This window comes from Nicotiana sylvestris, chromosome 2 (assembly GCF_000393655.2).
Source record: "Nicotiana sylvestris chromosome 2, ASM39365v2, whole genome shotgun sequence".
In the NCBI taxonomy this organism is placed as follows: Eukaryota; Viridiplantae; Streptophyta; class Magnoliopsida; order Solanales; family Solanaceae; genus Nicotiana; species Nicotiana sylvestris.
In genome coordinates, this window is record NC_091058.1 from 96957506 (window position 1) to 97029594 (window position 72089).

General features: G+C 40.5%; 2 protein-coding genes and 1 long non-coding RNA gene across 3 annotated transcripts; 2 read left to right on the plus strand and 1 right to left on the minus strand.

Moving 5' to 3' along the window:
• The first annotated feature begins 16982 nt into the window (after positions 1-16982).
• On the plus strand, positions 16983-18973 carry LOC104245924 (uncharacterized). Its single transcript, XR_715853.2, has 2 exons — positions 16983-17337; positions 18521-18973. It is a non-coding gene; the product is annotated as an uncharacterized lncRNA (long non-coding RNA).
• A 2043-nt stretch (positions 18974-21016) lies between these two features.
• On the plus strand, positions 21017-21433 carry LOC138885288 (uncharacterized). Its single transcript, XM_070166222.1, has one exon. The coding sequence runs from the start codon at positions 21017-21019 to the stop codon at positions 21431-21433; it is 417 nt and encodes a 138-aa protein (XP_070022323.1).
• Positions 21434-30287: 8854 nt separating this feature from the next.
• On the minus strand, positions 30288-39510 carry LOC104245923 (probable cytosolic oligopeptidase A). Its single transcript, XM_009801632.2, has 16 exons — positions 39013-39510; positions 38730-38897; positions 37735-37858; positions 37095-37171; positions 36600-36743; positions 36273-36503; positions 36063-36153; positions 35561-35682; positions 34837-34944; positions 34494-34739; positions 33141-33286; positions 32072-32189; positions 31146-31337; positions 30856-30921; positions 30679-30750; positions 30288-30565 (listed from the first exon to the last, which is right to left on the minus strand). The coding sequence occupies exons 1-16, from the start codon at positions 39460-39462 to the stop codon at positions 30479-30481; spliced, it is 2442 nt and encodes an 813-aa protein (XP_009799934.2). The 5' UTR covers positions 39463-39510; the 3' UTR covers positions 30288-30478.
• Positions 39511-72089: the final 32579 nt, after the last annotated feature.

Below are 72089 nucleotides of genomic sequence, written 5' to 3' on the forward strand. Positions count from 1 at the left end.
GGTAATCTGGCTTCCTATCCTTACTTCACAAGATCCAAAGGAAAGGTTCCTAAGGCCTATCGATCCTGAGGATAGCCCAGCACCGGTTATACCACAACCAGAATCAGCAACTGCTGAAGAGAATAGGATGTTGCGTCTCCGCATATTGAAAATGTGGGACACCTGGTCTAACGGTAGGGAACCACCAAGTACAATCCCTGGGTTCCTTGAGTTAATCCTGAGATCAGGTGAGACTACCAACATCCCTGTTCCCAACCCGTTCATCCCATGTGGGCACCCTCCAATGCCATCTAATGGTCCTGGCATACCTTCTGTGGTTCGCTCCCAGGCGCCAGTTTTCAGGGCACCTCCAATATTGTTCTCTGCAGCACCAGTCTGCACCATAGCACAACCAACTTTACCATGGTCATATGTTGATCCCGCAATGTTCACCTTTCAGGGTCTACAACTTCAACCAGAAATAACATATGTGACCTCGTACTCCTTTACTCAACCTCTGCAATATGATCTCTTGGTGGAGCAAGAAAAAGTTGTCAAGAATCCTTAGCAAGAGGAAATGGCTCGGAAGATGAAGAGCCTGGAATAAAGCCTGAAAAACATGCAAGATCTGAGTGGGAAAACAAGTATCTCATACTCCGACCAATGTATGTTTCCCTGGATGAGCAGGAAGGGAGTTTCGATATTTAAAGTAAGTTGGTATTGTCCTCAGCGTTACCTGAGATTGGTGCTTTGTAAAAAAGGCTTTGCATCCTGGATAAGGATTCTTGATCGCTTTTCAGCGTTAGTACGACCAGTGGTTGGATGTACATACTTGTTATCCGTCATGGGAAGGTTGTATAAGTGTGGCAGGTAGACACTTGATTGATTGAAGAGTTAAACCAAGTATGAAGATTATAGTGATGTCGTTAAATTGAGAATTGATGCCTGGAGGGCCTTCGGTTTATTGGGTTGTGAGCTGTAGAGGATTACTCCGGTCATGATGGTAGTTCTCAGGTGTTATGAGAAAAAGGGGAGTTATTATGGACCTTTGAAAGGTTATTAGACTAGTTCAATGTGATCAGAATCATATTACACATTAGCATGTGTGGGACGATATGGCCCGAGATTTTGTCCGCCAGTTCCAATATAATATGGACATTGCTCTAGACAGAAACTCTTTGTCCAATTTGAAAAAGAAAACCATGTAAAGTTTTAATGAATATGCTGTCAAATGGCGTGAGCAAGCTGCCAGGGTAAAGCCTCCAATGGACGAAGCAGAAATGGTTGCGGTCTTTCTATAGGCCCAAGAGGCGGACTACTTCCAGAACATGATGTTTGCTATGGGTAGACCGTTTGCTGAGGCTATCAAAATTGGGGAGATGGTCGAAAATGGTTTGAAAACGGGCCGAATCTTGAGTCAAGCTGCTTTTAAGGATACATCACAGGCTGCTCAGAATGGTTCGGAGGGTTTGATGAATAGAAATAGGAGAAAAGAAGGAGTCATGATGGCTTCCAATTCGAGGGAGCCCGCAGGTCATTCAGACAATCATATGTGCTTCCTAAGGTCTCAACACACTATTATCCCCTCCAAGATGCTGCTTATGATGTGGCACCGCCTCTCTATACGGTGATGAACACGCAACCTTACATGCGGCCACAACATTATATACAAAACCGAGCTCCACCTCCCAGAAATGCCCATCCTTACCAAGATCCATATAATCCCCAATCAAATGTTCCCCAGTACAATCCTCGCCCAAGAGAGCCTTTCAAAAAGAATCAGTTCACCCTATTGGTGAATCGTATTCAAGCTTGTTCCAAAAGCTAATCAGGCTAGATCTATTGCAGCTAGTGGCCCTAAACCGGCCGAATCCTAAGTCCCCCTCGCACCAAGCTGATGCTATATGTGAATACCACTTTGGAGTAGTAGGACACAATATAGAGAACTGTTGGACCCTCATGAGGACAGTTGAAGACTTGATTGAAGCTGGAAGAATCATTTTTCGTGATGAAGAGGACCCTAATATGATGAACAATCTCTGCCTACTTACACCAATGGGCCAATAGTTGGAATGATTTGTGAAGATGAGGAATTTGATCCGGCACTGAAGGCCATTGAAGCCATTGCCGAGACAGAAGAAAAGCCAAAAAACGGTCGCCAAGCCTAAAGGTTCCCTATCAGATGGGAGTCTCGGTAGCCAGTCTTGCTATTCTTTTTGCGTCCGAATTATTTTAGGGTGTAATCCGGATGTTTTACTTTATTGTCTTACTTTCCGATATAAACCCTTCTATCTTTACAATTTAAAAAAAATCAATAAAAAAACAACAAAAATAAAAAAAATCAAATGAAATTAATATTTCATTGTCCAGGAATGTCTCTTTTCTTAATCTTGTCACTTTTTTTTTTCTTTTCAGCTTTGTTAAATGCAGATTTCAATAACATGACATGCTCGCAGACTTCATGCCCAGATTCTAAAACGTTGTCACACTTTGAAATAATAAAGAATTAGATTGCAATGAAGACAAGTTTAAGGAAATAAAACAAAGAGTTGGAACAACTAAAGGAAAATTGACTCCAGATTGGAAAGATCCAAACATGGTAACAAGAGTACTGCCAAAGAAAGCGTTGTACCTGGGAAACATCGAAGGAAATGTCCCTGTAACAATTGTCAATACAAATGCAACCAAAAGGTACTATGTTTGATCCTCCAAATAGTAGTATTAATATTCTCCGGTTGGGATGACGGAGGCTTTCATTCTCGCTATCCAAATACCATTAACCCTTTTGTAAATCATTTGAGTCGGGTACTCTTCTTTGATTACCCTCTTTGGAACCTGAAAATGTTATTGAAAAAAAAAGTTGATTGAAAAAATGAAATGAAAAATGAAAAAAAATAAAAAAATAGAAGAAAAATAAAGATACAAAAAAAGGGAAGAAAATGAAATGACAAAAAAAAAGTTCCTTGAACTACGTTCGACTTGATTCCGAAAGGATACGTAGTCAGCCTCTCTCTGGGGTTCAGTCACACCAAAACAAAAATCTAAATTTCCCCCAAAAGTGAAACAGAGGCAAATGTTAAATGGTTCGGCGATAGTTTCGCCCAAAAGGTTCCAAAGTTGTAATTCAATCCAAATTCTTTTTACCCCAAATCCTGTTCAAGTCCTTCTGATCAATCGGTGAGAATTTTCAAGAATTGGAGGATACCGTTACTTGGATCAGAGACGACCAAAATGAGAGAAATGAAATGAGAGAGTCTTGTTAGTGAAAACTCGCAAAAAGCACTATAAGGCGATGGTGTGAAGATAAATGAGAGAGGCCAGCTGGTGAAAACCCGCAAAGGGCACCACTGATCGAAAAGAGGATCCTCACAGTCATCGGCATCGACAGAGTCCTAGGAAGGTTCTCGATTTTGAGGCAAAAGCTGTGATGAATTTCTGAGAGTTGGACAGTTTACACAGATCAAGCATCCAGTCTAAGAGGCATGCCATGTTCATTAAAGTTCGCATGCACTCCAGATAAGTCCTTCTTTCCTTTCCCCGAAAGGGACACCTCTTGTCTAAATTCATTTGTCAATTCCGTTGTCTGTTTTTCTTTGAATCCCTTTTGGTTTTACTCTACTCCAAAACTAAGACAAAGAAAGGATGGCAAGATTGATTTACAGGGCTTTCGTTTGATACAAACTAATATGTGAAAAAAGGCACCCAGCCTCAGCTTGGTCATCAAGTCGACCTCAACTGGCCATGACAGTCGATGCTTCGAAATCAAAACTCTTGGAAGGATAAAATTAAATTAAAGTGCCTATAAAGGCAAATGAAATTGAAAAGGTTGAGTCCCATGTGGCTAACCGTCTCGGGAAAGTTTGAAAAGCCAAGGTACCCCAAATGATCTTTAATTAAAGTTGGAAGAAAGAAGTCAGAAATGAAAGGCTTACGAAGGCGAAATAAAGTTGGAAAAGGTTAAGTCCCAATGACTAGCCATTCAAAGTTTAAGGAGCCAAAAGTTCCCAATGCTCCGAAGTTAAAAATTAAAAAAAATAAGTCAGAAGTGAAAGGCCTACAAATGCCAAATTAAAGTCGAAAAGGTTGATTCCCACGCGACCAACCGTCATGGAAAAGTCTGGAAAAGCCAGAGTTTCTCCAGGGGTCAGAAATGCAATCGGTATTCAGGAAATAACCAGTTACAAATGAAAGGGCGAGATCAAGTGGTTGAAATAATCAAGGCCACAAAACCAACCACTGTTTCAAACTGACAAATTGTTATTTGAATGAAAAAAATAGAAAACATGTGCAATCCAAAAGAAACCTTGCAAGAAGCAGATGCAACCCAAAAGAAACTGCGTAAGGTCTAGAAACAGCTTTGCAGCAACAACTCCAAAAAGGGAAGTTTCCTCCAAAATTCTTTCCCGCATTTGCTCATTCTCTGAAAAAATAAAAAAGGAAGAAAAAAAATGATGATGAAAATGATGAAAAAAAAGAAAAGGAAGAAAATTCAAAATCATGGTAGTATAGGGTCTCCAATTCCTAGCTGCATTTTTCAACATAAGGTTTCCACTCCCTAGTTGATGATATTTTAGACATAGGGTCTCCACTCCCTAGTCTCTTTTCCAACATAGGGTCTCCACTCCCTAGTTGATGCCAACATAGAGTCTCCACTCCCTAGTTGATGATTTTCCAACATAGGGTCTCCACTCCCCAGTTGATGATTTTCCAACATAGGGTCTCCACTCCCTAGTTGATGATTTTTAGACACAGGGTCTCCACTCCTTAGTTGATGCCAACATAGAGTCTCCACTCCCTAGTTGATGATTTTCCAACATAGGGTCTCCACTCTCTAGTTGATAATTTTCCAACGTAGGGTCTCCACTCCCTAGTTGATGCCAACATAGGGTCTCCACTCCCTAGTTGATTTTTATTTTAGACATAGGGTCTGCACTCTCTAGTCGCTTTTCCAACATAGGGTCTCCACTCCCTAATTGATTTTATTTTAGACATAGGGTCTCTACTCCCTCGTCACCTTTCCAATATAGGATCTTCACTCCCTAGTTGATTTTTATTTTAGAGATAAGGTCTCCACTCCCTAGTTGCTTTCATTTTTTAGATATAGGGTCTCCACACCCTAATCCCTATTTTTCCAAGGGTACACAAACCCAATCTTTTATTTTCTTTCAATAATGAAGTAGTATAGAGTTTTGTTACAAATAACTCATGAAATTTTTCTAGTGAAAACTGGGGCAGAAAAATTTTGTTCGTTTTATTTGTTTTGGTGTCTGAGCAGGTTTTACCTCAAGGCATAGGGTTCGATATGACCAAAAGAAGACGTCACAATCCAAAATAAAGAAAAAAGAAAAAGAAAAAAAAGAAGTGAACTCAAAGTGCAGAAGCGGAGAAAAGATGTGGACTGCTCAAGATATTACTGAAGTCACAAGCTTTGCATGTCCTGTCTTGATTCGAAAAGCTAAAGAATAATGAACTAGCACCTGCAGCTAACAAGCATCAAGATTCGGATCAGAGTCTGCGTGAAGAACTAGCCAAGACTCAAGATCAGGTTTCAAAAGACTCATAGATAGGAATCTTGTAACTCGTAGCTGATGGGCTTAGTTAGTTTAGTTTTTCATTTTGACTTTGGTGTAATAAGGAGCTCAGCAAGCGGTAATAGCAGCAATAACAGTGAAATTACAGCTTCTCGGTAGTCCCAGCTGCCAAAACTCCCAGTACTACATTGACCTAATTATTTTATAGCCAAGGATATGTAGGCAACCTTTGAAGCAAGGTTCGGTCAAACTTTTTCAAAAGGCTTCTCATGGAGTGTCAAACAGGCAAAAAATTGCTTGCAATTGCTCGCTTTATCTTTGCCTGAAACTCTTCATATTTTCGAGCAAAGAGGGGCATCTGTGAGCACCTAATTTTTGCCCCATGTCTAAAATACTCCTAAAATACTCCAAAATAGTTTTAATTGCCTTTATGAAATATTCGGAATTTTCTCATACTTAGTAGCATTTCAAATAATGAAAATATGTTATATTTTTACTCTTTGCATTTTAAATCTAATTGCATTTTTAGTTGCATTTTTTAAACACCAAAATCACAAAAAAATAATAATACTACATTGATCATTTTATTTGCATGTTTAAATTGATTCACAATTTTAGTGGCTTAGTAATGCAAAATAGGAGTGTCACGACCCGTATTTCCCACCCTCGAGAGTCATGATGGCGCCTACTGGTGAAAGCTAGGCAAGTCAACCATTGAACCATTTACCCTTTTCCCATTTTAGTTCTTTAACAAATGTGAATCAACAGTTTTAAACAGTGAAAATTAAACAAACGGAAGAAACAATTAAACCATTTAAATAATTCCAATATGATTTCTTAAACAAAAAAGACTACCCAGAACTAGTGTCACAACTTCACAGACGCTCTAGGAATACTACAAACAAGGTCCGAAAAATAAATGCAACATTGTTTCTGGAGTACATAAATGAAACGGGAAGAAAGGATAGAGGGAGACGCTAGGGCCTGCGGACACCTGCAGGACTACATTGGATCTACGAATGGATTGGAGACATCAACCCCAAAGCTACGGTCCGCATGCTCCAATACCGGGATCTGCACACAGTGCAAAGTGTAGTATTAGCACAACCGACCCCATGTGCTGGTAAGTGTCGAGCCTAACCTCGGCGAAGTAGTGACAAATCTAGGAAAAGACTACCAACTAAACCTATGCAGTTAAAGCATATATATAGCAGTAATAATAAAGGAAACTAGTAGTTAAAGATGGGGAGAGGACATGCTGTGGGGGAATATAATTTACCAATAGTAACTCAGAAGAAAATCATAAAGAGCAATTTAAAATTTGCAGCAGAAAGAATAAGGAAACAGTAACAAATCAATATCCACTTTTATCCTTTATTGTTGTAGCGCGCAACCCGATCCAAATCATAAAACACTGTTGCGGCATGCAACCCGATCCAAATCATATATTGTTGCGGCGTGTAACCCGATCTAAATATAGTATTATTGCGGCGTGCAACCCGATCCAAATATAATATTGTTGCGGCGTGCAACCCGATCCAAATATATTATTCAACACCAATCGCAAAAGACCCCCGACAAGGGAACAACAATATCCCGGCAAGGGAATCAATAACATCATAATAAAATCAAGTAACAACAGAAAATCAGTAAATAAACATAAGCGACAACATAACTCAATTATCAGCAAAATACAGGAAAATCAAGGACAAGTGCACGACATCACCCTTCGTGCTTTAACACTCTTCCTCACCCAAATAATAATCATAAGAGATAAGGGCAATGAAATAAATAGAATCACAATAAAATCCTGGCAAGGGAACAATATAATAATCCCCTTCTCTTTTCCTTTTCACATTTACTTCACAACTCACTTCACAACTTGAGTCAATGCTCTATAAGGTTCAATTGTCAATTATACTTCCACAATTCATTTTACAACTTGAGCCAACGCTCTTCAATATTAAAATACCAATATTACTTCCACAAGCCTTGCTCAACAATAGAAATCCTCACATAAGGCATGAACAATACAAGCGAGTCACATTAATCATAGTATAAGACTCACAGGCATGCTTGACACCAACGTATAGATACTCGTCACCATGCCTATACGTCGTACTCAACAAATAACACATAGAAAATAGGACACAACTCCTAATACCTCAAGCTAAGGTTAGACCAAACACTTACCTTGGTGCCACGAACACAATTCAAGTCTCAACTATCGCTTTACCTCTTGATTCCACTACCAATTTGCTCGTATCTAGCCACAAGTTACTTAACTATGTCAATAATTGATAAATGAATCAATTCTAATGCACGAAAATAGGTTTTCTAAAGTTTTTCCCAAAAAGTCAAAAATCACCCCCGGGCCCACATGGTGAAAACCCGAGGCTCGAATGAAAACCCAATTACCCATTCCCCCACGAACCCAAATATACGATTTGTTTTTAAATCGGACCTCAAATCGAGGTCCAAATCCCCAAAATTGGAAAAACCTAGGTTCTACCCAAAACACCCAATTTCCCCCATGAAAACCTTTGATTTTGAGTTGAAATCATGAGAAAAGATGTTAAAGATTAATAAAAACAAGTTAGAAATGACTTAAAATCGATTTGGAAGAGTACTTGTCTTTGAAAAATCGCCCAAGAGTGTTTTGGTTTTGAAAGGGTTTGAAAAATGGTTGAAATGCGTCTAAGTTATGAATTTGCAGGTCGCATATGTCGCAATTACGACCAGGGTTCACAATTGCGAACCCTTCAGAAATCTGCTATTGTCGCATTTCTGACTAAGGATCTCAATTGTGAAGTCGCTTTCGCGATAGGATTGTCTCATTTGCGACCAAGGGGGATTCCAGGCCACTTCGCAAATGTAATGGGCCCTTCGCATTTGCGACATCGCTTTTGCGATGACTACATCGCATTCGCGACGCCAAGGCATACCAGGTCCCTTCGCATTTGCGATAGACTTTCGCATTCGCGATCTCGCATTTGCAAAGCCTGCAGACCTGCAACATACCAGCTAAAAACCTGCAACTCCCTAAGTTAAATTCCACTCCGTGGCCTATCCAAAACTCACTCGAGCCCTCGGGGCTCCAAACCAAACATGCACACCAACCTAGAAACATCATATGGACTTGCTCGTGCAATCGAATCATGAAAATAACATGTAAATCCATGAATTAAACCTCAAAACTCATCATTTTCATCAATAACACTTAAAGTTCATAACTCCTCAATCGGAAGTCCAAATCATGTCAAATAAACTCCGTTTTTCACCAAATTTCACAGTTATCATTAAAATACTATAACAAGTTTATAACCGGCTTCGGAAACAAAATACGGTCCGGATACCAATGGTTTCAAACATTAATTCTTTTCTTTATTTCATAGATAATTCATCAAAACAATTTCTTTCAAAAATTAATTTCTAAGGCTTGGGACCTCGGAATTCTTTTCCAAGCATACGCCCAAGTCCCATATTTTACCGCGGACCTCCCAGGATCATCGGAACACGAATCCGGGTTCGTTTGCTCAAAATGTTGATAAACGTCAACCATAAGCAAATTTTTACTCTAGAAATTTCTATTTCTCATATTTTCACATAAACGGCTTTCTGGATATAGACCCGGATCACGCACGCAAATCGAGGTGAGGTAAAAAGGAGGTTTTAAGGCTTTGGAATACATGATTTGTTTCTAAAAGGGTCATCACATCCCCCACCTTTAAAATAACTGTTCGTCCTCGAACGGACATAAGAAGGAAGTACCTGAGCCAGGAAAAAGATAGGGATAACGGCTCCGCATATCGGACTCGGACTCCCAGGTCGATGTCTTAGCAGGCTGACCTCTCCACTGAACACGAACAGAAGGAAAACACTTCGATCTCAATTGACGAACATGCAAGTCTAGAATAGCTACCAGCTCCTCCTCATAGGACAAGTCCTGTCCAACTGGACAGTGCTGAAATCTAACACGTGGGATGGATCGTCGTGATACTTCCGAAGCATAGACATATGAAACACTGGATGCACGGCTGACAAGTTCGGCGGCAACGCAAGTCCGTAATCCACCTCTCCCACTCGATCAAGAATCTCCAACGGGCCAATGAACCTAGGGCTAAGCTTTCCCTTCTTTCCAAATCTCATCACGCCCTTCATAGGCGACACCCAAAGCAATACCCGCCCACCGACCATGAATGTCAAATCTCAAACCTTATGGTCGGCATAACTCTTTTGCCTAGATTGAGCTGTACGAAGCCTATCCTGAATGATCCTGACCTTGTCCAAGGCATCCTGTACTAGATCCTACCCAACTACTGAGCCTCTTCCGGCTCAACCATCCAACCGGCGACCAACACCGCCTGCCATATAAAGCCTCATAAGGAGCCATCTAGATACACGACTAGTAGCTGTTGTTGTAGGCAAACTCTGCTAAAGGCAAGAACTGATCTCACGAGCCTCCAAAATCAATTACACAAGCTTGGAGCATATCCTCCAAAATCTAAATAGTCCACTCGGACTGCTCGTCCGTCTGAGGATGAAATGTTATGTTCAACTCAACCCATGTGCCCAACTCCCGCTGAACGGCACTCCAAAAATGTGAGGTAAACTCGTACCTCGGCCCGAAATGATAGACACGGCACACCATGAAGACGAACAATCTCCCGGATATAGATCTCAGCTCATCTTTCGGGAAGAATAGGAGACTACCACAGGAATGAAATGTGCTGACTTGGTCAGTCTATCAACAATAACCCACACTGCATCGAACTTCCTCTGAGTCCGTGGGAGTCCAACAACGAAGTCCATAGTGATACGCTCCCACTTCCACTCAGGAATCTCAATCTTCTGGAACAAACCACACTGCCTTTGATGCTCGTACTTTACCTGCTGACAATTCAAACACCGAGCCACATACGCAACAATATCCTTCTTCATCCTTCTCTACCAATAATGCCCCCGCAAATCCTAATACATCTTAGCGGTGCCCAGGATGAATAGAGTACCGGGAACTATGGGCCTCCTCTAAAATCAACTCCCGGAGCCCATCCACATTAGGCACACAACTCGACCCTGCAGCCTCAAAATTCCATCATCTCCTAATGTAACCTGCTTGGCACATCCGTGCTGCACCTTGTCTCTAAGGACACACAAATGAAGATTAGCATACTGCCGATCTCGGATATGCTCCAATAATGAAGAACGAGCGACTGTGCAAGCTAACACACGGCTGGGCTCAGAAACATCCAACCTCACGAACTGATTGGCCAAAGCCTGAACATCCAAAGCAAGCGGTCTCTCACCGATCGGAATATACGCAAGACTGTCCATACTGGCTGACTTCCTACTCAAAGCATCGGCCACCACATTGGCCTTTCCCAGATGATATAAGATGGTGATATCATAGTCCTTTAATAGCTCCAACCACCTTCTCTGCCTCAAATTTAGCTCCTTCTTCTTTAACAAATACTAAAGACTCTTGTGATCCGTGAACACCTCACATGACACACCATATAGGTAATGCATCCAAATCTTCAATGCGTAAATAATGGCTGCTAACTCCAAATCATGGACTGGATAGTTCTTCTCATGAATCTTCAACTACCGCGAAGCATAGGCAATGACCTTACCATCCTGCATCAACACCGCGTCAAGTCCAATACGAGATGTATCACAATAAACTATGTGTGGCCCTGAACCTGTGGGCAAAACCAATATTAGCGTCGTAGTAAAAGTTGTCTTGAGCTTCTGAAAGCTCGCCTCACACTCATCCGACCACCTGAACTGGGCACCTTTCTGGGTTAACCTGGACATCGAGGCTACAGTAGACGAAAACCCCTCCACAAACCGACGATAATAGCCTGCCAAACCCAAGAAACTCTGGATCTCTGTAGCTGATGCTGGTCTAGGCCAGTTCTTGACTACCTCTATCTTCTTCAGATCTACCTGAATACCCTCTGCTGATACAACATGACCCAAGAAAGCAACTGAACTCAACTAGAACCCACACTTCAAAAACTTCGCATACAACTGACTATCTCTCAAAGTCTGGAGGACCACTCTCAGATGCTGCTCATGCTCCTCCCGGCTGTAGAAATAGATCAAAATGTCATCAATAGATACTATCACGAACGAATCCAAGTAAGTCCTGGACACTCGGTTCATCAAATCCATAAAAGCTGTTGGGGCATTTGTCAACCCGAATGACATCACCAAGAACTCATAATGCCCGTACCGAGTGCGAAAAGTTGTCTTAGGGACATCGGATGCCCTAATCCTCAACTGATGGTAGCCAGATCTCAAGTCAATCTTCAAAAATACCTTGGCATCCTGAAGCTGATCAAACAAATCATCGATCCTCGGCAATGGATACTTATTCTTGATTGTAACCTTGTTCAACTACCGATAATCTATACACATTCTCATCGATCCGTCCTTCTTCTTAACAAACAACACCGGTGCACCCCAAGGCGAAACACTAGGTCTAATGTAACCTTTTTCAAGCAAATCTTGCAACTGCTCCTTCAACTCCTTCGTCTCAAGCAGGGCCATACGATGCGGCGGAATAGAAATAGGCTGAGTGCACGGATCCAAATGAATGCAGAAGTCAATATCCCTGTCGGGTGGCATACCTAGCAGGTCTGAAGGAAATACCTCAGGAAACTCAGAACAACTGGCACAAAATAAATAGAAGGAACCTCGGCACTAGAATCACGAACATATGCCAAATAAGCCAAACACCCCTTCTCGACCATACACCGTGCCTTCATATATGAAATAACATTACAGGTAGAATGATCAGGAGTCCCTCTCCACTCTAAACGAGGTAAACCCGGCAAGGCTAAGGTCACAGTCTTGGCATGACAGTCCAAGATAGCGCGGTAAGGTGATAACCAGTCCATCCCCAATATGACATCAAAATCAACCATGTCCAGAAGAAACAAATCTACTCGGGTCTCAAAACCCCCCAATCACAACTATACATGAACGATTGACATGATCTACCACAATAGAATCACCCACCGGTGTAGACACATATATAGGAACACTCAATGAATTACTAGGCATGACTAGATACGGTGCAAAATAAGATAACACATAGGAGTACGTAGATCCTGGATCAAATAGGACTGAAGCATCTCTACTACAAACCAGAACAGTACCCGTGATAATTACATCAGAAGTCTCAGCCTCAGGCCTGGCTGGAAGAGAATAACATCGAGGCTGGCCCCACCACTCTGAACTACATCTCTGGGATGGTCTGCTGCAGCCTGACCTCCACCTTTAGCAGCCTGACCTCCACCTCTAACACCTGTACCTCCATCTCTAGCTGGCTGAGCGGGCTGAACGAGTCCCTCAATGAACCTTCTCTCTTTCTCTCTCTCAGTGGGAAGTATAAGAAGAGCATGACGGGCCAAATCAATAAACATGTTCTCGTACTGAGTAACAGTCATAGAACCCTACTAGAGACGCTCAAACTGCCTCCGATAGTTCTCCCTCTGAATGATAGGAAGAAACTTCTTCAGAAATAGCTGAGAAAACTGATCCCAAGTCCAAGCTGGTGACCCAACTGGTCTGGCCAAACAATAATCTCTCCACCAAGTCTTGGCGGATCCAGACAAGCGAAAAGTAGCAAAGTCGACCCCATTGGTCTCCACTATCCCCATGTTCCTGAGAACCTCATGACAACCTTCTTAATAATCCTGGGAATCCTCAAAAGATGCACTGTTGAAAGTGGTAGTGAAGATCTTGGTAAAACCTATCCAACCTCCGCAAAGCCTCCGAAGACGTAGCTGATCTATCACCGGTCTGTGTTGATGTTCAGTTGAAGAAGCAGTACGTGACCTCGCCATTCACGAAAGGACAAGAGTAGAGGTTTCAATTTAGCATTGAGAGAACAAAATCACACGACATGAAAGAATAGATGTGAAGTGTTTCCTAACTCTGTAGCCTCTGGGGGATAAATATAGACGTCTCTGTACCGATCCCACAGACTCTACTAAGCTTATCTGCAAATTGTGAGACCTGTGTAACCTAGAGCTCTGATACCAACTTGTCACGACCCGGATTTCCCACCTTCGGGAGTCGTGATAGCGCCTACTAGTGAAAGCTAGGCAAGCTAACTGTTGAACCATTTACCTTTTTCCTATTTTAGTTCTTTAGCAAATGTGAATCAACAGTTTATAAACAGCGGAAATTAAACAAACAGAAGAAACAATTAAACCATTTAAATAATTCCAATACGATTTCATAAACAAAAAAAAACTACCTAGAACTGGTGTCACCACTTTACAAACGGTCTAGGAATACTACAAACAAGGTCCGAAAAATAAATGCAACACTATTTCAGGAGTACATAAATGAAACAGGAAGAAAGGATAGAGGGAGACGCCAGGGCCTGCAGACGCCTGCAGGACTACCTTGGATCTCTGAATGGACTGGAGACAGCAACCCCAAAGCTACGGTCCGCATGCTCTAAGTACCGGGATCTGCTCACAGTGCAGAATGTAGTATTAGCACAATCGATCCCATGTATTGGTAAGTGTCGAGCCAAACCTCGGCGAAGTAGTGACGAGGCTAGGACAAGACTACCAACTAAACATGTGTAGTTAAAGCATATATATAGCAGTAATAATAAAGAAAACTAGCAGTTAAAGATGGGGAGGGGATATGTTGTGGGGGAATATCATTTACCAATAGTAACTAAGGAGAAAAGTATAAAGAGCAATTTAAAATTTGCAGCAAAAAGAATAAGGAAACAGTAACAAATCAATATCCACTTTTGTCCTTTATTGTTGCGGTGTGCAACCCGGTCCAAATCATAAAACACTGTTGCGGCGTGCAACCAGATCCATATCATGCATCACTGTTGTGGTGTGCAACCCGATCCAAATCATATATTGTTGCGGCGTGCAACCTGATCCAAATATAGTACTGTTGTGGCGTGCAACCCAATCCAGATATAATATTGTTGCGGTGTGCAACCCGATCCAACTATGTTATTGTTGCGGCGTGCAACCCGATCCAAAAATAATATTATTGCGGCGTGCAACCCGATCCAAATATATTATTCAACACCAATCGCAAAAGAGCCCCGACAAGGGAACAACAATATCCCGGGAAGGGAATCAATAACATCATAATAAAATCAAGTAACAACAGAAAATCAGTAAATAAACATAAAGGACAACATAACTCAATTATCAGCAAAATTCAGGAAAATCAAGGACAAGTGAATGGCACCACCCTTCGTGTTTTAACACTCTTCCTCACCCAAACAATAATCACAAGAAATAAGGAAAAGGAAATAAATGGAATCACAATAAAATTCCGGCAAGGGAACAATATAATAATCCTCTTTTCTTTTCCTTTTCACATTTACTTCACAACTCACTTCACAACTTGAGCCAATACTCTATAAGGTTCAATTGCCAATTATACTTCCACAATTCATTTTACAACTTGAGCCAACGCTCTTCAATATTCAAATACCAATATTACTTCCGCCTTGCTCAACAATAGAAATCCTCACTTAAGACATGAACAATATAAGCGGAGTCACATTAATCATAGTATAAGACTCACGGGCATGCTTGACACCAACGTATAGATACTCGTCACCATGCCTATACGTCGTACTCAACAAATAACACATAGCAAATAGGACACAACTCCTAATCCCTCAAGCTAAGGTTAGACCAAACACTTACCTCGAAGCCACGAACATAATTCAAGTCTCAACTATCGCTTTACCTCTTGATTCCACTACCAATTCGCTCGTATCTAGCCATAAGTTACTTAATTACATCAATAAATGCTAATTGAATCATTTCTAATGCATGAAAATAAGTTTTCTAATGTTTTCCCCAAAAAGACAAAAATCGCCCCGGGCCCACATGGTCAAAACCCGAGGTTCGAACCAAAACCCGATTACCCATTCCCCCACAAACCCAAATATATGATTTGTTTTGAAATCGGACCTCAAATCAAGGTCCAAATCCCCAAAATTTGAAAAACCTAGGTTCTACCCAAAACACCCAATTTCCCCCATGAAAACCTTTGATTTTGAGTTGAAATCATGAGAAAAGATGTTAAATATTAATAAAAATAAGTTAGAAATGACTTACAATCGATTTGGAAGAGTATTTGTCTTTGAAAAATTGCCCAAGAGTGTTTTGGTTTTGAAAGGGTTTGAAAAATGGTTGAAATGCGTCTAAGTTATGAATTTGCAGATCGCAGATGTCGCAGATGTGACCAGAGTTCGCAATTGCGACCAGGATTCGCAATTGCGAACCCTTTAGAAATCTGCTATTGTCGCATTTGCGACTAAGGATCGCAATTGTGAAGTCGCTTTTGTGATAGGATTGTCGCATTTGCGACCAAGGGGGATTCCAAGCCACTTCGCAAATGTGATGGGCCCTTCGCATTTACGACATCTCTTTTGTGATGACTGCGTCGCATTTGCAACCCCAAGCATACTAGGTCCCTTCGCATTTGCGATAGACTTTTGCATTTGTGGCTCGCATTTGCGAAGCCTGTAGACCTGCAACATACCGACTAAAAACCTGCAACTCCCTAAGTTAAATTCCACTCTGTGGCCTATCCAAAACTCACCCGATCCCTCGGGGCTCCAAACCAAACATGCACACCAACCTAGAAATATTATACGGACTTGCTCGTGCAATCGAATCATGAAAATAACATGTAAATCCATGAATTAAACCTCAAAACTCAGCATTTTCATCAAGAACACTTAAAGTTCATAACTCCTCAACCGGAAGTCCAAATCACGTCAAATAAACTCCGTTTTCACCAAATTTCACAGTTATCATTTAAATACTATACAAGTTTGTACTAAGCTCCAAAAAACAAAATACGGGCCCAATATCAATGGTTTCAAACATTAATTCTTTTCTTTATTTCATAGATAATTCAGCAAAATAATTTTTTTCAAAAATTAATTCTAAGGCTTGGGACCTTGGAATTCATTTTCGGACATACACCCAAGTCCCATATTTTACCGCGGACCTCCCGGGATCATCGGAACACGGATCCGGGTCCGTTTGCTCAAAATGTTGACCAAAGTCAACCATAATCAAATTTTTACTCTAGAAATTTCTATTTCTCATATTTTCACATAAACGGCTTTTCGGATATAGGTACGGACCACACACGTAAATCGAGGTAAGGTAAAAAGGAGGTTTTAAGGCCTTGGAATACAATATTTATTTCTATAACAAGTGATGACCTTTTGGGTCATCACAAGGAGTAATTAGGAGTTCACTTAATGGCTAAAAGTTAAATGAAAAGAAAGGAAAGAAAATGTTTTGTTTATTCTTATTTTCTGGGTCAAAGTCAATTCCAGTTGGCCCAAATTGCCCATTAATCCGCCCCAACCCATCTTCCCAACCGACCCGCCTGGCCCAATCCTCTCTTAAAACCTAGCCCCATCTTTCATTCTCAAAAAAAAAAAGAAGATCAGACCCCCTCCCCCTCCCCAACCTCTTGAAGAAATGGCACTCGCTCTCCATCTCCAACAAAAATCAGCCCCACAACATTAGAAGAAAAAAAAAACAGCCGAAACATTAGCAAAAGGCTTTTCGAAAAACATTGTTCAGCAGTTTTCTTTAAGCAAAAGTCAAGAGAAAAAGTAGTTCCTTTTTTTGGAATTCAACCTCAAATATTTCGAGTTCTGGGTTTAGATTTTCGGGTTCATTTTGCTGGCTATCGCACAAAGTGTTGTTGCATTTGCTGTTAATCCTTGCTGCAATCGATTGTTTAATAGAACGACATATTTCTTCATTGTTGATTTTTCTGCAACTAGGTACTTTTCTTTACCATGTGATGCTAAAATGTGTTCTCAAATGCTAAAGACATGAAGTTATGAGTTTATTTATTATTTTTAGCACCTCTTGATTATATTATTTTACCATGTCAAATCAGTTATCTCTTTATGTAAGCATACTAGTTTAGCTTATCTTGTGATTGTAAAGCTTTGAAGTTGTAGTAATAATTCTAGCTTTTCGTTCCTATTCATGCATTGTTGTATTTTTAATATAATTTATTCCTATGAGAAATTCGTTGAAGATGTGCTAAGTTTTCGGGTTTGTATTTAAGAGTCAATCTCTAGATGTTTGAATATCTAAAGTTGCTCGAGCTTCACAAGTCTAGATGGAAAAATGGTATTACTTTTTTTATTTTGCTTTCAGCTTTTCTTATTTTTTTTCTTCTTTGTCCTTTCTTGTTATTATAAATTTTTTGCATCTAGTTGAATATTTGTTTTTATATGTGGTAGTATGAGTTCCAGAATTTCATGAATACTTTCTAGTCTCTTTTTAATGCTAAATTCAATTTTGATTTCTTTAGTTTAGTTTAAAAGGGGTATTTTGTTAGTTAAGCTCAAATCTTGTGTGAAATTATTTTATTATCTTAAAAAATCATTTTCTCCGAGATATTAAATTATTTTTGGGCCTAAGTCAATTTAGTAATAGGTTTGTTGGAATTAATTCTCAGCTAGGTGAATGGCTTTGGGTTGTGTGGCTACAAAATGATAAAAGGATTTGAGCCAAAGAGCTAGCCCACAAATCATAAGCTAGCCCAGCTTTCTATAACTCAAGGTCTTGAAATAATCTTAAACTTCGGAGTTGAACAAATAATAAACACCGTTAGAGTGCTTTAGGTACGCTTTTAGTTAATCTATTGTGATTATGTATACGTTCGCATGACATAATTGTGATTTTTAAATTAAAATCGAAGTATACGTTCGCGCAACTTTGGGCAAAATAATAATAAATTGTTATTAGTTGTGTACACGTACGCGTGACACGGCTTTGACATACCAAACAAAACGAGTACACGTACATGTGACTCGTTTGAAGATAATTCCATAATCACGTAACTTAAAGAGCGATAAAAGGTAAAACATACATAGGTTCTAAAATAACGTAACTAGTATAATGGGTAAGAAGGATAGAATGTAAACAGATCTTAACCCACTTTCTATGCAGGTTGGATAATTTACCAAGACTTGCGTCTTGCATAACCTTTTGTATATGGGTAAAATCGAGCTTGCCCGATTTTGCCATTATTTCGAGATCAGAGAACTGCATTGAGGGACAGCCTCGTAATAGGCTAGGCCTGAGCACGAAGACAAGGTACCGAGTTCGGAGATCTACGTACCCAAAGAGATCGAGGTCCCCGACGATCGAGACCAGAGTTGATCAACTTCGAGCGGAACGCAATAACGGAAAGGCAAAATATCTGTGACCGGTCGGGGGGCATGGCGGAAATCTCGGAATGGATCAAATTAAGGGCGGTTATTTGTATCAATCATGGGATTTACTTCCGCAATTAGAATTGTACCACAATTAGGATTCCTCTAGTATATAAAGAGGGGCCCCATCATTTGTACACACCTTACATTTATACAGATCAAGACAATATAATATTTCTCTATTGTTCATCGGCTTATTATTCTTTAATTGTTCCTATTTTGCAACCCTCGAGGGTCCAACTGCTCAAGGGAATTTTCCAAGCACTGGTTTGTTTTACATTCTTATCAATTCCATCATTTATCTCTAAATTAATCAATTGGTATTAAGTGAAATCACGTATCCTTAAAACCACATTACAATTTTAATTGTTGCTCGATTTTTAGGGTAAACAGTTTGGCGCCTACCGTGGGGCTAAGGATAATATTGATTGCTTAATATTTTAACCTTCATAACACACATTACTTTTACACTTGTTCTTGTGAGTATTTTTTATTTCAGGAATCAACATGTCAAACTCTCAAGCAGTACCCACTCACACTGACACCAGCCTTGGTCTTCATGGCAAAAATGAGCACGTAGTTGCCCCGGAAAATGAAGTACCTCCAATCAATCCCGACGTACCACAGGCCGTGGATCTGGTTAATGTCAATTCTCATATCGCCATTCGTGGAGATTTAGGCGCTAACCCTGAAAATAGCGTCCGCAAAGATGCCTGAGCTACCGATCGGACCACACAAAATGGTGAAGAAGGCAGAGTTAGACTTCAAATAATATTTGACATGCTACAAACTCGGTAGGTCGCGATAGCGCAACTCCAAAATCAGAATCGAGCCCCAAGCAGAATCGAACTCGATACATCACAGGAAGTTGCTCATAGGGTCGAACCCGTGCAGGAAAAATTGAATGATAATGGATCAGGAACTGATCCCGCCATCATAAAAATGCTTGAGGATCTCACTAAATGGATAGAATCAGGTGGAAAAAAATTGAGGCTAATGACAAAAAGGTAGAAACATACAACTCATGAGTTGACCAAATACCAGGGGCACCCCCGATCCTAAAAGGATTGGATTTGAAGAAATTTGTGCAGAAGCCTTTTCCTCAAAGTGTGGCTCCGAAGCCCATTCCTAAGAAGTTTTGTATTCCAGACATCCCCAAGTATAACGGGACCACCGATCCTAATGAACACATCACTTCGTACACATGAGGAATAAAGGGAAATGACTTAGAAGATGATGAGATTGAATCCATTTTGTTGTAAAAATTCAGGGAAACTTTATCAAAGGGGGGAAATGATGTGGTACCACAATTTGCCGCCCAATTCTATAGATTCTTTTGCCATGCTCGCTGATTCGTTCGTAAAGGAGCACGCCGGAGCAATAAAGGTCGCAACCAGGAAATCGGACCTCTTCAAAGTGAGACAGAAGGACAATGAAATGCTAAGGGAGTTCGTATCTCGACTTCAGATGGAACACATGGATCTACCCCTGATTACCAATGATCGGCCTGTCCAAGCCTTTACTCAGGATTTTAACGAGCGAAGTTCGATGGCATCATATCAACTAAAGTAAAATTTGATTGAGTATCCAGCGGTGACCTGGGCCGATGTGCATAATCGGTACCAATCGAAGATCAGAGTCGAGGATGACTAGTTGGGAGCTCCATCCGGTTCCATTTACCTAAACAGGTCTGAAGGCAGGATCCAAAGGGACATCGATAGAGAGCCCCGGTCGAACAGGGATCGATACCAACCATATAACGCAGATCGGAGGAACAACAGACCAATACATAATCCTGTTTGAAATGATCGAAGGAATGATCGAGGTCAAAATTCTCGAGGGCTCATGAGTAAAAATGGCTTCGATAAACACGTCGAGCCCAAGGAATCACCATGGTTATCGGAATACAACTTCAGCATCGATGCTTCAGGTATTGTGTCAGCCATTGGGTGAATCAAGGATACTAGATGGCCCAGACCCCTGCAAACCGATCCAGCTCAAAGGAATCTAAATCAAATGTGCAAGTACCATGGAACTCATGGTCACAGAACCGGAGATTGCAGACAATTAAGGGAAGAGGTAGCAAACAGGGACAAAAAATCACTTCAGAGACAAGGATGCAAATAGGAAAAAGAAATAGGAAGAACTGCATTGCGTGATTCATATGATCGTCGGCGGGGTCGATATCCCTCAGGGTTTGACATTTAAACACACCAAATTCACAATCACAATGGAGAAGTGTACCCGAGACTACTTACCAGAAGATACATTATCCTTCAATGATGAGGATGCAAAAGGGATCGAACAACCTCACAACGACGCACTGGTAATATCTATCCTTATGAATAAAATTCAATTTAATCGTGTGTTGGTTGATCCAGGTATCTTGGAAAATATTATTCGATCAAGGGTCGTAGAGCAACTCGGCCTTCAGGATCAGATCATGCCTGCAGCTCGAGTGCTCAATGGTTTCAACATGGCGAGTGAAACCAACAAAGGGGAAATCATATTGCCAGTGAACGTGGTCGAAACTATCCAGGAAATGAAGTTCCACGTGATCGAAGGAGATATGAGGTACAATTCACTGATTGGAAGATCTTGGATCCATAATATGAGGGCAGTACCTTCAACGCTCCATCAAGCTTGAAATTCCCAACATCGCAAGGAGTCAAAACGGTGTACGGCGAACAACCAATAGCCAAGGAGATGTTTGAAATTGATGAAGTAATACCAGTATCGACACTAACATCAACCAAGGGATCAGAATCGAAGGAAAAATAGGGAGTCAAATAGCAACCACAGTCGCCAGCTTCAACCAGATCAGAACAACGGGACACTCTCGAGGATGATGATTGTATTATACCTCGAACCTTCGTAATCCCCGATGATTCCGATGCCACGAAGTCAACGGTCTAAGAGATGGATCAAGTCATACTGATCAAGCATCTACCCGATCGAAAGGTATACCTGGGCACGGGGTTAACTCCCAAGCTCGGGGAAAAACTCATTAAATTCCTTATAAAAATATGGATTGTTTTGCTTGGTCCCACCTTGACATGACAGGGATCCACCAGAGATCACCACTCATCGATTGAGTTTGGACCCAAAGTTCAGACCGATAAAGAAAAAAAGAAGGCCACAGTCCGAGGTAAAGCACGCAATCATCAAACATGAGGTAACCAAACTTCTCAAAATAGGGTCCATCCGGGAAGTAAAATACACCGAGTGGTTATCAAACATAGTTGTAGTCCCCAATAAGGGGAATAAATTTAGAATGTGTGTAGATTACAAAGACTTAAACAAAGCATGCCCTTAGGACTCTTTTCCACTGTCGAATATCGATCGCATGATCGATTCCACGGTCGGCCACGAGATCCTCAGCTTTCTCAATGCCTACTCCGAGTATAACCTAATACAAACGAACCCGGAGGATCAGGAAAAGACCTTATTTATCACTAAGTATGATACTTATTGCTATAATGTAATGTCGTGTGGGCTAAAAAATGCCAGTGCAACTTATCAACGCCTAGTAAACCATATGTTCGAATAACAAAAAGGTAAATCAATGGAGGTTTATATTAATGACATGATAGTTAATTCTCTGTGCACAGAGGACCATTTGACACATTTCCAGGAAACTTTCGACACATTGATACAGTACAACATGAAGCTCAACCCCGAGAAATATGCATTCAGGGTCGGTTCAGGCAAGTTCCTCGGCTTCATGGTATCAAATCGGGGAATCGAGATCAATCCCAATAAAATCAAGGCAATCAAAGGCATCACAATCGTGGACAACGTTAAGGCCGTACAAAGGCTAACAGGACGGATAGCTGCTTTAGGCCGGTTCATCTCGAGATCTTCTGATCGAAGCCACAGGTTCTTCTCATTTCTCAAAAAGAAGAACAAGTTTACTTGGACCCTGGAATGCCAACAGGCATTGGAAGAATTAAAGCGGTAACTTTCGAGCCTACCATTACTTCATACTCCGTAAACGGACGAGCAACTCTACTTATATTTGGCTGTCTCAGAGGTCGCAGTAAGTGGTGTCTTAGTTTGAGAATAACAAGGTACGCAATTTTATGTTTACTATGTTAGCCAAACTTTAGGTGAAGCAGAGACCCGGTACCCACACTTAGAAAAATTATCGCTTGCTCTAATAAGTGCCTCTAGGAAATTAAAACCATAATTTCCCTGTCACCCAATTTGTGTTGTAAACACTTATCCCCTTCACAACATTTTGCATAAGCCCGAGCTCTCGGGCCGAGTGGCCAAATGGGCAGTCGAAATCAGCGGGTACGATATCGAGTATCAACCCCGAACGACCATCAAGTCTCAAAGCTTATTAGACTTCGTGGCCGACTTCACACCAGCCCTCATGCCTGAGGTTGAAAAGGAGCTATTGCTAAAATCTAGCACATCCTTGGGGGTATGGACCCTTTTCAAAGAAGGTGGTTCGAATGTGAAGGGGTCCGGGCTAGGTATCGTTTTGAATCCACCCACAGGCATAACGATTAGACAATCTATCAAAACCCCTAAGTTGACAAATAATGAGGCCGAGTATGAGGCCATGATTGCAGGTCTCGAGCTAGCTAAAAGTTTGGGAGCTGAGGTCGTCGAGACCAAGTGTGATTCCCAGCTCGTGGTTAACCAGGTCAACAAAACCTTCGAAGTCCGAGAAGATCGAATGCAAAGGTACTTGGATAAATTGCAGGTAACCTTACACCAGTTCAAAGAATGGACCCTGCATTATGTACCTTGAGAACAGAATGGTGAGGCTGATACCCTTGCAAACTTAGGGTCAACAGTCGAAGATGATGAAATTAGCTCGGGGACTGTCGTACAACTTTCAAAATCGGTGGTCGAAGAAGGCCACACCAAAATAAACTCCACAAACCTAACTTGGGATTGGAGAAACAAATATATCGATTATCTAAAGAATGGGAAACTTACCTCGGACTCTAAGGAATCGAGGACTCTTCGAAAGAAAGATGCACGATTTACGTTGGCCGAAGATGGAGAATTATACAGAAGGATGTTCGATGGGTCGTTGGCAATATTCTTGGGTCCGGGAAACACCGACTACATCCTTCGAGAAATTCACGAGGGCACTTGCGTGAACCATTCCGGCGTCGAATCACTGATTCATAAAGTCATCAGAGCAGGATATTATTGAGACGGTATGGAAAAAGATACTAAGGAGTTCGTCCGAAAATGTGACAAATGCCAAAAGGCATGCGCCGATGATAAACCAACACGGAGAGCAACTTCATTCAGTCCTATCCCCGTGGCCATTCAAGAAATGGGGGATGGACATCGTTGGTCCTCTGCCATCGGGCCCAGTAAAAGCTAAGTTCATTTTATTGGTGACTGACTATTTCTCTAAATGGGTTGAAGCATAGGCTTTCGAAAAAGTCAGAGAGAAAGAAGTTATAGACTTCATCTGGGATCACATCTTATGCCGATTCGGGATACCCGCCGAGATAGTGTGCGACAATGGAAAATAATTTATCGGCAGCAATGTAACAAAGTTCCTCGAAGATCATAAAATAAAAAGGATATTATCGATGCCATATCATCCTAGTGGGAACGGATAGGCCGAATCAATGAACAAGACCATCATTCAAAACCTGAAGAAAAGGTTGAACGATGCTAAGGGGAAATGGAGAGAAATTTTTCCCAAAGTCCTTTAGGCATATTGAACAACAACAAAATCCAGTACGAGGGCAATGCCGTTCTCCTTAGTATATGGCGCCGAAGCTCTGATCCCGGTCGAATTTGGGGAACCAAGCATCAGGTTTCGATACACAACAGAAGAATCAGACCACGAGGCTATGAGCACAAGCCTTGAATTTTTAGACGAAAAACGGCAAGCCACCCTCGTTCGAATGGCCGCTCAGAAACATCGAATCGAAAGATATTATAATCGAATGGCCAACCTTCAATACTTCAAAATATGGGACTTAGTTATGAGGAAAGTCACCCTCAATACTCGAGACCCAAATGAAGGGAAACTCGGCCCAAATTGGAAAGGGCCATATCAGGTCCTCGGTGTCATCGGAAAAGGATCTTACACACTTGGCACAATGGAGGGCGAACAATTGCCAAACAATTGGAACATATCACTCCTCAAATGATATTATTTCTAAGGTATGACTTTCTCCCTTTTCATTTGTATTTGATACTAACTTATTGCAGGTGTTCAATCGAAGACGTTGAGAAGCTATTCAATACGAAGACCTTAGATTTTAAATCACGCGTTGCACTTTTTTCCCCTTAGATCGATTTTTATCCCAAATGGGTTTTTCCGGCGTGGTTTTTAACGAGGCAACAATTTTATGTGCTACCTGGGGACAATTCAACAGTATCGGAAGCTTCTTTACAATCAACCTCGAATACTAGGGAGCATCACCCTCGGATGTTATGTTTTCAAGGAAGATGTTTCATGTCAATAGGGTCTCGATAGGAAAATTTTGTAAAGGGCCAAACAGTCAAACGAACCATGCCCGTGTAGACTGCTCGAGCCCTAATGACAAAACATATACGCACAAATAATCTATTGAAAGAAGTACTTTTTCCTTATTAGATCTTCCATGCCTCAGTGAAATTTCTATTTTACAGTTTCGTACTTACGATATTTTACGGAAACCGGCTTAAGAGCCAATCACAACTAAAGCTCGAGCAATTAACTCCGTACTCGGGGACTGTCGTCCAAATATCGACACGCTCGAATTGTTAAACTTCGAAATCTTAAGACCTTAAAAAGGCAACCCTCAATTTTATGGGCCACAGCCACCCCACTCTGGGACTAATACTTCGAACAAGTTTGAAGTATAATCGATAAACAAGCCCAATGGGAAAATATCAAGTTAAAGGCTACGACCAAACTAACACGGTTCGGAGACATACGAATTCCGTAATAAAACAGGCCTTCAAATATTTTCACAAAAATAGTTAAACAAGGCTACCCTCGGCAAAATTACAAAAGGTTTAGATAATATCAACCCTCGAAAACCATAAGGGGTACAAAATTATTCGAACTCTCGAACAAACTTATGGCAAGGCATAACAAAGTTTTTGATAACTCTAATGGGTACAGAGCTACCTCGTGCTAAGGCATAATAAATTTTTATATGATTAATCTTTTAAGCCGAAAAGGGAAGAAGCCACTCTTTTGAGGCCATATCGGACCAATTCAAAGAGCCTAAGGGCCATTATATTTTTTGGGTTCGAGGATCCGCCCTCACTCAAACGGAACCTAAGGGTTTTTTTCTACTCCGATTTCGAGCAAATACTCACTCGATGATAGAGACTATATTAGCCAGCTCTGATCAAATTGCTTAAGTTTCGGATTTACAAACAAACGAAAATGAAAATTTTTACAAGGCAACGAAGTGAGTCAAATTTCTCACAAGACCTAAAGTATATCAGAATTATCACAAGGCGAAAGCAAAACAAAGTTTTCATGAAACCAAAATTAGAGGCAAATCGGAAAGAAAAAGGATCTTTCATATATGCAAAAGTATTTACAAAGACCACTCAGGGTCTTACACAAAAATCCAAAAAAGAAGGAAAAAAATTTTAAGTGCCTAATCTTCCCTGGGAGCTTCATCTTCATCTTCTCCGCTCTCGGATCCGCTCGCACTCCCGGAGTCATCATCATCAGAGAGCAAAGCTTCGGCTTCAACCTCTAGCACTTTCTCATTCTCGATATCGGTCGTGAGGTCAAAGCCACGAGCATGAATATTTTCGAGAGTCACTCTCCGAGACTGGCATTTAGCATGCATGGCAATGCGGGATAATCGAACTTGAGCAGCATCGAAAATTTCCTTTGCTCGAACGTTAGCGGCTTCGGCATCGGCTCGATAGACGTCCACGACCGCCTCTGCCTCGGCCTTTACTTTTTCCGCCTTATACATGGCTTTTGCAAGCTCAGCGGCCAACCGAGTCTTGAGCTCTTCAATTTTTGTGGCTCGGGTCAAGATCTCCTCCTTCACGCTTTAGAGTTGACATTCAATCGAAGACAGCTGGGCTCGAGCTGTATTGTTCTCCGAAGAGAGGCGGTACATGTTCTGCTTCCACCCCAAAGTCTCTGCCTCTTTCACCTCAACCTCCTCGTGAAGCTGATCAATCTTTTCGGCCTTCTGCTGAACCTGCATTATCTAAGTGTTAGTCGCCAATATCAAATTGATATGTCAAGCTCCTAAACATTTACGTTACCTACTTCAGTTTGCTCTTTATGAGCTCTTACAAATTCAGCTCGAAGGTCCCTAATCTCCTCTTCGTTTTGCACATAGAGGAGTTTGAGGGCGTCTCTCTCCTCCGTGAGCCTTTTGAGATCGGCCTTACACCGGTTCAGCTCAGCTCGAGATTTGGAAAATGCTTCCCGACGGAGCATCACAACTTGTGAAGAAAAGAAGGAAATCAGACAAAAGGAAATAAAAGCAAACGCAAACCTAATAACGGGGATTGAGATCTACCTAGTTCAGGAGTCGATGAGCCTCATCGAAAATTATTGATGCATCTAGGTCAGAAACACCATCGACCCCCGTAAAGCAGCCATGAAATATGCCATCCCCTTCGTGGGTCGTCCCCACATCGGGGGTCTCTATAGATTGAGTCTCCCAAAATTGCCCTTCAGAAAATGTGGGGCCGGGCAACGAATCATCAATATTAATTGCCCCAAGTAAGCCACTTGGGGCACTCTCTCCTTTTCAAGGGGCCTCGAGATCGGACCCTTCGGGCACAATCGCCGATTGTTCGTTACGGCGGACAGGCATACTCGCCGATTGTTCATCACGGTGAAAGACATCTTCAACCCCCGATGACTCGGGGACTTTGCTCAAACCATCTTCCGAGGTACGAGGTCTCCGAGGTCCGAGGATGAGCCTCCTCTACTATCACCGGCTCAACTGCTTTTGAAGCTTCGACGCTTCCCTTCTTTCGAGCCACCAGCTCACAGTTAGCATCTTCTTCATCCTCTTCTTCATCTCGTAGTTTATGGACTACATTTTCTGACAGGGTGGCGACATCTTGCTTCGGCTTGCGAGCCTTGTTCTTCTTAGGCTTTAGGGTACCGGAGGGCGAGACCCTTTTCCTCTTCTTATCCTTAACCGGTTTCGGGGCCTCCTCTTTCCCAGGCGGGGCCGGCCTTATTTCGGCAACATCCCCGAGACATGCATAAAAGGGAATCAAGGACAAATGGAAAGAAACGTTTCAGAAAAAAGCATCAAACTTTTGAGCGTATAAGGTAAGCTTACCATGATTCTTGGCCTCCCACCAGCCCCTCGCTAAATCGTGCCACGAGCGCTCAGCATATGTAGAAGTTGAAGTCAGCTTCCGAACCCAACTTTCGAGGTTCAGGATTGCACCGAGCACTCAGGGGACCGCTACATCATAAGAAAAGACTTGGGTAAAAATAGATGCAGGTAAAGGAAGATAAAAGAAACAAAGCAATCAACATAAGGTGTTGATGGATTTGTACTTACGCTTCATGTTCCATTCCTCGGGGAACGGCATCTTCTCGGCCGGGATTAAATCGGAGGTTTTTATTCGGACAAACCGACCCATCCAGCCCCGATCCGTGTCCTCTTCTGTACTCGAGAACAACACTTTTTTGGCTCGGCGATTGAGCCTTATTAAGCCGCCCCGATAGAGACATGGGCTATACAGTCTAATGAGATGGTCGAGGGTAAATGGCATCCCTTCAACCTTGCTCACGAAGATCGGAGCAAGATAACGATGCGCCAAAAGGAAGGGTGGATCTGGCCAAGAGTTATTCGGTACTGGCGACAGAAGTCGAGAATAACCGGATCAACGGGACCCAGCGTAAAGGGGTAAGTGTAAACACTTAAGAACCCTTCTACATAGGTGGTGATGTCCTCTTCAGGGTTAGGAACCACCACCTTTTTATTTTCCCAATGACAATCTTTTTTCACCCGCTCGAGATCGCCTTCAGTTATCGAGCATATATATCTCGACATAGGCTCACATCGGCCAGGGGCCGAAGAGGGTTTCTCGACTTTGAAGTCAGAGGAAAGATCGCACGACCACGGAACATAGTCCTCAATGCGTGGCGCCACCGGTGTTTTATCGTCGGTCGGCTGCGATGAAGAAGCTTTTTCCTTTTAGGGAACGGTTTTTAATATTTTCGCCATTGTTATATGAGTTCAAAGAAAGAAGAAGATGAAACTTGTTGTTTTAAGAAAGGATTGGCAAATGGGATTTGAAGAACCTGCGAAATTGAGAAGCTTGAAGGGAATAGAAGAGTTTTTGAAGATTAGGGGAAATTTTTAAAGTAAAATTTGAAAAAATTATAAAGAGGATCTATTTATAATATTGCTATGACGGTTGGAAAACACTAGTGGCCGACCATTAACTAGCACTAATTAATGGTCTTGGGAACTGTGCAGACGCAACGCTTCAGTCGTCTCTATCGCGGGGGTGACGTCGTACTCGGTCGATATGCAAAATCAAAGACTCAGTTCGTTTCTTCTCATTACACTCCAAGAAACGAGGGGACTATCTGTATACGGGTAAAATCGGGCTTGCCCGATTTTGCCATTATTTCAAGATCAGTGAACTGCATCGAGGGTCAGCCTCGTAATAGGCCAGTCCTGAGCACGAAGACAAGGTACCGAGTTCGGAGATCGAGGTCCCCGACGATCGAGACCAGAGTTGATCAACTTCGAGCGGAACGCAATAACGGAAAGGCAAAATATCTGTGACCGGTCGGGGGGCATGGCGGAAATCTCGGAATGGATCAAATTAAGGGCGGTTATTTGTATCAATCATGGGATTTACTTCCGCAATTAGAATTGTACCACAATTAGGATTCCTCTAGTATATAAAGAGGGATCCCCATTATTTGTAAACACCTTACATTCATACAGATCAAAGCAATATAATATTTCTCTATTGTTCATCAGCTTATTATTCTTTAACTGTTCTATTCATACAGATCAAGGCAATATAATATTTCTCTATTGTTCATCAGCTTATTATTTCTTTAATTATTCTTATTTTGCAACCCTCGAGGGTCCAACTGTTCGAGGGCATTGTCCAAGCACTGGTTTGTTTTACATTCTTGTCAATTCCATCACTTATCTCTTAAATTAATCTATTGGTATTAGGTGAAATCATGTATCCTTAAAACCACATTACAAGTTTAATTGTTACTCGATTTTTAGGGTAAACACCTTTGACACTTAAAATGTACTCTCAATCTCAGTAAGAAGACTTTTGCAGAATTAGCCGGGCATTTGGTTCAAATCATTAGCTCGGAAAGTAATCAATTCCACTCCTGCTTACGCGATTTTGAAAAAACAGAACTCCATTGAAATTACTTGGCGAACCTTTTCCTGGAGGAGAATAGGTAAACAACATCTACCGATTACATGTTAAGATTAACCAAACAAAGCCTATCCGCTGGCACGACATGCATTACGATTTGTCATAATGATCAAAATCGTATAAAGGGGAAGAGTAATAGAGACGAGGAAGAACCAAGAAATTCATTTATAACCAGTAAATCAGATGCTACTAATCCATATTATCCGATTCTCAATAACAAAGCTCGTTCTGAAATAAATAATATATCAAGCCTTGAAAAAAATGCAGTTACATCCAATGGCGTGAAAGCATGCAAATACTTCTAGTGGCCATTAAGATTGCACAAGGTTTTAAAACGATCTCATGCAGAGGCAGTAGCTGGGAGTAGGCCGTTATGCCTAAGCAGCGGTTCTGGAGAAGGTTCCCGACCTCTAAATTGCACGAAAACCTGAATATGCATCCAAAAATCGTTAAGAGTCGTGGCAAATTATTAGCAGTGTGTAAATCAGATAAGAAAAGAATGAGCAAACATAAGAAGACATTGACATGTTTAACCCCTACCTCCAATGGAGCCTTTCCACCTCCAAGAGCAAGAACGGTCTCCCTGAATCTGTGGCCTGTTTCTTTCACAGCCTACTCAAAGTCAAAGCCACTAATTAGTTGAATTGTGATATTCAATAAAATGACAGCTATAAGACTAAAGAATACTGAATCAAAGTAAACTTTCTCAAACTTTACCTTCTCATTCTCTAGCCCAGCATCCTCGAATGCAGAGAAAGCGTCTGCAGACAAAACCTCTGCCCACTACAAAAATTGCAAAACAATTTTGCACTTAGATGTGGTTAAAGGCAAGTCTTAAATCGCAATCTAACACATTTCCCGAAAAATCATTTTTCATAGAAAAGAGAGATTTGAAAAGACATAACTCCCTCTTTTAATCCAACAATATTTATACATAAGACTCACAGTAACTACAAGTAACTGGAAAAATATAGGAGCTAAGAACCACTAAAAGATAGGAGAAGCACCTTGTAACTGTAGTATCCAGCAGCATATCCACCCGCAAAAACGTGACTGAAACTGCAAAGGAACTTATCCTCTGGGAGTGGAGGAAGCACTTGGGTTCTCTTAGAGACCCGTCGGTCAACACAATAGATTGATTCTGAGCCACCCGGAACATATTTTGCATGTAACTCAAGATCAACAGTTGCAAATCTCAACTACAAGAACAGTTTTATGGCCACCGGTAAGCATTTCCACAGCACCACAAGTCATGGCATTAACGTCATTAATGATTAGAAAATAGAAGAAAATATCCGTGGAACAAATTACTCCCTTGGACAATCTAGATGTCTAGAAATAAATCACATAACGCAAAGGAAACGATCCAACAGAGACCATTAGGGCAAACACAGCCACTGTTGTATGAATTAGTATGACCGAAAAAATCCGTTTAGTGGCTATTACTCTTTTCAGAATATTTTTGGAGAACCTACTATTGGCACAACTTGATTGTTGAACTAGACCTGAAGACAAACCATGAATAACCATACAACCCACAAAATGTCAAGTTAGAATATGTTAAACGAGTTGTTTCCAATTCCTGAAGATCTGATTTAGAAAGTTGGAGTTCAGGTCCTGTTTCTCTCTCCATCCAACTTCCAAGTACACAGAGAAAGGCCAACAACATGTATCTTAGCTTTGGTACACTGGAAAAACCTTGGAAATGAACCAGCAGAACAGTATATGTCAAATGCACTTTCTGGAGAGATTAATGTAACCCACGAGGAGTTTTAGGGGAAAAAAATAATACGATTCCTACCTCAAAACATGAAGAATTTGGAATATGGTTTGTTGGTTAATACTAAAGGGTGGAAAGAAAGATGTATCAAGAGATTATTATTTGAAAAAGTAACAGCGAACCCAGAAAAAGAGAAAAGTGGGCAGCGCTCACCTGCCGAAGGCTTAAGGTACCAGCACGAAAAGTCCTAGCAGTAAGAAGCTTCTTGTATATGTCTTCTGGGAGAGACTCTCCAGTTTCATGATGCTTAGCAATGCCCATCAGAGTATCCCTGCAACAGCCATCAAGAAAATGAGTAATCAACAGATGACTGATCCAAAGGAAAGAAACACGGATATCTTCAACTATATCGCCACTCTAGCAGACTCATATCCTTTTGAGGTGCTGTATATTACAGCATGATGCAACATCTGAGGCTGAAACTAAAATTCTACAAACTCAGAGAAAGATAGCATTCAAAGCCAGGATAGGCATAATTAAGTTAGTTCCATGAAAATTACATGTTGATGATAAGTTACAGGTTATCTATGGGCAGGAGTGAGAAGAAGAAATTATTTCATGATTAAAGAGTAAAATTTCGGTCACATATGGTTTTAGAAACGGGCAAGGACAAGCAACTTATATAGAATGATTAACTAATACAATTTGCATAAAAATACAATGTCTTGAGCGAGTACACTATGGAGCATCAGTTGTCAGTACTAACAAGTTAACATAAAGTGAGACATGCGAAAGCACTAATCAGATCCACGTAACAATTATACGAAGCGTCTGGTAGAATTATCAACAAGTCATACTCCTAAAGTGAAAAAAGGATTGACAAATAAGTTGTTTATCAAAAAGAAAGAAAGAAGAGAGGACAACAAATAGAAAACGTCTTCTGTCCGGAGACAGACAGAACCCGCTGAAGGAAAAATCAATATAACAAGCTGTTCCGAATCTCTGCCTGCTCCCAACTTCATTTATTGAAAGATCTCAAGTACAACAAAATGAAAAAACTGGTATTAAAGGTGCCAACTAAAATATACTTTGTATAAAAATGTCTCTTTTTACAACAGAGCAATTTGTTGATTTAAAGCTTGAAAGACAGGGGTCCTTTGGAAACAGCTTCAGAGAAATGTTTTGTCCTCCGCTTTGGTTTTGAAAACCAAAGTGGCGAACTAACTTGGTAATGCAACCAAAACCAAATGTTTAAAGTATCATTGCTAAGACATCATTATACCTGTGATAGCACCAATTTTCCATGAATTGTGATGGTAATTCCACAGCATCCCATTCTACGCCCCTTATACCAGCAACCAAACCCTCATCCTGCTTAGTGAGCATATGCTGAAGGGCGTGTCCAAATTCATGGAAGACAGTCTCAACCTACAAAAGCAGGCATGTAATCAACACCAAAACCACACCTAATGATAACTTAGATGCTGAAAAAAGTGTTTGATCTTATACTACCATAAATTTTCGTGAACCTATAAATATAACCCTGATTTGAAGCATCATAAAATATCTCATAAACAAGCTAACGAAGAAGTCAAGAGCGCAAAAGATTTTATTGTTAGTCGAGAACTTGAACAAGAGGAGGATCACTCATGTCAGCAAGTGCTATATGTGGAGATGTTTGGAAGAATATGTGGGTCAACTCTTACTACATTGTTAGGCAGCTACGCGCTTGCGAGGGAGATTCTGAATTGGTTCAGAATACAGTGTGTCATGCCAAGCACAGAGAAAGAAGCACCGTAATCTGAGCTTTGAGAAGAAGAAAGAGAAGACCGAGACATGGGATGTTGCCCTACTAATTCTTATGCGGATAATATGGAAAGAGAGAAATAGGAGAATGTTTGAAGAGTTGAGAAGTATTTTTTGTGTGTGAAGGGTAGCCTCGCGCTTCCAATTTCTTTTTGGTGTACCCATGAGGTTCCTGTTTGTATAGATGATTGGATGACTAGTTAGAGAACCATAATTTAGCCTAGGCCTCTTTATCCATTTGTATACTACTTGTACATGGGGGATTTCCCCAGCATTAATAAAATCGTTTACATTAAAAAAAGAAATTTCCAAAACTAAAAAGTAGTTAAAACATCTTCTCATCATCATAGAGTAGAAGAAATAACAATCTATTTTCCACTTAATGTTTCCTGTCGCCACTAGCTTTTCCAAACTAAGGGGATATTGTTCCTTACTGCTCACAGAAACATCCAGACCTACATTATACATTGGCATATCCTTCTGAAATCATTTCCTTCTACTCTTCAGACAATAACTCTTTCTTCTTTCAATATGAGAGTCCTCTTCTTCACTCCCGCATTTGCTTAAAGCCCGATTTTGTTTATTTGTACTTGTTGATTGGAAAAATCAACACCAAAAGTCCTCCCTCTCCTCCCCTACTCATGTCCCTCCTTCCAAGACCACCACAAACCACCCAAAAGAAAATTATTAGAAACACCCACTATGATGCAAAGCCTAATTAGCCAAGGCTGATGCAATATAATGCAGCACCATACCTTACTGAGTTATTAGTCCAACCATTTCGGAACACCATGACTTGAAGGTACTTAGAGTCAAAATACATGCTTACCTCGCGGAATGTCATTAGGCTGGGTTTATCCCCAACTGGTGGCATTTGATTACAAACCATGTGGGCAACAGGCAATCTAGTAGAGGCACCATCTAGTGATAATACACGGCTTCGGCTAACAACTTCATCCATCCATGCACCTCCACGTTTCTCAGACGGACGAGAGTATGGATCAAAATAAAAGTAGGCAATGGGACTTCCAGAGGAATCATTCACGCGGTAAAACCGCACATCGTTGTTCCAAACCTAGAAATCACATACACATTCATGAACAACATTATTTGCCACTCCATACAGGAGAAGGAAGAGAGGTAAAAGAAAAGGCAAGTGAACAAAATCTTACCGGAGCTAATCCATCAGCAGGCTCAACATTGATACCAAACAGCATATTTACAAGGCTGAAAAGACCATCCATAACCCTAGGCAATGAAAAGTATGGGCGTAGTTCTTCCTGTAAATAAGCAGCCTATGAACTTAGAGCTGTACAACAAGTATCAAGAGGAAGTTCTATAATGTCTAGATTATAGAATGTACAAGGCACCGGTCCACTAACAAATAAGGGACAAATTATAAGACTTTACTTACTTACTGACCAAACAAGAAAAAAATAAGGAACTTACATTAATATTACCAAAGGAAGTACAAAAAAAATTGCAGCTAAAAACAACAATAATACAAGTGTATAGTAACTACAGAATGAGGCTAAAATGTATATTCCACTTAGCAAGATATTTATGGTCTCCAACTCTTAACTAAGGGTATAATTGATATCATGTTCAACTAAGTTTGTCTGGTTTATTTTTTTTTTTGGGATAAGGATTTTGAACCGAGTTTGTTATAAAGTTTTTGTTTAAGAAAGGACGATCAGGACGCATAAAGCTTCTAAAATACTCGTCAGACTATCAGAAAATAAAAGGACATCATAAGAAAGGCAATTCAAGAAATGTATAAAAAAAAAAATCACATCCGTCCATGCGCATAGTAAGCTGTGCTAAAGGGTATAGCTTCCAATCAACACAGAAATTAAAAAAAAAAAAAAGGGGGGGGGGGGGGGAGAGACAATCCACCTCGTTTAGCTCATACTTAGATTCACAAAGCCTCTCACTCCAGAAAGTAATATCCCAATGGTTCAAATCATCAGCTTCTGGAGCACCTTGACTTTTACAAAACTCTTTCAGGTCTTCCAAATCTACAAAGATCAGGGGAAAAGCTTGTGAACTCAAAAAACTGCCAGCTAAGAGAGGTCAACCAGTTAATTTGATTGCATAAAAGAAAGAAGAGAAAGAAGAAAAGTGATTCATATCAAAAGCACAAAAAACAAGGTGGTTAGGTGGTATCATCTTGTTTTCAAGACAGGTAAAACAAGAAAAGAAGAAGTAACCTGTTTATAAAGATCTATCACCTATCAACACTTGTCTATTTTACCTCATGTCTACCAACTGAAGACTAAAAAGGAAAGCTCAGAACTGATAAAGCCAAATATTAAAGAACAAAAAGATTAAAACTGATAACAAAGGCCGAGTATACTTTACATCTCAAATACCATTGAGATGATTTTGCAGGCCCTACCTTTGACTGCAGGATCCCAAGAAGCACTGCGAAGCTTTTCTAAAAGCTCTTCAGCTTTATCAACAGTGGCCATTTTCATTGCCATGCTTACCTATATACATAAACAATTTTAATCTTCAAAAAGGAAAGAAATTTAAAAAACATAGATGGCCTTTTTTGGGGGACAAAAAACATAGATGGTATTGTGAGTTCGAAAGTAAAAATGTATACCTCGGCATAGTTATTGTATCCAAGGAGCTTAGCCTTTTCCAACCTAAGCTTAAGAATTTGGTCAATTATCCCAGTGTTATCAAGGTCTCCATCAGAAGCACGGTTTATATACGCACGGTAAACCTCCTCTCTTAGAGTTCTATTCTTTGCGTGCTGCATGACAGCCATATAACTTGGTGCATCCAATGTGATTATCCATGGCCCATCTTCTGCAGTAGCTTTTTCGTGCCCCTGTTATCGGTTATGGGCAGTAGAAAACGCATAAGAGAAAAGGTAACTAATGATAATTCAATTGTCAAATATACACGAAGAGAGCTTCTGTCTTACCGTAGACACTGCTGTCTGTGCAGCCAAACCAAGAGATGTGGCAGGCAATCCCTCAATATCTTTCTTATCAGTTATTAATTTTTCGAACTTCTTGGTGGCATCCAAAACATTCTCCCCAAATTTCTGAGATAGCTTTGCTAATTCCTGCAAAAGGAAGATAAGGTCAAAAACAAGATAGTGAATTGAAAATTCCGTCTTAGCTGCACAACAACGGTCTGACTGTTTTGCACATTGCTCTCCCCTCCCCTGGCAGGCGAGGTACCAACCCAACCACCCAAAAAAGAAGAAGCCAGAGAAAATGAAAAAACAGCCAGAACATAATCAGAGGGCTGTATAAGTAACTTCGAACATATATCTAAAAGCCATGACCTGTAGAAAGATTAGTCCAATTCCAGTCCATTAAATTTTTCCACTTGTTAACAGTACATTTTAGAAGAGACATTTCCGGGGTATAGAACAATGAGAAAGCTAGGCTCAATAAGACACGATAGATACCTGTTCAATCTTGTTAAATTGCTCTCTTTTATCATCCTCAAGGGCGATACCACTTAGTACAGCCTCCTTTATTTGCGCTGCACGAGCAGGAAGAAGAGTGTGAGACGACGATCTAAAACATTAGTTTGCGGTTGACAAAAATACACTCATGGAAATGACCTCAAAAGAAGGTAAGAGGTTAGGTGATACTCTTAAACAGTAAAAATATGGTTTCCCTTTTTTGGGGATGGGAGTTGGGAATCTTCTTTTTCTTTTTCTTGTGCGCGGGGAACAGTTCATGTTTAATGGAATCCTGTGACCAATAGGAACAACTACAGCAAATTCTAACACATATAAACCACAATTAACAGAAACTTCACCCATGGTGACACTCTTCTTCGTCATGGACGTTCGAAGAAATTATTGTACATACAAGATAATAATGTACAGTTCTCAACTTCACCAGATGAACAATAACCTTGGCAGGTTCAGCACAACTACCAAAAAATTGGCAGACAGATCTCGTGATACATTACAAGAAGATCAAAACTAAAATTTAGAGTCATAGACAGACAGCTAATGGAAGTAAATTGATTTTCATGCTAAAAGACACCTCCTCCCGAATTTCAACAAATGAAAGGAAAGATTTTCATGAACTTACAGTCAACTATTCGTTTACGAGCATCACTCAAAGACTCCCAATCAGGAGACTCCCGTATGGCTTTGAATGCATTATAGATTGGCTTGCTCTGACCCAATTTAAGCGAAAAAGCAACTTTTTCCGGCTACACGAAAAGAAAATAATATTAACGCTGCACAGGAGGAAAGTAGTAGTATACGTAAGCAATAAGTAAAAAGGAACATGTGTATCCTGAAGTGAGACAAATTTCTAGCGTCAAACTTTGTACATAAAAAGATTTATAGTTGGTTAAATCATGGAGAAAGTGTGGTGTCCTACTGAAGATATCATCATCTATTCAGCAAACAATTCTGGTTAGTATTCCTTGCAGTCTAAATTAAGGCATTAAAACTCTTCTCTGCTTTTTTTTTTATGGAGCCAGAGGTGCAAGGCAAAAGCTATAATACAAATTAGTAAAATTTAACAGCTTGTTTTGATGGTTGTTACCTATTGTATTTTGGTATTGTTGCTATGTTTGTTTTGATTGTTTATGTAACGATGAAAAGTGCCATATGTATCATTATATGTAATGACCGATTTGGTGGTCGCGTCTTACCTTTTTCTCACCTTGCCCTTACTTATTAAGTATTAAACAATCATATTTTACCTGTACCCTACCTTTTTATATAATAATTTTATCACGTATCCTATTTTTTCTTTGTAATATTGTAGCTTATTCTTCAGATTGCTAAGTACGTGGCATCATGAAACGACGAGAAGCGTATAAACCAAAACAATATAATACAATATAATAGTACAATGAAATACAATACATTATGAAACATATATAACAACCATCCAAACAAGCTGTAAATCTACAGAGAGACAAGACTAAAGCTATAAATTTAATTAACATGTAAAAGGAAAAAGACCATCTTGAGCTGATTGAATGAAAAAGACACTATCTTTACACTCTATAGACACAAAAAGAAATTAAAGATCATAGTCCAAAAGAAGTAGGCCCTTAAATAACGAACCTGAACTTCTTCAATAGCGGAACGAAGATCAGGATTATCTTTAACAGACTTAAGATGATTCACGGCACCCCAAACAACCGTCAATCTATCAACTATCTTCTCCAACGGCTCCACCAGCTTCGGCCAGGTGGGCTCCACCGTCTTCTCCAAAGCTTCTAAATCCTCATCCTACACGCAATTCACAAAAACAAAAAAAGAACACAAATTTAATGCGCCATATTACTAATTCCCACGCACTTTCTCTAAGAGCCAAAAGAGAAACAAAAGAAAAGAAGAAACATACGACTTGTTTGAGCAAAGCACGAATTCCAGGACGAACGTGCTTGGCCTCGATTGAATCGAAGGGTGGGAAATAGAAGTCCTTCAACAGAGGATTGTCATCGGAAGTAGTAGTCGACATTTTAGTAGGATGATCGGAAATTGATCCCGGCGCCGGACAAAACGATCTGACGGCGATGGTTTTGCGACGGTGATGAGGAGAAGGGGGTGTTGACTTGGGGAGAGTGTGAAGACAGAGTGCGAAAGAGGAGGACCAAAGGGGACAGGAACGGCACTGAAGTAAATTTTTTGTTGTTGGACGGGAGAAAGCAGGGGTTTTTAAGCAAAAGTGAGCTGAAAGAGATAGAGAAAAGCGAGTCGCCATTAGCATGAGAAGGGTTATAATAAGCGACGGAGCAGGAGTAAAGCCGTACTGGGCTCGGTTTCGTGCTGACCCTATCCTACTATACTTCATCTCTTTTTTTTTTGTCCGAGTTTGAATAAAGTGTAAAAGTCTAGTACTTCTCTAGACCCATGATATGTTGACGTGATGGATTAATATGTACAGATATCTAGCCTACTAGGGGTCGTTTGGTTGGTCAATCATAAAAAAGTTCTTTGTGTTATAAATAGTATTTTATTTATGGTGAATGTCTATATTTAAGAGAGATTTTAAGGATTTTACTTGGTTAATCATACAAAAGGTTCTTTGTGTTATAAATAGTATTTTATTTATGGTGAATGTCTATATTTTAGAGAGATTTTAGGGATTTTACTTGGTAGTTAAGTCACTCTTTTCCTATAAATAGAGGGATCATATTCAATTGTAATTGATCCCAAATCAATAAGAATCTTCTCTCTCTACTTTTCTCTGCAATAACCAATTGAGTAGAAGCTTTGGGATTGAGCGTAATGATTGTCAATTGTTCCATGAACTTCCTTCATAATTAAATTCTGGATTTAAAGTATTTTACTTTATTTTTCTCTTTTAAATTCTTGACATTCTATAATTTGATTTTAAATACAAGCAAAGAAAATAAATTTTGATTATAACTCTAATGGAGTTAGTAAGAAATTATAACCACCCGAATGTTAGATCTGATTTTAATGATGCAAATAATATATCTGTGCAGGAACTCAAGGAAGCATCCAAGATTGAAGGAATCAAGAGAAAGAAATCAATTAACCATCCGGAGATTTAGAATCAATCAGAGATTGATTTAAATGGAAAAGAAGCAATCGAAGATCTTGCTAGATAAACAATCAAGCTGCTACTATCAGAAAGACCAATAATCAAGGAGTAAAACTCGCGTTATCAAAGCCTGTAGAAGGAAAGCTATTAATGAAGAAGAGCAACGACAAGCTGCTAATTTCGGAAGGACCAACAATCAAGGAGTAAAACTCGCTCATCAAGATCTGTAAAAGGAAAGCTATCAATGCCCTCGCATCAAGGAAGAGCAACGACAAATAACATTATTCTTGGAAAGAATCAATCTCTTTCCAAGGATCAAATCTCTTGGGTTGTCAAATCTCTTTAGCAAACGGCCTCCTAAAAGTATTTATACACATTGTTAAGGCTTAGACAAACATACTTTGATCGAACCAAATACCCTCTCTTTGTTCTACTACAAAAAAACATTTTAGCCCTCTAAGACCTGCTGTGTAACAAGTTAGAGAAGAAAGAGAGAACAACACTGGTGATGCATTGTATCAAAAGAGACGAGTGTTATAGGAACTGAGTTATCACGTCATTTCCATTGTACTCGAAGAAACACATTTACTAAAGAGAACTCCCTTGCAACCCAATGGGACTGGACTAGGATTCACATTGAATCCGAACTAGTATAAAAATTCTGGTGTCTTTAATTCCCGCATTTACTTTCAGCATCTTATATTCTGTTATTACAACTGTTAGTTTATTGCATCTAGTCGACTAATTGAAAAACCAATCAACTAATAGAGATTAAGTTTAAAGATATACAATTCACTCCCCCCCCCCTTGTACTTTCAATTGGTATCAGAGCAAGGCTCACATTTTTCTTTTGCTTAATAGCTTGTGAGAAAAGATCATGGCAAATCAAGTTATCATAGGAGCTCTCTTCCAGGAAGTAACTTCACAAGTTAGACCACCATACTTCAATGGACAACATTTTTCTCACTGGAAAGTGTGTATGGAGATCTATGCCAAGGCATACAATGTTAAAGTTTGGAGAGTCATCAAAAAGGAGAACTATCCCTACCAGCTTCTACTCCACCACTTGCTGATCCTGAAGATATAGACTTATATACAAAAGAGCAAATGGAAGTGGTACAAGTTAACAATAAAGCGAGAAACCTGCTTTATAATGCCATAAGTGGCGAAGAGTATGAGATAATCTCTAGCTGTGACACAACCAAAGAAATGTGGGACAAGCTTGAGGTTACATACGAAGGAACCAGCAAAGTAAAAGAAACACATATCAACGTGTTGGTTCATGATTACGAACTCTTTTTAATGAAAGAATGAGAGTCTATTGAAGAGATGTTTGCCAGATTCAGCAAAATAATTAGCGATCTAAAAGCATTTGGCAAACCATTTAGGAGTGGTGATCAAGTCAGAAAAATTCTCAGAAGCCTACCAACCACTTGGCAGACCAAAGTAGTCACACTTGAATCTCAGGATCTAAATAAGTTATCCTATGATGAACTACGAGGAGAACTCATAGCCTTTGAAAAGATACATCTCAAGAAGACTAGTCAAGAAGAAAAAAGGAAAACAGTCGCATTCAAGGCCTCAACTAAAATATCTGAAAATGAAATCGATGATGATACTGAAGCTCTACATGAAAAGATTGTTATGCTATCAAGAAACATGGACGGCTTAATGAGAAGATTCAAAAATACGAAGAAAGGAAGAATTCCACCGAGGCGACCCAGGCAATACAACGAACAAGATAAGAATGATGGAAAATGCTATGAATATGGAAGATTTGGACACATTCAAGCTGAGTGCCCAGATCTAAAAAGAAAAATTTCCAGGGGCTTTAAAAAGAACAAATCTTTTGGAAGTTGGAGCGATGAAGACAATTCAAAACACGAAGAGATAGCAAATCTTTGCTTCATGATGATTCTGGAAAACGAGATGAACAAATCCTCATGATGCTGGACAGATGAGGACACCTCAGATGATGAATGCAAAGATGACAATGAGAACAGTTTCATGGAACGAGGTGAAACAAGTGAGGTAAGATCCTATAACTGTGAAAGATGCAATGAATTGCAGGATATTTTGATTTAACTTTGAAAGAGTCTCAAAAAAATGATGAATGAACTTAAAAGACTAAATAAAGAAGTCAAAGACTGGAAACTCAAACATGAAGTATGTGAAATTGAAAAAGAAGTACTTCAAGAAGAGTTTGAGGAATTGCAAATGCAACTCAATGGCATGCGCAAATCCACCAGTCACAGTTCTGTCAGGTCAAACCAGGCGACTTACAAGTCAACTGGAAAAGGACCAGCCAGAACAGAGTCCACTAGTACTAACACTAATGAAAGACCTAAAGGTGGGTCAGGAGTTACGTGTCACTACTATAACAAAAGTGGACATAAATATTTTTTTGTCGCTTTCGTAAAGCAAATGTTTCAGGATGGGTTTGGAAACCAAAAACTAATTCTGAATCTAGCAATACTAACCCTCCAGGACCTAAGCAAGCTTGGGTACCTAAAAGAAAGTAATCACTATGTTTTGTAGGAACACCACAGAATAAGCCGCAAAGGAAAATGGTACTTAGACAGTGCGTGTTCCAGTCACATGATAGGTGATAAAAACCTGTTCAAAGAAGTTACAAAAATTGATGGAGGAAGTGTTAAGTTTGGGGATGACTCAAAGGGAAAGATAATTGGTACTGGAACAATTCCCTTCTATAACAATTGTGACATAGTTTATCTCGTCGATAGACTCAACTACAATCTCCTAAGCATAAGTCAATTATGCGACTCAGGATATGAGGTAAATTTTAAGAAAACAGGCGGTGCTATTGAAGACGAGACAGGTAAAACAGTCATCCCAGGAAAAAGGTATGGAAATGTTTATATCCTTGATGGTTTTGAAAAGATAGATGGTCATATTTGCTTAACATCTATGTCTGATAATCCATGGTTATGGCATAGGAAACTTGGTCATGCAAGCATGCATTTGATAGAAAAATTGTCCAAACATGAGTTAGTTATTGGTCTACCCAAACTGAATTTTTCTAGAACTCATATCTGTAATGCATGTCAAATAGGTAAGCAAACTAGAAACTCTTTCAAAAATAAAGATATTGTATCTACTTCTAAACCTTTGTAATTGCTTCATATGGACTTATTTGGGACTACTAGAACTGCTAGTATAGGAGGAAAATGATATGCTTTTGTTATTGTTGATGATTATTCACGTTTCACTTGGGTAATTTTCTTATCTTATAAAGATGAAGCATTAAGAAATTTCGAGATTTTCTGCAAAAAGGTTAAAAGAGAAAAGGGATATCTGATTTCAACAATTCAGAGTGATCATGTAGGAGAATTTGAAAGTAGAGCATTTGAAGACTTCTGTAATGATCAGGGATACACTCATAATTTCTCTGACCAGGATCACCACAACAAAATGGGGTTGTTGAGTGGAAAAACAGAACCCTCCAAGACATGGCAAGAACCATGTTACTAGATCATTCACTGCAAATCACTTTTGGGCAGAAGGTGTAAGTACAACATGTCGCATTCTCAAGCGATGTATCATAAGGCCCATTCTAAAGAAGACTCCTTATGAACTATGGAAAGGTAAACGTCCCAATATCAGTTACTTTCATCCCTTCGGAAGTAAGTGTTTTATTCACAATAACGGTAAGGAGAACCTTAGAAAATTCAATCCAAGAAGTGATGAAGGTATTTTTCTGGGCTACTCATTAAATAATAGATCTTTTAGAGTCTATAATAAACTCACATTATGTGTGGATGAATCTGTACATGTTATATTCGACGAAAATAACCCCTTGGTCGAGAAAGAAATTACTGTAGGTGATGAAGATCAAGTCAAGAAACGCAGGAGACAAGCAAATCTCAAGAGTCAGCTGATAAATCTGCTACGATAGAGTCAACTAATGAAATCAGCAATAGTGTACCAGATCATCCGATCGAGTCAACTACTAATGTAGTGCGCCCAAATGAATGGAGAAGCGAACCTGAATATCCTCAAAAATTCATCATAGGGGATCCAAATGAAGGAATAAAAACCCGGGGAGCTCTCAAAAAGAAAGCAAATTTAGCATTAATCTCTCAAGTTGAACCAAAAAAGATAGAGGAAGCTCTAAAAGATTCAAGTTGGGTACAAGCAATGCATGAAGAGTTAGATCAGTTTGGTAAAAATTAAGTTTGAAAATTGATACCCAAACTTGAAAATGTTTCTGTAATCGAAACAAAGTGGGTCTTCAGAAATAAATTGAACGAAGATGGAAAGGTCGTAAGGAATAAAGCCAGATTAGTTGCTCAGGGATATTCACAACAAGAATGAGTCGACTATGATGAAACTTTCGCTCCAGTAGCTCGCTTGGAGTCTATACGAATCCTTCTGGCATATGCATCATTTAAGGGAGTTAGGTTGTTTCAAATGGACGTCAAAAGTGACTTTTTGAACGGATTTATTGAGGAAGAAGTATACGTGAAACAACCGCCTGGGTTTGTAGATTCAAAGTTTCCCTATCATGTATATAAGCTCACCAAGGCATTATATGGACTAAAGCAAGCTCCATGTGCATGGTATGATAGACTTAGTTCTTTTCTTATTGATTATGGCTTCACAAGAGGTAAAGTAGACACTACCCTGTTTATTAAAAGATCATTACAAGGTAATCTCATTATTAAGATTTATGTTGATGATATTATATTTGGTAGTGCTAACCCTCTTATGTGCAAGGAATTTTCAATTCTTATGCAAAGTGAATTCGAAATGAGCATGATGGGAGAGCTAACATTCTTCGTTGGACTTCATATTCAACAATATGAAGAATGAACCTTTATATGTCAGACCAAATACACAAAGGAACTTATTCAAAAATTTGTCATGAGCAATGCAAAATCCATTGGCACACCAATGAGTCATTCAACGAATCTAGACAAAGATGAACAGGGAATCCCTTGTTACGACCCGGATTTTCCACCCTCGAGAGTCGTGATGGCGCCTAATAGTGAAAGCTAGGCAAGCCAACTATTCCGTTTTAATTACCCTTTTCAAGTCTTTAAGTCTTTATAATTCCAAAAAAACATATCAAAACAGCGGAAATGATAATACCAATAACAAAGCGAAAGATGAATCTAATAATTTAACTTAATACAAACTGCGGAAGTCTAAATACAACTCTACCCAGAATTTAGTGTCACAATTTCACAGACTGTCTAAGATTACTACAAATAAAGTCTAAATAGAAATACACGAATCTGCCTCTGAATAAGTAAAAACAAAAAAGAAATGATAGAAGGAGACGTCAAGGCCTGCGGACGCCTACAGGACTACCTCGGGTCACCTGTTGGACTGAAGGCAGCAACCTCACTGCGGTCCAAATGCTTCGGTACCAGTATCTACACATAGTGCAGAGTGTAGTATCAGCACAACCGACCTCATGTGTTGGTAAGTGCCTAGCCTAACCTCAGAGAAGTATTGACGAGGCTAGGACCAGACTACCAAATAACCTGTGTAGTTAAATCATATACAGCGAAAAATAAAAACATATTTTCACAGTAAAGATGGGAGGGGGGAACATGCTGCGGGGAGTACCAGAAAACAACAAAATATCAAAATAGGAATGTAAAGAAACCAAAAAAAATTTAAATGCCAACAAGAACAAGGAAAACAAACACAATATTCACATTTATTTTTTCCTCGTTGTAGGCGTGCAACCCGATCCCATTTCATATATCTCGTTGCAAGCGTGCAACCCAATCCCATTTCATATATCTCGTTGCAAGCATGCAACCCAATCCCATTTCATATATCTTGTTGCAGGCGTGCAACCCGATCTCATTTCATATATCTTGTTACAGGCGTGCAACCCGATCCCATTTCATATATCTTGTTGCAGGCGTGCAACCCGCTCCCATTTCAAATGTCACCGTGGCGGCGTGCCACCCGATCCCATTCACAAGTCAACATCAATCACAAAGAATCCCGACAAGGGCATAAGAGTACAATAACAATATCCCGGCAAGGGAGACAATATAGTAAACAATAACATCCCGGCAAGGGAGACAATGTCATAACACTGACATCCTAGCAAGGGAGACAATATCATAAATCATAATATCCCGGCAAGGGAACAAGAATACAACAACAACATCCCGGCAAGGGAACCAACAATGATAATCAACATATTAAGCATGAATAAATTACAACAGAGTCACAACAATTACTATACGAGACTCACGGGCATGCTTGACACTGACGTATAGATACACATCACCATGCCTATACGTCGTACTCCACAATTAACACATAGAAAATAAGACACAACTCCTAATCCCTCAAGCTAAGGTTAGACCGAACACTTACCTTGATGCCACGAACACAATTCAAGCCTCAAACACTGCTTTTCCTTTAGAATTTGCCTCCAAATTACTTGTATCTAGCCCAAATTAATTTAACATCATCAATAAATGCTAAAGAATTCATACCCAATGCTTATTTATAGGTTTTCTATCATTTTCCCTAAAAAGTCAAAAATCGAGCTCGGGCCCGCTTGGTCAAAACTTGAGGTTCGGACCAAAACCCGATCACCCATTCATCCACGAGCCCAAATATGCAATTAGTTTCGAAAACCGAGCCAAAAACGAGGTCTAAATTTCAATTATTCAAAAAGCCCTAACTCTACCCAAATTCCTAATTTCTACCATAAACCCCTAGATTTTTTGATGAAAATTGATGAAATGCAATGGGAAATCGACAGGAAAAGGTTTAGAATCATATACCAATACTTTGGGGAAGAACTTGTTCTTTGAAAATTGCCTCAATGCTCTCTAGCTTTGAAAATATGAAGTTATGGACTCAATCCCAATTTTGCTACTGTTTTTAATTCACTGGACAGGCCTTCTTCGCATTCGCGAAGGGTCAGGCCCAGTTGCCTTCGCGTTCGCGTTTAGTGGCTCGTGTTTGTGGAGCTTTAGCTCCTCAAGCCATCGCGTTCGCGGGCCAGTGGCTGCATTCGCGTAGAACAAAAATCCCTTTCCTGGCCAAAAGGCCTTTGAGTTCGCGATAGCAGGCCCGCGTTCGCGAAGGGTAGCACCCCAAGGCTTCGCGTTCGCGTCTTGTTTCTCGCATTCGCGTAGAAGGAATTGTCCTTCAGCCTAACTTACCCTTCGCATTCGTGAGAGTCCTTCCACGAACGCAAAGAACAAAACTCAAGAATACCAGAAATTGAAAACCTGCAACTTTTCTAAGTTTAAAAACCTTCCGAAACTCACCCGAGTCCCCGGGGCTCCAAACCAAACATTCATACTAACTCAAAAACACCATATGGACCTAGTGCGATCAAATCGCCAAATTAACATCTTTAACAACGAATTTAGCATCAAAATCAAAGAAAAATCTGAAGAACACTTAAGTTTCAAATTTCACAACCGAGGGTCCGATTCACGTCATTCAAGTCCGTTTCTTAACAAATTTTACAGGCTCAACTTAAATCATATATAAGACCTGTACCGGGCTCCGAAACTAAAATACGGGCCTGATACCATCAAATTCAATTACATTTGAATTTTGAAAAACTCTAAAATTTTCATTTAAACAATTTTCTTCAAAAATTCATTTCTCGGGCTTGGGACCTCGAAATTCGATTCCGGGCATATGCCCAAGTCCCATATTTTCCTACGGACCCTCCAGGACCGTCAAATCATGGGTCCGGATCCGTTTACCTAAAATATTGACCGAAGTCAACTTAAATTAAATTTTAGAGGCCAAATTAACATTTTCATCAAATTTCCACATAAAAGTGTTCCAGATATATGCCCGGACCGTGCACGCAAATTGAGGTGATGAAAAAGGAGGTTTTAAGGCCTCAGATCATATAATTTAGTTATAAAACAAGTGATAACCTTTTGGGTCATCACATTCTCCACCTCTAAAACAACCGTTCATCCTCAAACGGACATAAGAAGGAAGTACCTGAGCCGGAAAAAAGATGGGGATAACAGCTCCACATATCGGACTCGGACTCCCAAGTCGATGCCTTAGCAGGCTGACCTCTCCACTGAACACGAATAGAAGGGAAACTCTTCGATCTCAACTGATGAACCTGCCGGTCAAGAATAGCTACCAGCTCATCATCATAGGACAAGTCCTTGTCCAATTGGACAGTGTTGGAGTCTAACATGTGGGATGGATCGTCGTGATACTTCCGAAGCATGGACACATGAAACACTGGATGCATGGCTAATAAGCTCGGTGGCAATGCAAGTCTGTAAGCCACCTCTCCCACTCGATCAAGAATCTCAAACGGACCAATGAACCTAGGGATATGCTTGCCCCTCTTCCCAAATCTCATCACGCCCTTCATGGGTAACACCCGAAGCAATAATCGCTCGCCGACCATGACTGCCATATCATGAACCTTACGGTCGGCATAACTCTTTTTCCTGGACTAAGCTGTACGAAGCCTATTTTGACCTTGTCCAAGGCATCCTGCACTAGATCCGTACCCAACAACCGAGCCTCTTCCAGCTCAAACCATCCAACCGGTGACTGAAATCACCTACTATATAAAGCCTCATAAGGACCCATCTAGATGCTTGACTAGTAGCTGTTGTTGTAGGCAAACTCCGCTAAAGGAAAAAACTGATCCCACGAGCCTACAAAGTCAATGACACAAGCTCAGAGCATATCCTCCAAAATCTGAATAGTACGCTTGGACTGCCCGTCCATTTGAGGATGAAATGTTGTGCTCAACTGGACCCGTATGCCCAACTCACATGCACTACTCTCCAAAAATGCGAGGTAAACTGCGTACCTCGATCAGAAATGATAGACACGGGCACACCATGAAGACGAACAATCTCCTAGATATAGACCTCAGCTAACCTCTCAGAAGAATATGAGACTGCCACATGAATGAAATGGGCTGACTTGGTCAGCCTATCAATAATAACCCACACTGTGTCGAACTTCCTCTGAGTCCGTGGGAGCCCAACAACAAAGTCCATAGTGATACGCTCCCACTTCCACTCGGGAAGCTCAATCCTCTGAAACAAACCACCAGGTCTCTAATGCTCGTACTTTACTTGCTGACAGTTCAAACACCGAGCCACATACGCAACACTATCCTTCTTTATCCTCCTCCACCAATAATGCTGCCACAAATCCTGATACATCTTAGCGGCACCCGGATGAATAAAGTACCGGGAACTATGGGCCTCCTTTAAAATCAACTCTCGGAGTCCATTTACATTAGGCACACAAACTCGACCCTGCAACCTTAAAACCTCATCATATCCTAATGTAACCTACTTGGCACCACCGTGTTGTACCGTGTCTCTAAGGACACACAAATGAGGATCATCGTACTGCCGATCTCGGATATGCCCCAATAAAGAAAAATGAGCGACTGTGCAAGCTAATACACGGCTGGGCTCAGAAACATCCAACCATACGAATTGATTGGCCAAAGCCTGAACATCCAAAGCAATCGATCTCTCACCGACCGGAATATAAGCAAGACTGCCCATACTGGCTGACTTTCTACTCAAAGCATCGACCACCACATTGGCCTTTCCCGGATGATATAAGATGGTGATATCATAGTCTTTCAATAACTCCAACCACCTTCTCTACCTCAAATTTAGCTCCTTCTACTTGAACCAGTATTGCAAACTCTTGTGATCCATGAACACCTCACATGACACGCCATATAGATAATGCCTCCAAATCTTCAATGCATGAATAATGACTGCTACCTCCAAATCATGAACTAGATAATTCTTCTCATGAATCTTCAACTGACGCGAAGCATATGTAATAACCTTGCCATCCTGCATCAACACCGCACCAAGTCCAATAAGAGATGCATTACAATAAACTATATATGGCCCTAAACCTGTGGGAAAAACCAACACTGGCGCTGTAGCCAAAGCTGTCTTGAGCTTCTGAAAGCTCGCCTCACACTCGTCTAACCACCTGAACTGGGAACCATTCTAGGTCAACCTGGTCATCAGGACTGCAATAGATGAAAATCCCTCCACAAACTAACGATAATAGCCTGCCAAGCCCAAGAAACTCCGGATCTCTGTAGCTGATGCGGGTCTAGGCAAGTTCTTGACTGCCTCTATCTTTTTCGGATCTACCTGAATACCCTTTGCTGATACAAAATCACCCAAGAATGAAACTGAACTCAACCAGAACTCACACTTCAAAAACTTAGCATACAACTGACTATCTCTCAAAGTCTGAAGGACCACTCTCAAATGCTATTCATGCTCCTCCCGGCTGCGGGAATAAATCAAGATATCATCAATGAAGACTATCACGTACGAATCCAAGTAAGGCTTGAACACTCGGTACATCAAATCCATAAAAGCTGTTGGGGCATTTGTCAACCCAAATGACATCACCAAGAACTCATAATGCCCGTACCGAGTGCGGAAAGCTATCTTAGGGACATCAGATGCCCTAATCCTCAACTGATGGTAGCCAGATCTCAAGTCAATCTTCGAAAATACCTTAGCACCCTGAAGCTGATCAAACAAATAATCAATCCTCGGTAATGGATACTTATTCTTGATTATAACCTTGTTCAACTACCGGTAATCTATACACATTCTCATCAATCCATCCTTCTTCTTAACAAAAAACACCGACGCACCCCAAGGAGAGACACTAGGTCTAATAAAGCCCTTATCAACTAAGGCTTGCAACTGCTCCTTCAATTCTTTCAACTCAGGCGGGGCCACACGATACGGCGGAATAGAAATGGGCTGAGTGCCCGAAGCCAAATCAATGCAGAAGTCAATATCCCTATCGGGTGGCATACCCGGCAAGTCTAAAAAAAATACCTCAGGAAACTCACGAATAACAGGCACAGAATCCATCAAAGGACCCTCAGCACTAGAATTACGAACATATGCTAAATAGGCCAAACACCCATTCTCGACCATACGCCGAGCCTTCACATATGAGATAATACTACAGGTAGAATGAACAAGAGTCTCTCTCCACTCTAAACGAGGCAACCCCGGCAAGGCTAAGGTCACAGTCTTGGCATGATAGTCCAAGATAGCGTGGTAAGGTGATAACCAGTCCATCCCTAATATGACATCAAAATCAACCATATCCAAAAGTAACAAGTCTACTCGGGTCTCAAGACCCCCAATCACAACTATACAAGAATGATGAACACGATCTACCACAATAGAATCACCCACCAGTGTAGACACATATGCATGAGCACTCAAAGAATCACTAGGCATGATCAAATACGGTGCAAAATAAGATGACATATAGGAGTATGTAGACCTTGGATCAAATAGCACTGAAACATCCCTACTACAAACCAGAACAGTACCTGTGATGACTGCATCGGAAGCCTCGGCCTCAGGCCTAGCTAGAAGAGCATAACATCGGGGTTGGGCCCCACCACTCTGAACTATATCTCTGGGATGGCCTCCTGCTGGCTAGCCTCCACCTCTAGCGACCTGAGCTCCACCTCTAATACCTTTACCTCCACCTTTAGCTGGCTGAGCAGGTGGTGGAACACTCGGTGCCTGAACCATGGCACGGGAACCCTGGTGCTAAGAACTTCTCAGTGCTTGAGGGCAAAATCTAGCAATATGCCTCGTGTCACCACAAGTAAAACAAGCCCTCGGCTGCTGGGGCTGACGACTCTAAAAACTCTGAAAACTCTGAAGCGAAGGTGCACTAATAGAAGCTGGTGATGCATTATAGGACTGCTGATCAGAATACTGCATGTGAGAACCACGACCACCTAGGGTACCATGAGAAGCCCGAAGTGTTGAGTGAAACAGCCTGGGAGGATGGCCCCTACCGAAAGAATCCCTGCCTCCAGATGAGGCACCACTGAACCTGCCCGAATGATGAGGCCTCTTGTCAAACCTCTGACCACCCCTGTGATAGAACCATCTCAACTCTCCTGGCCACATTGGCCGCATCTTGGAAAGAAATCTCACTCCCCATCTCCTTAGCCATCTGCAATCGAATAGGCTGAATGAGTCCCTTAATGAACCTCCTCACTTTCTCTCTCTCTCTCAGTGGGAAGTATAAGAAGAGCATGGCGGGCCAAGTCAATAAATATGGTCTCGTACTGAGTAACAGTCATAGAACCCTGCTGGAGATGCTCAAACTGCCTCCGATAGTTCTCCCTCTGAGTGATAGGAAGAAACTTCTCCAGAAATAGCTGAGAAAATTGATCCCAAGTCAAAGCTGGTGACCCAACTGGTCTAGCCAAACAATAATCTCTCCACCAAGTCTTGGCAGATCCAGATAAGTGAAAAGTAGCAAAATTGACCCCATTGGTCTCCACTTACCCCATGTTCCTAAGAACCTCATGACAGCTATCTAAATAATCATAGGGATCCTCAGAAAATGCACCGCTAAAAGTGGTAGTGAAAAACTTGGTAAACCTGTCCAATATCCACAAGGCATCAGCAGACATGGTTGCTCCATCACCGGTCTGAGCTACCACACCCGGCTGAACTGCTCCAACTGGCTGAGCTGCTGGAGTCTAAAACTGGGGAGCCATCTACTTCGGAGTGCGGGTAGCAGGAGTCTGGGCTCCTCCTCCAGCCTGAGAGACGGCTGGTGCTATAGAAAGCAAGCCTGCCCGGGTAACACTCTCCATAAGGCCCACTAGACGGACTAGAGTATCCTGGAGTACTGGTGTAGCAATGAACCTCTCTAGGACCAGAGCTGGGCCCACCAGAACTGCCTAGGCCAGAACCTCATCATCAAATTCAACCTGAGGCTCCGCCGCTGGTGCTGCTGCTCTGGGCTGAGCTCTGCCCCTGCCTCGGCCTCTAGCACGGCCTCGGCCTCACCCTCTGCCCCTCGTGGGAGCTGCTGCTGGGGGCTCGGGATGCTGATCAGTGGATGAGGAAGCGCGTGTTCTTGCCATCTGCGAAAGAACAAAGTAGAAATTCAATTAGCATTGAGAAACCAAACCGCACGATATGAGAGAATAGATGTGAAGTTTTTCCTAACTCAGTAGCCGCTGGGGGATAAATATAGACGTCTCTGTACTGATCCCTCAGACTCTACTAAGCTTGTCCGTGAATTGTGAGACCTAAGTAACCTAGAGATCTGATACCAACTTGTCACGACCCGGATTTTCCACCCTCGGGAGTCGTGATGGCGCCTACTAGTGAAAGCTAGGCAAGCCAACTATTCCATTTTAATTACCCTTTTCAAGTCTTTAAGTCTTTATAATTCCAAAACAACATATCAAAACAGCGAAAATGATAATATCAATAACAAAGCGGAAGATGAATCTGAAACTTAATACAAACTGCAGAAGTCTAAATATAACTCTACCCAGAATTTAGTGTCACAATTTCATACACTGTCTAACATTACTAAAAATAAAGTCTGAATAGAAATACACGAATCTGCCTCTGAATAAGTAAAAATAGAAAAGAAATGATAGAAGGAGACTCCAAAGCCCGCGGACGCCTGCAGGACTACCTCGGGTCGCCTGTTGGATAGAAGGCAGCAACCTCACTACGGTCCAAACACTCCGGTACTAGTATCTGCACATAGTGCAGTATGTAGTATTAGCATAACCGACCCCATGTGCTGGTAAGTGCCTAACCTAACCTCGGCAAAGTAGTGATGAGGCTAGGACCAGACTACCAAATAAACCTGTGCAGTTAAATCATATACGGCGAAAAATAAAAGCATATTTTCACAGTAAAGATGGGAGGGGGAACATACTGCGGGGAGTACCAGATAACAACAAAATATCAAAATAGGAATGTAAAGAAACCAAAAAAAAAATTAAATGCCAACAAGAACAAGGAAAACAAACACAGTATTTACTTTCATTTCTTCCTTGTTGCAGGCATGCAATCCGATCCCATTTCATATATCTCGTTGCAGGCGTGCAACCCGATCCTATTTCATATATCTTGTTGCAGGCGTGCAAATCGCTCCCATTTCAAATGTCACCGTGGCGGCGTGCCACCCGATCCCATTCACAAGTCAACATCAATCACAAAGAATCCCGACAAGGGCACAAGAGTACAACAACAATATCCCAACAAGGGAGACAATATAGTAAACAATAACGTCCCAGCAAAGGAGACAATGTCATAACACTAACATCCCGGCAAGGGAGACAATATCATAAACCATAATATCCTGACAAGGGATCAAGAACATAACAACAACATCCCGGAATAATGATAATCAACATATTAAACATGAATAAATTACAACGGAGTCACAATAATTACTATACGAGACTCACGGGCATGCTTGACACCGACATATAGATACTCGTCACCATGCCTATACGTCGTACTCCACAATTAACACATAGCAAATAAGACACAACTCCTAATCTCTCAAGCTAAGGTTAGACCGAACACTTACCTCGATGTTACGAACACAATTCAAGCCTCAAACACCGCTTTTCCTTTAGAATTCGCCTCCAAATTACTTGTATCTAGTTCAAATTAATTTAACAACATCAATAAATGCTAAATAATTCATACCCAATGCTTATTTATAGGGTTTCTATCATTTTCCCTAAAAAGTCAAAAATCGACCCCGAGCCCGCTTGGTCGAAACTTGAGGTTCAGACCAAAACCCGATCACTCATTCACCCACGAGCCCAAATATGCAATTAGTTTTGAAATCCGAGCACAAAACGAGGTCTAAATTCCAATTATTCAAAAAGCCCTAACTCTACCCAAATTCCTAATTTCTGCCATAAAAACCCTAGATTTTCTTGATGAAAATTGATGAAATGTAATGGGAAATCGAAAGGAAAAGGTTTAGAATCATATACCAATGCTTTGGGGAAGAACTTGTTCTTTGAAAATCGCCTCAATGCTCTCTAGTTTTGAAAATATGAAGTTATGGACTCAATCCCGATTTTGCTACTGTTTTTAATTCACTGGACAGGCCTTCTTCGCATTCGCGAATGGTCAGGCCCGGTTGCCTTCGCGTTTGCATTTAGTGTCTCACATTCGCGGAGCTTTAGCTCCTTAAGCCATCGTGTTCGTGGGCCAGTGGCCGCGTTCGCGTAGAACAAAAATCCCTTTCCCCCTGTCCTGGCCAAAAGGCCTTCGCGTTCACGATAGAAGGTCTGCGTTCGCGAAGGGTAGCACCCCCAAGGCTTCGCGTTCACGTCCTGTTTCTCGCATTCGCGTAGAAGGAATTGTCCTTCATCTTGACTTACCCTTCACGTTCGCGAGAGTCCTTCCGCGAACGCGAAGAACAAAAGTTCAGAATACTAGAAACTGAAAACTTGCAACTTTTCTTAGTTTAAAAACCTTCTGAAACTTACCCGAGCCCTCGGGGCTCCAAACCAAACATGCATACTAACTCAAAAATATTATATGGACCTACTCGTGCGATCAAATCGCCAAATTAACAGCTTTAACAATGAATTTAGCATCAAAATCAAAGAAAAATCTCAAGAACACTTAAGCTTCAAATTTCACAACCGAGGGTCCGATTCACGTCATTTTAAGTCCGTTTCTTACCAAATTTTACAAGCTCAACTTAAATCATATATAAGACCTGTACGAGGCTCGGGAACCAAAATACGGGTCCGATACCATCAAATTCAATTACATTCAAATTTCCAAAAACTCTAAAATTTTCAGTTAAATAATTTTCTTCAAAAATTTATTTCTTGGGCTTGGGACCTCGGAATTTGATTCCGGGCATACGCCCAAGTCCCATATTTTCTTACGGACTCTCCGAGACCGTCAAATCACGGGTCTATGTCCATTTACCCAAAATGTTGACCGAAGTCAACTTAAATTAAATTTTAGAGGCCAAATTAACATTTTCATCAAATTTTCACATAAAAGCATTCTGGATATACGCCCGAACCATGCACGCAAATTGAGGTAAGGAAAAAAGAGGTTTTAAGGCCTCGAATCATAGAATTTAGTTCTAAAACAAGTGATGACCTTTTGGGCCATCGCATCTCTATTGATGAAACTAAGTATCGTGGAATGATTGGCTCATTATTGTATCTGACTACAAGTCGACCGGATATTATGTTTAGTGTATGTAAATGTGCCAGGTTTCAGTCAGCTCCTAAGGAATCTCATCTGACTGCAGTAAAGAGAATCATTCGAAATCTCATTGGGACTGTCTCCCATGGACTATGGTATCCTCGCTCTAACTCTTTTAAATTAGAAGGTTTTTCAGATGCTGACCTTGCAGGTGATAAGGAAGATAGAAAGAGCACAAGTGGCACATATCAATTACTTGGAAAGGCATTGATATCCTGGAACAGTAAAAAACAAGCATAAGTTGCATTATCTATCACTGAAGCTGAATACATTGCTATTGGACAATGCTGTGAACAATTACTGTGGATGTCCCATCAACTGGGTGACTATGAACTTTCCTTTAAACCTATACAAATTTTTTGTGATAATTCAAGTGCTATTTGTCTTTCAAAAAATCCTGTGTATTATTCTAGAGCAAAGCATATTGATATCAAGCATCATTTTATTAGAAATCATGTTCTTAAGGGAGACATAGAAATATCTTTTGTTGGAACAACTGATTAGTTAGCAAATATTTTTACTAAGCCGTTATTAGAGGATATATTTTGTGCTTTAAGAAAATTACTTGGCATTACTTGCTTGAATAATAATCTGTAGGACCTATGTGTAATACAGTTACTTTTGTAAGTTTAATAATTGTCTTTTACTCTTGCATTAATTACGCCTCCGTTTTTCCTTCTCTTTTCCTCTTCTTTCACATCAGTTCTGTTGTTCAAAGTTGGAAAGACAATCATCACGTCTATTCAACTGACACCTTTTCCTTTTCTGTACTCAACCGTCAGAAGGTTCTCTTCTTAAGGCGGAGATCTCTTTTTAATCACTTTCATCTCTAACATCTAGAAAACCCTTCTCCAAAGATCTACTCAAACCACTATCCTTCAATGGCCAAATAACCCAAGAACTCATCCGCCTCTACCAGAAAAAGTACCTGCTCTAAAGCAAAACCCCCTTCTATGCCCCCAGAACAAGTAGACCTAGGGTCCGACCACTCTGAGGGTTTCGCCTCCTCGTAGGGAGATTTGTCTGATTATTCTCAAATCTTAGGAGAAAAAGCCCTAGGAAAACGGCCTATGGAAGACCCCCCTGTTTCCTCTACTCCAAAGAAACCCAAGATAGATCTTTCTGGGTCTCTAGAATCTGACCTGAATTTATGGGATTCTCCAAACAGGGATCTCTTCATTGCCTTGAAAGACAAGCCCATTGTTCATGGAAGGGTAGTCGACCTCGACGTGGAAGCCCTAAATTGTAAGGTGAAAAATCTTTTTGTTCATCAAGGGTGGTATAAGTTCCTCTCTATTCCTCCGCCTAAGGTCTATGAACCCCTGGTAAAGATGTTTTATGCTAATCATCGCTCTAGTAAACCTGATAAGTTGGAATCCTTAGTGTTAGGTAAGCGCATTGTTCTTGATTATGCCATGTTTGATTCACTCTTTCAGTGTAAATATTCTAGTTTTCCTATGTTTTTCAAAAATACCCGGCCCGATGATTTTGAAATTTCTTTGATCAAGCAAAACGGTGTATTGCTGCGTGTCCCTTTGAATCCCTTCCCAACCAAACCCCAGTGGTGTTAGTTTTGAAACTCGAGTCCTGGCTCACATTGTAGCAACTACTCTGCTTCCCCGCACTGGTTCCTTTTCCACCTTCTCTCAAAGAGACACTTTCTTAGTATACTTCCTTGTGGCCAAACTCAAAGTCAAGTTATCCTGCTAGGTCATTAATTTCATGATTGAAAGTGTAGAAGATCCCACCAGTCTACCCTATGGCATGGCCATCACTCACATCCTGGAAGCTCACCAAATTTCCCTGTCCGCTTATCCCTTTATTACTGTTTCAAAATCTTACAATTCTAGAGCCTTTGCAAGTATGGGATACGTGAGTGTGAAGGGCTCCTGGGTTAAAAAGCATGAAGGTGATGTAAAGCATGCTCCTATAGATCCCATACCTAAACCATCTGCCTCTCATCCCAGCCCTGGTGATCCTAATCTTGGTGAGAAGCTTCGTGCCATTGACATTCAACTCTCTAAAATCAAAAATCTCCTCACAGCCACTCAATCAATTGTTGGTGACATTCATGTCATCTCCAAAGAAACAGGGTCTGATGTGTCCAAGATAAGAGTTTCCATTCTCAGAGTAAGGGAGAACGCTGTTAAGGCTTTCAGGGAAATTCATGACAGGTTGGATGGAGTGAGCATCTCAACCAATGCTAGCTTTGAACAACTGAAGGAGACCATCTGCAACACTCTTACCTATTTTCTGCCTCGTTAATATGGTTGCTTAAGATAATTTTTGTGCTGTTTTTGGGTTGTTAACTCAGCCATTGGACAATTTCTGTTTTTGTTTTGTTTTGGTTGTTTCTTTTGGACTATAACTCTGCTGCATAATGCTATATGTTTTGTTTTAGTTCGTGGTTTGTTCTATCTATTCCCTCTTTGCTTATGCCAAAAAGGGGGAGAAGTGTATATGTATTTGTACAGATATAGTCGTATGAAGGGTAAATATAAGCTAGCATCCTCTACGGCAGGAGTCGACCACAACATCTAACCATGGACTAGTCAACTGCATAAACTGAGGGGGAGTACCATGAACCAGTCAACTCAGTCAACCGCATACATTGAGGGGGAGTAAAACACATGGAAGTCAACTGTTGTTTATACATATATATTATTTTGTCATTATAAAAAGGGGGGAGATTGTTAGATCTAGTTTTAATGATGCAAATAATATATCTATGCAGGAACTCAAGGAAGCATCCAAGATTGAAGGAATTAAGAGACAGGAAAGCATCTAAGATTGAGGGAATCAAAAGGAAGAAATCAATTAACCATCTGGAGATTCAGAATCAATCAGAGATTGATTTAAAGAAAAGAAGCAATCGAAGATCTTGCTAGATAATCAATCAAGCTGCTACTTTCAGAAAGAGCAATAATCAAGGAGTAAAACTCGCGTTATCAAAGCTAGAAGGAAAGCTATTAATGAGGAAGAGCAACGACAAGCTGCTAATTTTGGAAGGACCAACAATCAAGGAGTAAAACTCGCTCATCAAGATCTGTAAAAGGAAAGCTATCAATGCCCTCGCATCAAGGAAGAGCAACAACAAATAACATTATTCTTGGAAAGAATCAATCTCTTTCCAAGGATCAAATCTCTTGGATTGTCAAATCTCTTCAGCAAATAGCCTTCTACAAAGTATTTATACACATCCTTAAGGCTTAGACAAACATATTTTGATCGAACCAAACACCCTCTCTTTGTTCTACTACAAATAAACATTGTAGCTCTCTAAGACCTGTTGTGTAACAAGTTAGAGAAGAAAGAGAGAACAACACTGGTGAAGCATTGTATCAAAAGAGACGAGTGTTATAGGAACTGAGCTATCACGTCATTTCCATTGTACTTGAAGAAACGCATTTACTAAAGAGAACTCCCTTGTAACCCAAGGGACTAGACTAGGATTCATATTGAATCCGAACCAGTATAAAAATTCTGGTGTCTTTAATTCCTGTATTTACTTTCAGCATCTTATATTCTGTTATTAAAACTGTTAGTTTATTGCATGTAGTCGACTAATTGAAAAACTAGTCAACTAACAGGGATTAAGTTTAAAAATATACAATTCTCCCCCTCTTGTACTTTTACCGAAGTGGTAAAATTTCTATGTCTTGCCATGATCAAAGTCATGCATGATCGTGAGCACAAGAAGTGAAAACCCGTCCCATTGAATTTGCTTCATTCTCATTCCCTTAAGAGAATGTGATAGCAATATGTGATAAGCCTGAAATAAGACAAAATTATTACCGTAAAGGTATCAATGGATGTGGACGTGACAATAGACGAAATTATAATCGTCATCATTGTGATAATGAAAACAATAAGAAATCTCAAAATAATCCTTCACTCTATGAAAATAATATGTCTCATCGATTTGACACGAGATTTTGTAAAGCACATATAGATGATTATGGTCCATTCATGGTGTGAATGTGACAACATGTGATTTATGAATACATATTCATTCTTGGAAGAATATGAATGTGCTAGTGGTAGTGAATATGCCACACTCATCTCCAGAAAGAGGTTTGATATGAAATAAGAAAATAATTTTACAATTATGGCATGAATGGTCATTGATCACGTACCTATTATGATTATACCAAAATATTATGGCAATGTGATTATTACAGGGCAAAATTAATTGAAGCAACATATCTTGCCTATAATAATTTTTATCATGACCATAATGATATAACTTTCTCCTTGAAAGAGATATTCACCGTATGGATGTTGATGAATATGTGGTAGTACCAAATTAATTGAGAACTTTGGAAGAGCCAATTATTATTATTTTGGAGGAATAAAATTGATTATCAATAGACATTGTGATGCAGTAAGTCTCAAAGAAACTTAATTGAGTTATTAAAGTATTCGTGAAGGCGGTTGATTATATTGATACTATAGATAAAGAAAAGATTTAATATCTTCTATTACTATAACTTGTAGCGGGGTAATATGTATGTGAAAAGTTATCCGCATTATTCTCCAGTGTGTACTACACAAATAAAAGAATACCACAATAAAGTAGATGTTTATTGATATAAAAACTCATATCATAATAAACTTAGAGTTTATTGATAATTGCACACGTCATGGTGTAAACCTGAAGTTTATCTATATTGATAATTTATTCAGTTGGCATAATTGGTTTAGCCATTAATTTAAGTATGATATGCAAAATAAAAGAGAATTCACATGGGTAAATATTAAAGAAAGTACTTTATGAATTCTTCTATGTTGTTTGTTCTCATTAATTATTAGACCAACTAAATTTGGGATTGAATCCCATGAATGCTGGAAATATAAAAGGTGAATATGGGTCCATTCACTTGCCATGTATACCACATAAGATACATCTATGAAATGGTTATATGTGCGATTATTATTAACCCGCAATATGATGTTTGCGAGGTACCTTGCTCAATAATTTGATTTAGAGTATAAGTTCCAGATCTTTTGCTCAAGACAGTTTATCTTGATAAGTTAGTTTACATCACAATTAGTTTAGCAAAATAATTATTGAGTGCCTCCACTTAATAGCTAAACTATTGCTTATGAGAATAAAGTTATCTATATCAGTTTGATATAGGTTATATACGAAAGTATATTACATTCTCCCCTCACAAATGGTTCAGGGTCAAGAACCAAATAATTTCATCTTATTATTATTGATGTGGGGTATATATTTTAATTAACACCATAACACACAAAGGTGAGTTTCCAAAATTGAGGAAGAAAGTTAATTTTTCTAACATGAGGGGGAGACAAGATAAACAGTTGAGAAAAAGTTACAAGGAATGAATTATCATGTGTACATCTAGATCCTCGAATAAAATAATATGAATTTGAAGTTCATAAAAGGATAGTTCATTTGCAATATATTGCAAAGCATGTCAGACGCATTTGTTGACCCAAATAAAGTAACTATATTCTCGTTGTAAATACTTCTATTAAGTCCTAGAAGGACAAAGTCTATGGTACGCTTAAAGCATATAGACAAATCAGTTTCAAATAAACTTCTTGATAAAAAAGATGAGCAAATGATCAAAATGATCATAATAAAGAAGGCAAGTGATCTAGAAGATCACATGACATAACACTTTATAAAATCTCATGATAGATTCATGTACCTGAAAATATGAATGAAGAGATCTCCATGTTATGTCTTCATGAAAAAAATATTGGAACCGATATAAAATGTTCGTCGACAACATCTATCATAGCGCTAAGATAGATGAGGATCTCAAGCCTGTCGAATACAGACACAAAAATATTGTCCGAATAGAAGAGACACAATTCGAATAGAATTGGTTTCATATGAAAGACAAGTATTTTGACCTGCAGTTCAAACACTTGAAAGTATAAAGTCAATGATATGTGCAATCAGTTTTCGATATCTTATTTGTCTAGCATGACATGAAAACTTGATATGCACCTAATTAAAGTCTATTTTATGGCTTATTTGACTATACTTATATGACAATCCCTGGAAGATTTAAATTGCTTGAAGCATATACAATTCTTGATCTTGAAGTACCACTTCAAATGGCTGAGATGTACCAAGCCTGGTCTACAGGACAGTTACCCCCATCTCACCCAAATAACCCTGCTCCATCAATGACCCAAACTCAGGATAATATCACCACTGAATTATCCCCAAATTTCCCCATTTACCAGCACTACCGAGGCACCACCTCTCAGACACCGCAGTCTCCGCTTCCGAAACCCGTTCCATATTTTCCTCCACCTATGACTCCTGTTTTCGTAGCACCTCCCCCTGCTACATTCCACAAATCTCCTAGTGAGCCTACATTCCAGGCCCAGGACAACCAATATTACCCCCCGGAGCCCACCCTCAAAGCCTCCGAAATTCATTCAACCACTCCTCGTTTTGATCTCCCAACCGAAATTGACAAGCCAGCCAAAAATGCTGAGCAAGAAGAGATGTTCAGGAAGGTCAAGAGTCTAGAACAATCGTTCAGAGACATGCGAGGATTAGGTGGGCAAGTCAGTGTAGCCTACAAAGATTTGTGCTTGTTCCCAAACGTACAATTACCAGTTGGCTTCAAGATGCCCAAATTTGACTTATACAACGGGCACGGTGACCCAGTAGCCCACTTAAGGGGTTTCTGTAGCAAGATGCGAGGAGCTGGGGGAAAGGATGAATTATTGATGGCTTACTTCAGTCAAAGTTTAAGCGGATCAGCTTTGGAGTGGTATACACGCCAGGACCATGGGAGATGGTACACCTGGGATGACCTGGCACAGGCATTCGCATACCATTTCCAATACAATCTGGAAATCATCCCAGATCGATTATCTTTGACAAAATTTGAGAAGAAACACAATGAAAGTTTCAGAGAGTATGGTTTTCGGTGGAGAGAACAGGCAGCAAGAGTGGATCCTCCTATGAAGGAGAGCGAAATGGTAGACTACTTCCTCCAAGCCTTGGAACCGACTTACTATGCCCATTTGGTTTCAGCGGTTGGGAAATCATTCAACGAAGTAGTGAAGATGGGAGGTATGGTGGAAGAAGGCCTCAAGACAAATAAAATCATGAGCTATTCAGCAATTAAGGCAACTACTCAAGCTATTCAAGGCGGGGTAGGAGGAATCGGAAGAAAGAAGAGGGAGGAAGCAGCGGTAGTTGATTCAGGAATTTGGCCGGGACCCAGAGGTTCACCGCTTTACTATAATCAACAACGACCTCGCCAATCAGCTTACCACCATGATTCATCCCAACACTACTATCACCCTTCAGAGCCTCATTTTTCCATTAACCATGCTCAAGCATACAATCAGCCACCTGTTCACACCAATTGGCGTGCTCCTGTCACACCAAATACTTACCCACGAGCCTATCCCGGACCAGGTTTCAGGCCTAGGCCAGCATTCAGGGGAGAAAGGGAACAGAAAAAGAAAACTTACACTTCCATTGGGAGAGTCTTACACCAGTCTGTTCCACAGGCTGAGACAGCTAGACATGCTGAGACCAATACAATCCAAGCTACCCAATCCTCCTCCAAAGAATCTGGATTACACCATTAGCTGTGAATATTGCTCCGGTGCACCAGGCCATGATACGGAGAAATGCTGGCATTTGAAAAATGCAATACAAGAGCTGATTGATACTAATAAAATCGAGGTTCAAACCCCCGAAGCCCCAAATATCAATAGAAATCCAATGCCAGCCCATCAAGAGGCTAATATGATAGAAATCATACAAGCTGATGGGGAGACAAAGAAGCCGTCACAAACTGTCATGATGATCAAGTCTCATGAAACCAAGCCAGATAAGCAGTTGATAGAGGAGAAGCCGGTGTCTAAGCAAAACAAAAATGGTGATGAACTATCTATGATTGTCGATGAGGGATCATCGAGCAAAGTTGCCGCAAAACAAGAAAGGTCGAAAATAATAGTACCAGGGGTTGCTAACAAACCCATTGTATTCGTGGAAGGAGCCCGTACAGATCGGGTTATTATCGCACCTGTAATCCAGCTGCCGGTCATCAACAACAAAGTCATCCCATGGAATTATGAACGGGTGACTGTAATGTACAAGGGAAAAGAAATCAAGGAAGAATTGTGTGAGGTGCAAGGCTTGACTCGTTCGGGAAGATGTTTTACTCCCGAAGAGTTAAGAAAAACTAAAAATAATCCAACGCCAACAAAGAGAGCTGTGACGGAAGAAGAGGCGGAAGAGTTTTTAAGAAAAATGAAACTCCATGATTATTCTGTTGTGGATCAATTAAAGAAGATCCCCGCTCAAATTTCATTGTTGTCATTACTGATCCATTCAGAGGAGCACCGTCTGGCTTTGATGAAAATCCTGAATGAGGATCATGTTCCTGAAAAGATCTCTGTAAATCATTTGGTAAAGATAGCCAACAGAATCTTTGAGACAAATAGAATTACATTTGCTGATGATGAATTACCTGTGGAAGGTACCAAGCACAACAGAGCTCTTTACCTCACAGTGAAATGTGAAAACTCCGTAGTAACCCGGGTATTGGTTGACAATGGGTCAAGTGCAAACATATGCCCTCTCTCCACTTTAAGCAAATTAAAAATTAAAGAGGAGAGGATCCAGAAGAATAGTATCTGCGTACGAGGGTTTGACGGTGGAAGCAGAGATTCATTTGGCGACATAGTGTTGGAACTAACTATAGGGCCAATTGAATTCACAATGGAATTCCAAGTGTTGGACATAACTGTTTCTTACAACTTGTTGTTGGGTCGACCATGGATCCATGCTGCTAAAGCAATCCCGTCAACACTACATCAGGCTGTCAAGTTTGAATGGGATCATCAAGAAATAGTCGTGCATGGAGAAGAAAGTTTAAATGCTCACAGCAGTACCATTGTACCGATCGAGGGAACAGAAATTGACCAGGGACCATGGGTATACCAAGTGTCCGACACAGTGTCAATAGAGAAAATTCCAGAGGGGAAATACCTTCCGAATCCAGAGATATCCTCTGCATCAGTCATGGTAGCTTATGAAATGTTAAAGAATGGCTTTATACCCGGCAAAGGTCTGGGTTTATCTTTGCAAGGAATTATACAACCAGTATCTCTCCCCGAGAACTGGGGAACATTCGGTTTGGGGTTCATACCCACTGCCAATGACGTGATAAGGGCTAGGAAGCTGAAACACCAAGCATGGGTTCTTCCAAAACCAGTCCCACATCTGTCAAAGTCTTTTTGACAAGACCGGTGCTAAAAATCGCCCGATAACAACAATTCCTAAATCCCGGGTCAATCCTGAGGAAGAATTAATTGAAAGGTTCGAGAAATTGTTTAGTGATGTGAATATGTTGGAAAGCGGAGAAGGGTGTAACAACGCAGAAGTTCAATTCGTTGGGCCAGAAACAAAGCTTAATAATTGGAAAGCCACTCCTCTCCCAATTCGAAAGGAGTCTTGGTAGTTTATTTTGATTTTCTTTCAGTTTGTTTGGGTTACTTCAGGGTTGTAATCCCAAAGCTTATCTTACAGTTTGTTTGAAGTGTGCAAAACCTTGTTATCTTTCATCATCCAATAAAAAGCAGTTTCCTTTTTATTATCATTTCTGATAGTTTTCTTTTCTTTTTCTTCTTTCCTGTACAGTTCCTTTTACGCTGGCTCTAGTGATATGGCATGCATGAGGAATCCTCAGCCCAGTCTTAAAAATCAATCTGGTTCCGAAATATTAATTCAAGAAATATATTATGATTATGAATCAGAATATGATGAAGATGAGGTTTTTGAAGAGATTAGTAAAGAGTTAATTCACTTTGAGGAAAAAATCAAACCTAACTTAAGTGATACCGAGGACATCAATATAGGGGACACGAGTAATATCCGAGAAACTAAAATAAGTGTCCATCTGGAACCCAAGATCCGAGAGGAGTTAATTAAACCACTCATAGAATTCAAAGATGTTTTTGCATGGTCGTATGACGACATGCCGGGACTGAGCACTGATTTAGTGGTTCACAAATTGCCCACCGATCCAACGGTGCCTCCTGTCAAGCAGAGGTTGAGAAAATTCAAGCCCGACATGAGTGTGAGAATTAAGGAAGAAATCACCAAACAATTGGAAGCAAAGGTCATTCGAGTCACTCGATATCCTGTTTGGTTAGCTAATGTCGTTCCTGTGCCAAAGAAAGACGGCAAAATTAGAGTATGCGTTGACTATCGCAATCTCAACAAAGCAAGTCCAAAGGATAATTTCCCATTACCCAATATCCATATTTTGATCGACAATTGTGCCAAGCATGATATAGGGTCTTTCGTGGATTGTTATGCCGGGTATCATCAAATTCTAATGGATGAAGAAGATGCAGAAAAGACGGCATTCATCACACCATGGGGAACTTATTGCTATCGGGTAATGCCATTCGGTTTAAAGAACGCCGGGGCAACCTATATGAGAGCAATGACCACAGTGTTTCATGATATGATACATAAGGAGATTGAGGTATACGTGGACGACGTGATCATAAAATCAAAGCATCAGGCAGACCACGTTGGGGATTTGAGGAAGTTCTTCTTAAGACTTCGCAGGTACAACCTCAAGCTTAACCCTGCCAAGTGCGCATTTGGAGTTCCATCTGGAAAGCTGCTGGGATTCATAGTCAGTCGACGAGGCATCGAGCTAGACCCCTCAAAGATCAAAGCCATCCAAGAACTGCCACCTCCAAGAAACAAAACTGAAGTAATGAGTTTGTTGGGGAGGTTAAATTACATCAGCAGGTTTATTGCTCAGCTCACAACAACCTGTGAGCCAATTTTCAAATTGTTAAAAAAGGATGCTGCGGACAAATGGACCGATGAGTGTCAAGAAGCGTTCGATAAAATAAAAGGGTACTTGTCGAACCCACCCGTGTTGGTCCCGCCAGAGCCAGGAAGACCTTTGATTCTTTACTTGACGGTTTTGGAAAATTCATTTGGTTGTGTATTGGGGCAGCATGACCTCACTGGCAGAAAAGAACAGGCCATCTACTACCTTAGCAAGAAGTTCACAGCTTATGAGGTTAAGTATACTCATCTGGAAAAGACATGTTGCGCCCTAACATGGGTAGCTCAAAAATTGAAACACTATTTGTCATCCTACACTACTTACCTCATTTCTCGGTTGGATCCATTGAAATACATTTTTCAAAAGCCTATGCCAACAGGAAGACTTGCAAAGTGGCAGATATTGCTCACAGAGTTTGACATCATCTATGTAACTCGGACTGCGATGAAAGCCCAAGCACTGGCCGATCATTTGGCCGAAAACTCGGTCGATGAGGAATATGAGCCATTGAAAACTTATTTTCCTGATGAATAAACAATGCATATCGACGAGGTGGAGCGAATTGAAAAACTTGGCTGGAAACTTTTCTTTGATGGAGCCGCTAACATGAAAGGAGTCGGGATAGGAGCTGTAATCATTTCTGAAACAGGGCATCATTATCCTGTTACGGCTCAATTACGATTTTATTGCACCAATAATATGGCTGAATATGAAGCTTGCATTTTGGGGTTAAGGCTAGCCGCCGACATGGGTATCCGAGAAATCTTAGTCATGGGAGATTCGGATCTTTTGGTACATCAAATTCAAGGAGAATGGGAAACCCGAGACTTGAAGCTCATCCCATACCGACAATGTCTACATGATCTTTGTCAGCGGTTTCAATCAGTGGAATTCCAACATATTCCAAGAATCCATAATGAGGTTGCTGATACATTGGCTACCCTAGCATCAATGTTGCACCATCCGGACAAAGCTTATGTAGATCCAATACATATTCAAGTCCACGATCAGCACGCTTATTGCAATATGGTTGAAGAAGAATTTGATGGTGAACCATGGTTCCACGACATCAAGGAGTATATCAGGATGGGGATATATCCCGCACAAGCCACAGGAGATCAAAAGAGGACCATTAGGCGATTAGCAAATGGATTCTTCTTAAGCGGAGGAGTTTTGTATAAAAGAACACCAGATCTTGGATTATTAAGATGCATAGATGCCAGACAAGCTACAACTGTCATGTCTGAAGTACATTCAGGAGTTTGCGGACCCCACATGAGTGGATATGTGTTGGCAAAGAAAATCCTCCGAGCTGGTTACTATTGGCTTACCATGGAGCGAGATTGTATCAGTTTTGTGCGCAAGTGTCATCAATGCCAAATACACGGAGATTTGATTCATTCTCCACCATCCGAGTTGCACACAATGTCGGCACCATGGCCCTTCGTTGCCTGGGGCATGGATGTGATTGGACCAATTGAGCCGGCAGCATCCAATGGGCACAGGTTCATTCTGGTAGCTATTGATTATTTTACCAAATGGGTTGAGGCCAAGACATTCAAATCAGTGACCAAGAAAGCTGTGGTCGATTTTGTCCACTCAAATATCATATGTCGATTCGGAATCCCGAAGGTGATCATCACAGATAACGGTGCTAATCTTAACAGCAACTTAATGAAGGAAGTATGTCAACAGTTTAAGATTACACATCGCAACTCTACCCCATATCGGCCCAAGGCGAATGGAGCAGTAGAAGCAGCCAACAAAAACATAAAGAAGATACTTCGGAAAATGGTAGAAGGTTCAAAACAATGGCATGAAAAATTACCATTTGCATTATTGGGATACCGCACTACTGTTCGCACTTCAGTAGGAGCAACTCCTTATTTGTTGGTATATGGCACTGAAGCAGTAATTCCTGCAGAAGTTGAGATTCCTTCCCTTCGGATCATCGCTGAAGCAAAGATTGATGATGATGAATGGGTCAAAACCCGTCTGGAACAGTTAAACTTAATTGATGAAAAACGATTGGCCGCAGTATGTCATGGTCAATTATATCAAAGAAGAATAGCAAGAGCATACAATAAAAAGGTGCGTCCACGGAAGTTTGAAGTGGGTCAACATGTGCTGAAACGTATTCTTCCACATCAGGTTGAGGCAAAAGGCAAATTTGCCCCGAATTGGCAAGGACCATTCATTGTGACCAGAGTATTATCAAATGGTGCACTATACTTAACAGACATTGAAGGCAAATGCATAGATATGGCAATCAATTCTGACGCGGTAAAGAGATATTATGCATAACTTTATGAGTGTTTGTATTTAGCATTATTTCGAAGATTGGAATAACAAAGGCAATTTATTCTGCTATCCGAAACACTATACCCTTTGTTCCCCTTTAAGCCATACTTGTTTCTTTCCTACCCTCTCTTGGAATCAATGAAAATCAAGTATGAAATAATAAATAAAAAAATCACTATCATCAAGTGAACTACGTTTGACCTGATTCCTTAAAGAAGGATACGTAGGCGCCTCACAACTCGGTCATAGGGTGCACAATATACATAATGTGCACAAAAAGTTATGTCAAGCAACCCCAATCAAAAACTGGGGCAGAGAAACTGTATTGCAAATAAGAGAAAGATTCCAAGAGTTGTAATTTTTAACCCATACCAAGAACTGTTTAGCTTTTAATACCTTTTCCATTTCTAACCCCATACCAGAAAGACCTTTCGACCAATCTTAGAAAAATGCTGAGTCAAGCAAATGAAGATGGTTCATAACACTCTGATACAAACAAGAAAAGAAAGTAAAAATGAGAGAGTCTTATAGGTGAAAACCCACACGGGCACCATAAGGCGACGGAAGTTGAGAGAAAAGTAAAATAAGAGAGTCTTATTGGTGAAAACCTCCATAGGCACCCTAAGACGAAAAGGAAGTGAAAAATGAGGAAAGTTTATCGATGAAAACTCTTTGAGACAATTGAAAGGAGATTGATTAAAAGACTGGGTTGATTAATCCGAAATGCATACCCTGATCATTGGTGCCAGTAATTCCAATCAGATAAGTCCTTTATTCCTTTTCCAACAGTCATCCAAATTTGGATTTTTCTTTTCATTCTATGATTATCGAAATCAGCTTATTTCGTTACTAATAATCTTACTTTCTAAAAGCTTTGAGATAAGTTTTATTCCAAACAAATAAGAAAGAATGTCAAGGTATACTACCAAGATTCAAGGTTACAAAATACAGCCACGAAAGGTCGGAGATAAAAGATATGGGTGTAAGAAAGGTGAAATCAAAAGTGGATCAGCAAAGTCAGAAGGGACATATGATTACAGTTAAAAGGGTTTGAAGGAAAACATACAGAGGAGAATCCTACATTCAAGAATCAATTACAAGGACAAAACAGTCTTTTCAAACCATTCCAAGGCAATAAAGAGAGATGAGGAGAAGCCTCACCATCGGCAAGAATGAAGTCAGGCGTCCACCTGGAGAATGAGGATGAGAAAAGAAGAAGTCAGGCGTCCACCTGGAGAATGAGGATGAGAATTAAAGAAGTCAGGCGTCCACCTGGAGAATGAGGATGAGAAAAGAAGAAGTCAGGCGTCCACCTGGAGAATGAGGATGAGAATTAAAGAAGTCAGGCGTCCACCTGGAGAATGAGGATGAGAAAAGAAGAAGTCAGGCGTCCACCTGGAGAATGAGGATGAGAATTAAAGAAGTCAGGCGTCCACCTGGAGAATGAGGATGAGAAAAGAAGAAGTCAGGCGTCCACCTGGAGAATGAGGATGAGAATTAAAGAAGTCAGGCGTCCACCTGGAGAATGAGGATGAGAATTAAAGAAGTCAGGCGTCCACCTGGAGAATGAGGATGAGAATTAAAGAAGTCAGGCGTCCACCTGGAGAATGAGGATGAGAAAAGAAGAAGTCAGGCGTCCACCTGGAGAATGAGGATGAAGAATTAAAGAAGTCAGGCGTCCACCTGGAGAATGAGGATGAGAATTAAAGAAGTCAGGCGTCCACCTGGAGAATGAGGATGAGAAAAGAAGAAGTCAGGCGTCCACCTGGAGAATGAGGATGAAGAATTAAAGAAGTCAGGCGTCCACCTGGAGAATGAGGATGAGAATTAAAGAAGTCAGGCGTCCACCTGGAGAATGAGGATGAGAAAAGAAGAAGTCAGGCGTCCACCTGGAGAATGAGGATGAAGAATTAAAGAAGTCAGGCGTCCACCTGGAGAATGAGGATGAGAATTAAAGAAGTCAGGCGTCCACCTGGAGAATGAGGATGAGAAAAGAAGAAGTCAGGCGTCCACCTGGAGAATGAGGATGAAGAATTAAAGAAGTCAGGCGTCCACCTGGAGAATGAGGATGAGAATTAAAGAAGTCAGGCGTCCACCTGGAGAATGAGGATGAGAAAAGAAGAAGTCAGGCGTCCACCTGGAGAATGAGGATGAAGAATTAAAGAAGTCAGGCGTCCACCTGGAGAATGAGGATGAGAATTAAAGAAGTCAGGCGTCCACCTGGAGAATGAGGATGAGAAAAGAAGAAGTCAGGCGTCCACCTGGAGAATGAGGATGAAGAATTAAAGAAGTCAGGCGTCCACCTGGAGAATGAGGATAAGAATTAAAGAAGTCAGGCGTCCACCTGGAGAATGAGGATGAGAAAGAAGAAGTCAAGTGTCCACCTGGAGAATGAGGATGAAGAATTTAAAAAGAAGTCAGGCGTCCACCTGGAGAATGAGGATGAAGAATTAAAGAAGTCAGGCGTCCACCTGGAGAATGAGGATAAGAATTAAAGAAGTCAGGCGTCCACCTGGAGAACGAGGATGAAGAAGAAGTCAGGCGTCCACCTGGAGAATGAGGATGAAGAAAGAAAAGAAGCAGTCAAGGCACCCACCTGGAGAACGAGGGAATACAATTGAAGCGTTGAAATCAAAAGCCCGATCATATGATAAAGGAGCACACTTAGAATCAATAAAGCGGAGGAGTTCAACAAAATCCCCAGCAAGAAACA

Coding starts and splice junctions, on each gene's coding strand:
- LOC138885288 (XM_070166222.1), top strand. CDS start 21,017: ATGGAGAAGTGTACCCGAGACTACTTACCAGAAGATACATTATCCTTC.
- LOC104245923 (XM_009801632.2), bottom strand. CDS start 39,462: ATGAAGTATAGTAGGATAGGGTCAGCACGAAACCGAGCCCAGTACGGC. Junction 37,859..38,729: donor CCGCTATTGAAGAAGTTCAG/GTTCGTTATTTA, acceptor CTTTTCGTGTAG/CCGGAAAAAGTTGCTTTTTC. Junction 32,190..33,140: donor GAAAATTGGTGCTATCACAG/GTATAATGATGT, acceptor TGGCTGTTGCAG/GGATACTCTGATGGGCATTG.